The sequence below is a fragment of the Eleutherodactylus coqui genome, chromosome 3 (genome assembly GCF_035609145.1).
Source record: "Eleutherodactylus coqui strain aEleCoq1 chromosome 3, aEleCoq1.hap1, whole genome shotgun sequence".
Lineage (NCBI taxonomy): Eukaryota > Metazoa > Chordata > Amphibia > Anura > Eleutherodactylidae > Eleutherodactylus > Eleutherodactylus coqui.
Window position 1 is genome coordinate 219,310,335 of NC_089839.1, and position 72,089 is coordinate 219,382,423.

At 45.8% G+C, this 72,089-nt stretch overlaps 1 protein-coding gene across 1 annotated transcript; it reads left to right on the forward strand.

Annotated features, from left to right (window-relative positions):
• Window positions 1-15,227: 15,227 nt before the first annotated feature.
• Window positions 15,228-53,867, forward strand: LOC136621434 (uncharacterized). Its single transcript, XM_066596935.1, has 17 exons — window positions 15,228-15,932; window positions 16,083-16,124; window positions 17,049-17,337; window positions 28,718-28,872; window positions 28,954-28,995; window positions 31,458-31,743; window positions 32,013-32,167; window positions 32,525-32,584; window positions 34,602-34,887; window positions 34,971-35,128; window positions 37,786-38,071; window positions 38,154-38,311; window positions 47,000-47,059; window positions 48,261-48,546; window positions 48,630-48,787; window positions 52,823-52,858; window positions 53,173-53,867. Exons 1-17 carry the CDS (start codon window positions 15,866-15,868, stop codon window positions 53,769-53,771), a joined length of 3,123 nt encoding a protein of 1,040 aa, XP_066453032.1. The 5' UTR covers window positions 15,228-15,865; the 3' UTR covers window positions 53,772-53,867.
• Window positions 53,868-72,089: the final 18,222 nt, after the last annotated feature.

A 72,089-nucleotide genomic window follows, 5' to 3' on the forward strand; every position in this document is an offset into this window, starting at 1 on the left:
CTTGAAATTTGGCATGAGCATTGATTATGTCATAAATAGGAAAAGTTAATGGGTCCTAACTCGATTATTCAATTCTAAGCGCCAAAGAATTAGCGTCCAAATTTTACGTACCGAATCTAATTTTCTCGCTTCCCAATGTCATAGAAACTTGAAATCTGGCATGAGCATTGATTATATCATAAATAGGAAAAGTTAATGGGTCCCAACTCGATTATTCAATTCTAAGCGCAAAAGAATTAGCGTCCAAATTTTATGTACGGAATCTAATTCTCTCACTTTCCAATGTCATAGAAACTTGAAATTTGGCACGAGCATTGATTATGTCATAAATAGGAAAAGTTAATGGGTCCCAACTCAATTATTCAATTCTAAGTGCAAAAGAATTAGCGTCCACATTTTACGTACGGAATCTAATCTTCCCACTTCCCAATGTCATAGAAACTTGAAATGTGGCACGAGCATTGATTATGTCATAAATAGGAAAAGTTAATGGGTCCCAACTCGATTATTCAATTCTAAGCGCAAAAAAATTAGCGCCCAAATTTTACGTACGAAATCTAATTCTCTCACTTCCCGATGTCATAGAAACATGAAATTTGGCATGAGCATTGATTATGTCATAAATAGGAAAAGTTAATGGGTCCCAACTCGATTATTCAATTCTAAGCGCCAAAGAATTAGCGTCCAAATTTTAAGTACGGAATCTAATTTTCTCACTTCCCGATGTCATAGAAACATGAAATTTGGCATGAGCATTGATTATGTCATAAATAGGAAAAGTTAATGGGTCCTAACTCGATTATTCAATTCTAAGCACCAAAGAATTAGCGTCCAAATTTTACGTACGGAATCTAATTTTCTCGCTTCCCAATGTCATAGAAACTTGAAATTTGGCATGAGCATTGATTATGTCATAAATAGGAAAAGTTTATGGGTCCCAACTCGATTATTCAATTCTAAGCGCAAAAGAATTAGCGTCCAAATTTTAGGTATGGAATCTAATTCTCTCACTTTCCAATGTCATAGAAACTTGAAATTTGGCACGAGCATTGATTATGTCATAAATAGGAAAAGTTAATGGGTCCCAACTTGATTATTCAATTCTAAGCGCAAAAAAATTAGCTTCCAAATTTTACGTACGAAATCTAATTCTCTCACTTCCCGATGTCATAGAAACATGAAATTTGGCATGAGCATTGATTATGTCATAAATAGGAAAAGTTAATGGGTCCCAACTCGATTATTCAATTCTATGCGCCAAAGAATTAGTGTCCAAATTTTACGTACGGAATCTAATTTTCTCACTTCCCAATGTCATAGAAACATGAAATTTGGCATGAGCATTGATTATGTCATAAATAGGAAAAGTTAATGGGTCCTAACTCGATTATTCAATTCTAAGCGCCAAAGAATTAGCGTCCAAATTTTACGTACGGAATCTAATTTTCTCGTTTCCCAATGTCATAGAAACTTGAAATTTGGCATGAGCATTGATTATGTCATAAATAGGAAAAGTTAAAGAGTCCCAACTCGATTATTCAATTCTAAGCGCAAAAGAATTAGCGTCCAAATTTTATGTACGGAATCTAATTCTCTCACTTCCCAATGTAATAGAAACTTGAAATTTGGCACGAGCATTGATTATGTCATAAATAGGAAAAGCTAATGGGTTGCAACTCGATTATTCAATTCTATGCGCCAAAGAATTAGCGTCCAAATTTTACGTACGGAATCTAATTTTCTCACTTCCCAATGTCATAGAAACATGAAATTTGGCATGAGCATTGATTATGTCATAAATAGGAAAAGTTAATGGGTCCTAACTCGATTATTCAATTCTAAGCGCCAAAGAATTAGCGTCCAAATTTTACGTACGGAATCTAATTTTCTCGTTTCCCAATGTCATAGAAACTTGAAATTTGGCATGAGCATTGATTATGTCATAAATAGGAAAAGTTAAAGAGTCCCAACTCGATTATTCAATTCTAAGCGCAAAAGAATTAGCGTCCAAATTTTATGTACGGAATCTAATTCTCTCACTTTCCAATGTCATAGAAACTTGAAATTTGGCACGAGCATTGATTATGTCATGAATAGAAAATGTTAATGGGTCCCAACTCGATTATTCAATTCTATGCGCTAAATAATTAGCGTCCAAATTTTATGTATGGAATCTAATTTTCTCGCTTCCCAATGTCATAGAAACTTGAAATTTGGCATGAGCATTGATTATGTTATAAATAGGAAAAGTTAAAGGATCCCAACTCGATTTTTCAATTCTAAGCGCAAAAGAATTAGCGTCCACATTTTACGTACGGAATCTAATTTTCCCACTTCCCAATGTCATAGAAACTTGAAATTTGGCACGAGCATTGATTATGTCATAAATAGGAAAAGTTAATGGGTCCTAACTCGATTATTCAATTCTAAGCGCAAAAAAATTAGCGTCCAAATTTTATGTACGAAATCTAATTCTCTCACTTCCCAATGTAATAGAAACTTGAAATTTGGCACGAGCATTCATTATGTCATAAATAGGAAAAGCTAATGGGTCCCAACTCGATTATTCAATTCTATGCGCCAAACAATTAGCGTCCAAATTTTACGTACAGAATCTAATTCTCTCACTTCCTGATGTAATTTGGCACGGGCATTGATTATGTCATAAATAGGAAAAGTTAATGGGTCACAACTCGATTATTCAATTCTAAACGCAAAAGAATTAGTGTCCAAATGTTACGTACGGAATCTAATTCTCTCACTTCCTGATGTCATTATATAAATATATATATATATATATATATATATATATATATATATATATGACTGTCTGTCTGTTCTTTATGCATTACTACACCATTCATCCAATCACCATGAAACTTTGGGAAGTTGTTGAGTACACTCCTGGGAAGATAACTGTCATAGTACATCTATCCTACGATAGGTGGCGTGCGTGCGAGCATCATCGACAGTTATGCCCCCCAGACAAAGATCGTTTGATTTCCATCTCAAGCACAAAAGCAAAAGGCATTACGAGCAAGCGTGTTCAACTACAAAATGATGCATCCGCCGAACGTTTCGCAAGACAATTGCTGGATATTGAGAATCCTGCGGTAAAATGAAAGCTGTGCTGTGATTCGTTGCTATTTCTAATGCTGCCGAGGTAACATGAAAGCTGTGCTGTGATTGGTTGCTATTAGAGATGAGCGAATGTACTCGTCCGAGCTTGATACTCGTTCGAGTATTAGCGTGTTCTAGATGCTCGTTACTCGTAACGAGTACCACGCGATGTTCGGGTTACTTTCAGTTTCCTCTCTGAGACGTTAGCGTGCTTTTCTGGCCAATTGAAAGACAGGGAAGGCATTACAACTTCCCCCTGCGACGTTCAAGCCCTATACCACCCCCCTGCAGTGAGTGGCTGGGGAGATCAGGTGTCACCCGAGTATAAAAATCGGCCCCTCCCGCGGCTCGCCTCAGATGCGTTGTGAGATAGCTGAGGGACAGTGCTGTTGGTGCCGGAGCTGCTGTAAGGAGAGTGTTAGGAGTTAGTGTAGGCTTCAAGAACCCCAACGGTCCTTCTAAGGGCCACATCTAACCGTGTGCAGTACTGTGGAGGCTGCTTTTTGCTGTGTTGCACTTTTTTTTTTTTTTGGTATATCGGCCGTGCAGAGCATTGCGCCCTGCAGTAATACTACAGGGACAGAAGTGGTGGTTAGGCAGGGAGAGTGTTAGGAGTGATTGTAGGCTTCAAGAACCCCAACGGTCCTTCTTAGGGCCACATCTAACCATGTGCAGTACTGTGGAGGCTGCTTTTTGCAGTGTTGCACTTTTTTTTTTTTTTGGTATATCGGCCGTGCAGAGCATTGCGCCCTGCAGTAATACTCCAGGGATAGAATTGTGTAGGCAGGGCCAGAAGACATATATTATAGCTTGAATATACGCAGTGGTCCTTTAGAAAAAAATATTTGAAAAAAATCTATTTGGCCTGCCTGTCACTCTGCTCAGTGTTCTGGGTCCGTGTCTGCTGGGGGTAGTAGTTCTCCAAATAAATACGCAGCCAGCTAAGTGTTACAGCAAGCTTGCGCCAAATTATTTCCTGGCTCTGAAATCACCGGTCTGTTGCAGTTAATAACAGTGCAACACTGCAGTTCCGTCACACACACATCAGGGACAGAATTGTGTAGGCAGGGCCAGAAGACATATATAGATTGAATATACGCAGTGGTCCTTTTGAAAAAAATATTTGAAAAAAATCTATTTGGCCTGCGTGTTACTCTGCTCAGTGTTCTGGGTCTGTGTCTGCTGGGGGTAGTAGTTCTCCAAATAAATACGCAGCCAGCTAGGTGTTACAGCAGGCTTGCGCCAAATTATTTCCTGGCTCTGAAATCACCGGTCTGTTGCAGTTAATAACAATGCAACACTGCGGTTCCGTCACACACACATCAGGGACAGAATTGTGTAGGCAGGTAACAGAAGACATATATTATAGATTGAATATACGCAGTGGTCCTTTTGAAAAAAATCTTGAAAAAAATCTATTTGGCCTGCCTGTCACTGTGCTCAGTGTTCTGGGTCCGTGTCTGCTGGGGGTAGTAGTTCTCCAAATAAATACGCAGCCAGCTAAGTGTTACAGCAGGCGTGCGTCAAATTATTTCCTGGGGTTCCGTAAACGAAGTCAGCCTCCAACCACAGGCCAAGAAGCGGCACATTTAATTACAGCGTTCTGTTTCTGCACTACTGCTAATACACCATGCTGAGGGGTAGGGGTAGGCCTATATTACGTGGACGCGGGCGAGGACGCGGAGGCCCAAGTCAGGGTGTGGGCACAGGCCGAGCCAGTGCGGTGGCCAGGGGTAGAGGCAGGGCCAGACCGAATAATCCACCAACTGGTTCCCAAAGCGCCCCCTCGCGCCATGCCACCCTGCAGAGGTCAAGGTGCTCTACGGTGTGGCAGTTTTTCACAGAGACGCCTGACGACCGACGAACAGTGGTGTGCAACCTTTCTCGCGCCAAGATCAGCTGGGGAGGCACCACCACCAGCATGCGCAGGCATATGATGGCCAAGCACCCCACAAGGTGGGACGATGCCCGTTCACCGCCTCCGGTTTGCACCACTGCCTCTCCCCCTGTGCCCCAACCTGCCACTGAGATCCAACCCCCCTCTGAGGACACAGGCAGAACCGTCTCCTCGCCTGCACCCACACCCTCACCTCCACTGTCCTCGGCCCCATCCAGCAATGTCTCTCAGCGTAGCGTCCAGACGTTGCTAGCGCCACAGTTACGACGCCACGCACCCGCACGCTCAAGCGTTAAACGTGCACATTGCAAAATTGATCAGCCTAGAGATGCTGCCGTATAGGCTTGTGGAAACGGAGGCTTTCAAAAGCATAATGGCGGCGGCGGCCCCGCGCTACTCGGTTCCCAGTCGCCACTACTTTTCCCGATGTGCTGTCCCAGCCCTGCACGACCACGTCTCCCGCAACATTGTACGAGCCCTCACCAACGCGGTTACTGCCAAGGTCCACTTAACAACAGACACGTGGACAAGCACAGGCGGGCAGGGCCACTATATCTTCCTGACGGCACATTGGGTGAATTTAGTGGAGGCTGGGACAGAGTCAGAGCCTGGGACCGCTCACGTCCTACCCACCCCCCGAATTGCGTGCCCCAGCTCGGTGGTGGTATCTGCGGGGGTGTATGCTTCCTCCACTAAACCACCCTCCTCCTCCTCCTACGCAACCTCTGTCTCGCAATCAAGATGTGTCAGCAGCAGCAGCACGTCGCCAGCAGTCGGTATCGCGCGGCGTGGCAGCACAGCGGTGGGCAAGTGTCAGCAGGCCGTGCTGAAACTACTCAGCTTAGGAGAGAAGAGCCACACGGCCCACGAACTGCTGCAGGGTCTGACAGAGCAGACCGACCGCTGGCTTGCGCCGCTGAGCCTCCAATCGGGCATGGTCGTGTGTGACAACGGCCGTAACCTGGTGGCGGCTCTGCAGCTCGGCAGCCTCACGCACGTGCCATGCTTGGCCCATGTCTTTAATTTGGTGGTTCAGCGCTTTCTGAAAAGCTACCCCCACTTGTCATACCTGCTCGGAAAGGTGCGCCAGCTCTGCACACATTTCCGCAAATCCCACACGCACGCTGCCACTCTGCAGACCCTGCAACATCGGTTTAATCTGCCAGTGCACCGACTGCTGTGCGACGTGCCCACACAGTGGAACTCTACGCTCCACATGTTGGCCAGACTCTATGAGCAGCGTAGAGCTATAGTGGAATACCAACTCCAACTTGCGCGCCGCAGTGGGAGTCAGCCTCCTCAATTCTTTACAGAAGAGTGGGCCTGGTTGGCAGCCATCTGCCAGGTCCTTGGAAAATTTGAGGAGTCTACCCAGATGGTGAGCGGGGATGCTGCAATCATTAGCGTCACCATTCCTCTGCTATGCCTCTTGAGAAGTTCCCTGCAAAGCATAAAGGCAGACGCTTTGGAATAAGAAACGGAGGCGGGGGAAGACAGTATGTCGCTGGATAGTCAGAGCAACCTCATGTCTATATCTCAGCGCGTTGAGGAGGAGGGGGAGGAGCATGAGGAGGAGGGGGAAGAGACAGCTTGGCCCACTGCTGAGGGGACAGATGCTGCTTGCCTGTCATCCTTTCAGCGTGTATGGCCAGAGGAGGAGGATCCTGAAAGTGATCTTCCGAGTGAGGACAGCCATGTGTTGCGTACAGGTACCCTGGCACACATGGCTGACTTCATGTTAGGATGCCTTTCTCGTGACCCTCGCATTACACGCATTCTGGCCACTACAGATTACTGGGTGTACACACTGCTCGATCCACGGTATAAGGAGAGCCTTTGCACTCTCATTCCCGAAGAGGAAAGGGGTTCGAGAATGATGCTATACCACAGGGCGCTGGTGGACAAACTGATGGTAAACTTCCCATCCGACAGCGCTAGTGGCCGAAGGCACATTTCCGCGGCCCAGGTAGCAGGGGAGGCGCAGAGATCAGGCAGCATGTACAGCGCAGGCAGGGGAACACTCTCTAAGGCCTTTGACAGCTTTATGGCTCCCCAGCAAGACTGTGTCACCGATCCCCAGTCAAGGCTGAGTTGGCGGGAGCACTGTAAAAGGATGGTGAGGGAGTACGTAGCCGATTGCAGCACCGTCCTCGGTGACGCCTCTGCCCCCTACAACTACTGGGTGTTGAAGCTGGACACGTGGCCTGAACTCGCGCTGTATGCCCTGGAGGTGCTTGCTTGTCCTGCGGCTAGCGTCTTGTCAGAGAGTGTGTTTAGTGTGGCTGGGGGAATCATCACGGATAAGCGTACCCACATGTCAACCGACAGTGCCAACAGGCTTACACTCATCAAGATGAACAAAGCCTGGATTTCACCAGACTTCTCTTCTCCACCAGCGGACAGCAGCGATACCTAAGCAATATGTAGGCTGCACCCGCGGATGGAAGCATCGTTCTCTATCACCATCCAAAACGGGGACCTTTTTGCTTCATCAATCTGTGTATAATATTCATCCTCCTCCTCCTGCTCCTCCTCCTGAAACCTCACGTAATCACGCCGAACGTGCAATTTTTCTTAGGCCCACAAGGCTCAGTCATATCATTTTTCTAAACAATTTTTATACGTTTCAATGCTCATTAAAGTGTTGAAACTTTCACCTCAACCAATTTTTATTTTAACTGGGCTGCCTCCAGGCCTAGTTACCAATTAAGCCACATTTACCAAAGCCATTAATGGGTTTCACCTGCCCTCTCGGTTGGGCATGGGCAATTTTTCTGAGGTACATTAGTACTGTTGGTACACCAATTTTTGTGGGCCCTCGCCTACAGTGTAATCCAATAAATTTTTGGCCCACCTGCATTACAGCTGACATAACATCAGCTGTGATGGGCACTGCAATGGGATATATTTATGTACCGCCGGTGGGTTCCAGGGAGCCACCCATGCTGTGGGTCCACAGGGAGTTGTAAATGCATCTGTTTCCACTTCTAAAGAACCCCAGTCTGACTGGGGCATGCAGTGTGGGCCGAAGCCCACCTGCATTAAACATGACATTACTACCTCAGCTGTGTTGGGCAATGCAATGGGATATATTTATGTACCGCCGGTGGCTTCCTGGCACCCACCATGCTGTGGGTCCACAGGGAGTTGTAAATGCATCTGTTTCCACTTCTAAAGAACCCCAGAGTGACTGGGGCATGCAGTGTGGACCGAAGCCCACCTGCATTAAACATGACATTACTACCTCAGCTGTATTGGGCAATGCAATGGGATATATTTATGTACCGCCGGTGGGTTCCAGGGAGCCACCCATGCTGTGGGTCCACAGGGAGTTGTAAATGCATCTGTTTCCACTTCTAAAGAACCCCAGTCTGACTGGGGCATGCAGTGTGGGCTGAAGCCCACCTGCATTAAACATGACATTACTACCTCAGCTGTGTTGGGCAATGCAATGGTATCTATTTATGTACCGCCGGTGGGTTCCAGGGAGCCACCCATGCTGTGGGTGCACACGGAATTCCCATTGCGGAGTTGTACCTGCCTGTGACTATTTATAAGAAACCGCGGTCTGACTGGGGCGTGCAGACACCTTGACAGAATGAATAGTGTGTGGCACATAGGTTCCCCATTGCTATGCCCACGTGTGCAGCTCCAGATGGAGGTGGCACAGGATTGGATTTCTCATTGCTTCTGTACAGCATTGTGGGCTATCGCCCCGCCCCTTTTAAAGAGGGTCGCTGCCTAGCCGTGCCAACCCTCTGCAGTGTGTGCCTGCTTTTCCTGTGGCAGACGCACTTATAAATAGACATGAGTGTGGCGTGGCATGAGGGCAGCTGAAGGCTGGGCAGGGACAGTTTGGTGTGCGCTGTGGACACTGGGTCGTGGGGGGGGGGGAATTGGCAGCATGTAACCCAGGAGAAGTGGCAGCAGAGTGTCATGCAGGCAGTGATTGTGCTTTGTTGGAGGTAGTGTGGTGCTTAGCTAAGGTATGCATTGCTAATGAGGGCTTTTCAGAAGTAAAAATTGCTGGGAGGGGGGGGGGCCCACTCTTGCCGCTATTGTGGCTTAATAGTGGGACCTGGGAACTTGAGATGCAGCCCAACATGTAGCCCCTCGCCTGCCCTATCCGTTTCTGTGTCGTTCCCATCACTTTCTTGAATTGCTCCTATTTTCACAAATGAAAACCTTAGCGAGCATCGGCGATATACAAAAATGCTCGAGTCGCCCATTGACTTCAATGGGGTTCGTTACTCGAAACGAACCCTTGAGCATCGCGAAAAATTCGTCTCGAGTAACGAGCACCCGAGCATTTTGGTGCTCGCTCATCTCTAGTTGCTATATATTATACTGCTGAGGTAACATGAAACCTGCGCTGTGATTGGTTGTTATATATTATACCGCTGATGTAACTTGAAAGCTGCGCTGTGATTGGTTGTTATCTAGATATATAAAAACGAATGTATGTATGTTTGTCTGTCTTCGCAGCAACGCGTGACGGGTAAGCTAGTTGTTAATAAAAATACAATTATTTAAAAAAAAAAAATTTAGACAAAATCTCAACTCACAATAAAAATAAGTATAATGCCTAGATACAGGTTAACAAACGGAAGTGGAGAAGCCCACTGGACCACCAAATCCTAACTGAAGGGCAGGGGGTTATAGTCCAGATTGAGACTTCTGGGGTGAAGTTATCTAATTCAAAGATCCACCTCATCTCCAAGAGTGTTAAATGTTCATTTATTATTTACCGTAGTCTTTTATATTCATTTATTATTGTTATTGATTTTGGTATTAAAAACCATATTTATTCTTTATTAAATGTGCTTTGGTGTGTTTTTTTGGAATGCCTAGAACAAATTAATTGGATTTACTTTGATTCCTATGGAAATAATTGCCTCAAGTTTTATTGGTTTCAAGTTTAGACAATTGCTTTCTGACAGATTAACAACGAAACTAGAGGTTTGACTCTATCTAGTTATATATGTATAGCTGGTATAAGTTATCTTCTGTATATTTTCCAGCAGGATAATGCTCGGCTGCAAATGCAAGGAGGGCACAGGAGCCTCCAAAACATTATCACATTTCCGTGGCAGCCCGGTCACCAGATTTATCACCAATAGAACATGTATGGGACCATCTGGAACACCAACTTCCAAAGCCTATGATTTACTGATCAAGAGGCTCAGTTACAGCAAATGTGGAGTGATATGCCACAGGATACCATATAGAACATGTATGCCTCCATGTCCAACTGTATCACACCTTGTATTGAAGCTAGAGGCAGCCCAACAGGGTACCAGAGCCTCCATGGCCACCCGTACCACATCTTGTATCCAAGCTTGAGGCAGCCCCACAGGGTACTAGAGCCTCCATGTATGCCCATATCACGTCTTGTATCCAAGCTAGAGGTGGTACAACAGGGTACTTGATCCTTCATGCAGTAGTAATTGTTACTGCTATTTTGTCTCCAGTAGTAATAGTGACCTCTACTGTGGCCTCAGTAGTAGTAGTGTCCCCCATATTGGCCCCAGTAGTAGTATAGACCCCCACAGTGGCCTCAGTAGTAGTAGAGGCCCCCAACAGTGGTTTCAGTAACAGTGATTTCCACAGTGGCCCTAGTAACAATAGTAACCCGCACAGTGGCCCTAGTAACAATAGTGACCCCTACAGCAGCTTTTAGTAGTATTAATGACCCCACAGTAGCCTCGGTAATAAGAATAACTCCCTCAGTAGCAATTTTAACCCCCTCGGTAGCCTCAGTAGTAATAACCCCCCCAACCCATATACTTACCTCCTACATGCAGTCAGCGCCGCTGCTCCTCTTCTTGGCGCTAAACCAGTGTGTATGCTGACAGTAGTGTGTGATCCTGAACATTTCCTTCATTGTCCTTCCTAGTTAGTCACCGCCCACTATTCAAAGTTGTCTAGATCTTTTTGAATCTTCTCTCTTCTCTAGTGCTACCTACCTATACTAAGGAAGAGAAGACTCGGGGAAGGAGGATCCGCGCCGTTGCGTTAGTACCGGCTGGGGAGCTGCAGTTATATTTGAGCCATGAAGATGACTTGAGTCGCAAATTTGGCCTTGTGATAAATGCCTCAAAAACCTGAAACAATCTGCAAGAGCTACATCTATGGGAGATAATACACTTCTCCTCGGCAACAAAGTGATAGGAGAAGTATCGACATTTTGATATCTTGGAAGCTTGGTATGTATCGACATTCATCTAGAGTCTGAAATCTCTTCATGTACTGCCAAGGCAGGTTTATAGGGCAATTATATTACTTATACTGCTCTATGCATCTCAAATGTGGTGCCTTTATAAAGGTGTATTTGGACATTTTCCATATGAAGTGTCTTTAGCCATCCTTTGTGTGAACTGATAGGATCATGTGCCAAACACTGAAATATTGTCTTGAACCAAGTTGGCCGGCATGGGATGGAGGCTTGTGCAGGGACAATGTGGATGGTGTGGACATGTGGTGCAGATGGACTCTTCAAGACTGCCCAAAGCTATGTTCTTTTCGGAACTTTCCTGCAGAAAACGCAGAAAGGGAGGCCGATACCTTAGATATGAAAGTGTCTTGAAGTGGCATCTTAAGTCCTGTGGTTTTTCACATGACACTTGGGAGGAGCTTGCTCAGCGAAGACCAGAATGGCGAAATGATGTCAAAACAGCCACTTATGTTTTTGAACAATCCCACCTTGAAGAACTTGATGCCAAACACCAAATTCAGAAAACTTGCTCAAAGCCCTCCTATAATTACACCTACAATTCTAGTGGATTACTATACTGTGCCACCTATGACTGGACCTTTAAGACCAAGTTCAGTTTTGCATCACACATTCAAATGCATGTCAGAAGCTATGGTGTCGCCACTGACGGACATCATCATCAGCACTATAAGGTCACTGGATATTGGTTATATTGGCTGTATTGGTATATTATTGGTGCTCATATAGTGGTAGCACACACTTGTAACTGACCATGCAACTAGGTGTTTACATGCCTCACTTTTATTTTCAACCCTGTGTTGATGGTGGGTTTTATGTAATTCTTTATTAAAGGGGTTGTCTCGCGAAAGCAAGTGGGGTTAAGCACTTCTGTATGGCCATATTAATGCACTTTGTAATATACATCGTGCATTAAATATGAGCCATACAGAAGTTATTCACTTACCTTTCCTGCGCTGGCGTCCCCGTCTCCATGGCTCCGTCTAACTTCAGCATCTAATCGCCCGATTAGACGCGCTTGCGCAGAAGGGTCTTCTGCGTTCGGCTCGGTTCGGCAGCAGCAGCGTTCTGGCTCCGCCTCCTTCTATGCGTCATCACGTAGCTCCGCCCCATGATGTGTGCCGATTCCAGCCTCCTGATTGGCTGGAATCGACACACGTCATGTGGCGGAGCAACGCGATGACGCATTGAAGGGGGCGGAGCCAGAACGCCGCTGCTGCCGAACCAAGCCGAACGCAGAAGACCCTTCTGCGCAAGCGTGTCTAATCGGGCGATTAGACGCTGAAGTTAGACGGAGCCATGGAGACAGGGACGCCAGGAAAGGTAAGTGAATAACTTCTGTATGGCTCATATTTAATGCACGATGTATATTACAAAGTGCATTAATATGGCCATACATAAGTGCTTAACCCCACTTGCTTTCGCGAGACAACCCCTTCAACTTTTCAAACAACCTGTATATATATATATATATATATATATATATATATATATATATATATAAATATATATATATAAATAAAGCCTCCTATATACTTTGACGACTAGAGAAATACAAATCACTTCTTTTGCCTAAAATTACATTTTTGTTTTGAACAATCCCTCTAAGATGATGGCCACTAGGGGTCTACCTCCCTTATAATTTATTGTTCACTGCATGTTGTCATGTGAAGTTAATCTCTGTTAGGAAAACATTAATCTCCACAGAGATTCAAGCTTCAGAGCATGGTAGTTCTGTAGGAACTGTTTGGGTAAGAATACAAAGAGAGAACAACAGAAAGGACATCATTGTAGGCATTTACTATAGGCTGCCTGGACAAGCAGAAGATATTGATGAACTCTTTCTACATCAGATGGCCAAGCTCTCAAAGAAGCACAACATAGTGATTATGGGAGATTTTAACTATCCAGACATTTGATGGGAATCTCTCTCAGGTAAAAGTAATGGCTCCAACAAATTCTTATCCGCTCTTGCTGACAACTTTATCTTCCAAAAGGTCGAAGAGAAAACAAGGGGATCTGCTATCTTGGACTTAAGTCTTACCAACAGGGAGGAAGTGGTTGAAGAAGTATGGGTGGCTGGGTCCTTAGGAGGCAGTGATCATGCTATCCTTGAATTTTGGATAAAAAGGGGAGGGAGACCTGAGAAAACTCAGACCTCAAGGTTGGATTTCAGAAAAGCAGATTTCAATGAACTCAGAAAGAAGGTAGAAAGAATGCAATGGCTGGATATTCTTAAGGACAGAAATGTCCAAGAAGATTGGGAAATATTGCAAAATGAGATTCTCAAAGCACAATCGTTAACAATCCCTAAAAGAAGGAAGAATGGAAAGCATTTAAAGAAACCAGGATGGATGAACGCAGAACTTTAAATTCCTATTTTGCATCTGTTTTCTCTCAGAAAGTAGGTAGAATATCAACTGATCTTCCCTGTGCTATTGGGAGAATAAAATAATGCAGGCTATCAGTTAGCAGAGAGATGGTGAGGGAACACTTAGATAACTTAAATGAATTCAAGTCTCAAAGTCCAGATGAATTACATTCTAGGATACTAAAGGAAACAGTGGAGGTAATTGCTGAACCACTCGCCATAATCTTTGAAAATTCCTGGAGAACAGGAGAAGTCCCAGAAGATTGGAAAAGGGCAAATGTCCCTATCTTAAAAAAATGGAAGAAGTTGGATCCAGGAAACTACAGGCCTGTGAGCCTGACTTCTATACTGGGAAAGATTTTTGAAAAAATTATTAAACAGCATGTATGCAAGTACTTGGATAAAAATGGAGTAATTAACCAGAGCCAGCATTGGTTTGTAACAAACAAGTCATGCCAGACAAATCTAATTTCCTTCTATGACAGTATCACTGACTGATCAGGGAAATGCGGTGGATATAGTATATCTTGACTTTAGTAAAGCATTTGACAAAGTATCTCATACTATACTTATTGAAAAAATGACCAAATATGGGATTGACAACGCAACTGTTAGGTGGATTCAGAACTGGCTGAGTGATCATACTCAAAGAGTGGTCATAAATGGCTGCACATCCAAGTGGAAGAATGTATCAAGTGGGGTACCACAAGGCTCTGTCCTAGGCCCAGTGTTGTTCAACATTTTTATAAATTATCTGGAGGAAGGAATTGATGGGAAATTAATCAAAATTGCTGAAGACAGCTAGGAGGGATAGCTAACACTAGGGAAGAGAGAGAAAGTATTCAAAAAGATCCAGAAAAGCTTTAACAGTGGGCAGGGACTAACAGAATAGTTTTTAACAAGAAGAAATGCAAAGTCCTACATCTGGGTGAAAAAATTAAGTAAGCACATATAGAATGGGAGGAATTGGGCTAAGCAGCAGCACATGTGAAAAAGACTTGGGTATACTAATAGATCATAGACTGAACATGTTTCAACAATGTGATGCAGCAGCCAAAAAGGCAAACACAATTCAGGGATGTATTAAGAGAAGCAAAGATCACGTGAGGTCATTATCCCCCTCTACTCTTCCTTAGTCAGACCACATCTGGAATGCTGGGTCTTGTTCGGGGAACCCCACTTTAAAAAAGACATAGACAAACTGGAGCAAGTTCAGAGAAGAGATACCAAGATGGTGAGTGGTCTGCAAATCATGTCCTATGAAGAAAGGTTAAAGGATCTGAGAATATTTAGCTTGCAAAAAAGAAGGCTAAGATGAGACTTAATAGCTGTCTACAAATATCTGAAGGGCTGTCACAGTGCAGAGGGATCAGCCCTATTCTTATTTGCACAAGGAAAGACTAGAAGCAATGGGATAAAACTGAAAGGGGGAAGACACAAATTAGATATTAGAAAAAACTTTCCGACAGTGAGGGTGATCAATGAATGGAACAGGTTACCATGGGAGGTGGCGAGTTCTACTTCAATGGAAGTGTTCAAACAAAGGCTGGACAAATATCTGTCTGGGATGATTTAGTGAATCCTGCACTGAGCAGGGGGTTGGTTCCTTCCAATTCTACCATACTATGATTCTAGTAACACAGACACTAAAATTGATTGAAATAGGTAGAGCAGGGGGTTGTCCAATACTGCCCATAGAATTTTAGGGGGGAGGAGAAGGGAGACAGAAACAGAGATTTCTACACACGCTGCTGGAGCTAATTGCAAGTTATTTTCTGTGTTACAGCTACTTGAATGACATCTACACTGCTCAGTACTGCTGTATAATGTCTTCCATGAAGATGTTATTTAGGAGGGTATGCTAAACAAAGTATTAGGAAACAAAATTTGCAGTTTTCTCTACGTGCAGTGTATGGAGATATCATAGCAGCAGTCTACATACACACCTGCGCAGAGAGAACAGAAAATCACAGACATAGCCAGATGAGGGGAAAACTGGTGATGAATGTAGGATACAAGTTCTATAATGGCCAGAAATTGTGTTAGCTACCTGTACACACACATAGGAGCTGATTCTGCAAAGTCATCTGAAAATTCAGATAAACTTTAAGAGAGTGCCAAGGGGCGTCACCAAATAAAGCTAAATTGCCAGTTTTTACCTCCCCTATTTTTTATGCAATATAGAGAGTAGAGTAACCAGGTCAGATAGTGGGAATCTGCTGCAGAACCTTCTGTGCTCTACACCATGGCCAGAGCTCCGGTCTGTGCAGTCATTCTGCTACTCAGCATGTGGGGATTGTATCATGGAGGCGGTGAGTTACAGAATAATAGATAGATAGATAGATAGATAGATAGATAGATAGATAGATATGGGACTGATAGATAGAGAGATATGAGACTGATGGAAATGTAGAGAGATATGAGATAGATATTTACTTTACTGAACATTTTCTTCTTGATAGGTGCGTTGCTTCCTCCAAGAATTGTGTATTACACCCGACCAGGTAAGAATATAGGGGGAAATTTAAGGGATTCTGTCATGAGATTTATGCTGCCTGAACATTAACCTGAGACAGGAATGCCTATTGCCCCCTTTGGGGGGTTTATTCTGAAACACTGCAGCATTTCAGAATAAATACATTTTGAAGTTTGACTCCGAGCTGAGCTCCGAGTCATAGAGGTGGGCCCCTCTGGCCTCTCCCCGCCTGCTGCAAGAAGGCTGACAGCTTTCTCCTCCTTTTGTATATAGGAACAGACCCATCAGTCTTCATGGAAGCATCTGTATCTCGGATTCATGCAGCTTGTGGTTCGGGCAACATGAATCACATGACAGAATTCCTTTAACAAGACCCGTACACCTGATGTCTTACACAAAAGAAGTTGCACATTTTTGCTCAGGTTGTACTTGCCAAAATTGTGTAACTATTTTGGCCTTTTTCTGCCGTCCTCTCTTTTTCCTAAAAGTGTGTGCAGCTTGTCAAAAAGGGGGAAGGTCACCCACAGCCAAACAAAGGTACTATAATTTATGTCATAGACAGTAATAAACTAGAGCGCAAATCTACATCTGTTGTAGATTTGACTCTCAGTTGCACAGTCAGCCAGAGGTGCATGAAATTTATTAATAAGCAAACGTCTCTTACTAACTATGCCGTATCTTACTCCAGTGGGCACTTCTCTAAGACTGACGTATGAAATGTTCATCCTTGTCCAGTCTTCATATGCTGATGCTCAGTCACATCTTATATGTTATATATGTCCTCCTTCTTTCTTCTTCTTCCTTCTTCATCATCTTTTTTCTTCTTCCTTCTTCTACATTCTTTTTCTTCTGTTTTCTTATTCTTCATCTTCTTTTTTCTTCTGATATATTCTTCTGCTTTCTTCTTCTTCTTTCTTTGTCATACTATTTACTGCAAGTTTATATTTCACAGCTCCTAATATTGCCTTGAATGGGATCTCCAATCAGTCCAGCACTAACTTTTATTTTGGAAACGCCCAGAACGCCATTGACGGCTCCTTGGCCGCCAATTATTTAAGGTCACAATGTTCCTATACAGAGAAAGAGTCAGAACCCTGGTGGATGGTGGACCTAAAAGCCCCGCACAGGGTCATATCCGTTGCCATTACCAACCGCGTCTTGGAATGCTGCAGAGAACGGCTTTTTGGTGCTGAGATCAGAATAGGAAATAACGCAAGTAATGGAGGAAAACTAAACCCTAGGTAAATAATATTAGTGGTTAATTTAAGTATTAATGCCCTGGCTACCCCAGAACCTCATCTTGCAATCACCCAGTATTCCTTGCTCGTTCAGTGTCTGCACAGTTTGTTCTGGTGATTTGCATTCTGGAAAATGTCGTCTTCACACAAAGTTACATCATCTGATGGAGGGAAGACTAACTTTTTGCTGGGTGGAGATTAACAAAGGGGCAAGAGGGTAGGAACTTGCACTACTGGTCTCCTGTTGCAGATAGAATAGTGCAGAAGGGTTCTTGCTACGGCCAGCTGCCTTAACCCCTTCCCTCCCCATGACGTAAGGGTACGTCATGGGAGCGAGGTATTTTCCGCAAAATAATGTACCCTTACATCATAGGGATAGCGCGAGATCATAGCAGATCTCGCGCTATCCCGCAGCAGGAGCCGGCCGTCACTAGTAGTTGGCCTCCCGCTGTGACAGCGGGGGGGCATCTACTAAGATCGCGGCAGGGAAAGGGTTCACTGAGAGAGCGCGCTCCCTCTGTGACTTCAGCCGGCTCTCGTGATACCATCGCGAGAGCCCGGCTGGTTGCTATGGCAACATGACGCCAGATACCAGCATCCTGTATTGCCATTGCCTAAGATCGCTGTAATAAGCGATAAGGGATCGCAGGAGAGAAGTCCTGCCATGCCTTATCATGGCGATCATTAGTGCAGCAATGTAAGTCCCTCAGAGGGACACAGATGGTGTAAAAAAAAGCAAAATAAAGTACAAAAAATTAAAATGTAAAAAAATGTTCAAAAAAACTTTTTTTATGCTTTTTCTCATATTAGTATCCCACATATTTGGTATCGACGCGTCCGTAACGAAACATACAATAAATTGAACATGCCTTCTTGTCCTGCACGGCAAAAATCGTTAAAAAAACGCAAAAAAAACTGAGGCGAAATGCAAATTTTTAGCACTTTGCCTCCCAAAAAACGCAATAAAAGTGATAAAAAACGTATATCCCCTAAAATGGTACCAATAAAAAACTACAGCTCGTCTCGCAAAAAATAAGCCCTTAGAGAGCTCCGTCCATGAAAAAATAAAAAAGTTATAGAACTTTGAATGCAGTGATTTTAGAAAAAATTAATAATTTCCAAAAAATAGGTTTTTATTGTGGAAAAGTGGAAAAACCTAAAAAAAATATAAGCATTTTGGTATCGCTGTAACCGTACGGGCCCACAGAAAAAAATGTAGTGTGTCATTTATGCTGCATAATTAACGCTTAAAAAAAAACCCAAAAATCTATGGCAGAATTGATGTGTTTTTTCTCTCTACGATCATAAAAAAAATAATAAAAGTTTTACAATATAGTCTATGTACCCAAAAGTGGCACCGATAAAAACTACAGTTCACCACGCAAAAAAACAAGCCCTTATACGGCCGTGTCAACGGAAAAATAAAAAAGTTATGGCTTTTGAAAAATGGAGATGAAAAAATACCAAAAATCGTTTGGTCCTCAACACCAAAATAGGCCGTGTCATTAAGGGGTTAAATCAGTATGTGAAAAAAATGTGCAGTTCCGCACTCCGAGATCGGCACTTTAACAAGTTTATTCATCCATATACACAACGCGTTTCATCCCTGCATCTGGGACTTTTTCAAGTGTATCGATATTCTAAAAACACAGTCTATTTATAACATAGTCTACGTACCTTATCTTCATGCGGTCTGCACCGTCCTGTGCCTCCTCCAGCGTCCTGCGGCGTCACGCCCCCCCTGTGCGTGTCACATGACTCAGTCACATGGTGCCGTGACGTCACAATCTCGGGCGCTGCTCCTTCTGTGAGAGAGAGAGCGGACGGGCTTGATCGCTGCTATGCATTACTATACAATATGAATGTTGCTGGCCTCCACTCATATCCCTGTCTATTCTTAATAACAAACATTTATTTAGATCTTATTGTTGTTATATTCTCATATTAACCAATTGCTTCCACATACTTATTAATGTCTTAGCATGTCTTAGTTAAGAATACAATATTTGTGCATAGATATAGAATAAATAAATAAAATACATTTATGCTAATTTTCTTAATAAATAAATTTCATATATGCCATTACCTAAAATATGCATGAATGACATAGTTATAAACATAAATACTATACTCCTATTAAAATCATTACTAGAGATGAGCGAACGCGTTCGTCCGAGCTTGATATTCGTGCGAATATTAGGGTGTTCGGGATGTTCGTTATTCGTAACGAACACCATGCGGTGTTCTGGTTACTTTCACTTCCTTCCCTGAGACGTTAGCGCGCTTTTCTGGCCAATTGAAAGACAGGGAAGGCATTACAACTTCCCCCTGCAACGTTTAAGCCCTATACCACCCCCCTGCTGTGAGTGGCTGGCGAGATCAGGTGTTCGCCTAATATAAAAGTCGGCCCCTCCCGCGGCTCGCCTCAGATGCGGTGTGAGTTAGATGAGGGACAGTGCTGTTTATACCGGAGCTGCTGTAGGGAAAGAATTGGTAGTTAGTGTAGGCTTCAAGACCCCCCAAAGGTCCTTATTAGGGCCACTGATAGCTGTGTGTTGGCTGCTGTTAGCAGTGGGATTTTTTTTTTTCTCAAAATCGCCTCTGCAGACCGTTGCACCTGGCATTAGGGACAGAAGTGCTGCATAGGCAGGGAGAGTGTTAGGAGTGAGTGTAGCCTTCAAGAACCTCAACGGTCCTTTCTAGGGCCATATTTATCCGTGTGCAGTACTGTCCAGGCTGCTGTTAGCTGTGCTGCATTTTTTTTGGGCTTCTCAAAATCGCCTCTGCAGAGCATTCCACCCTCCATTGATACTGCAGGGAAAGAATTGTATAGGCAGGGCCACAACACAGTTATTATTCATAGAATATACGCAGTGCTGCCTTTTGGTGGGAAAAAACTGAAAACAAATCTATTTGTCCAGCCTCTGTCCGTCCTTACGGGCGGTGGAGACGTGTGAGCTGCGTGAAGAACAGTGCTAAATCATACGCACCCAGCTACGCTTTACTGCTGGCTTCGCCATTTGCTTTCCTTAATTGGGAAAAAAAATACCTGCTCTGCCAGAGTTATAATAACTCTGCTACCCTCACGTTCTGTGACACATAAGCAGGGACACAGCACAGTTATTAAACTTCTCATGTTCATAGAATATACGCAGTGCTGCCTTTTGGTGGGAAAAAACTGAAAACAAATCTATTTGTCCAGCCTCTGTCCGTCCTTACGGGCGGTGGAGACGTGTGAGCTGCGTGAAGAACAGTGCTAAATCATACGCACCCAGCTACGCTTTACTGCTGGCTTCGCCATTTGCTTTCCTTAATTGGGAAAAAAAATACCTGCTCTGCCAGAGTTATAATAACTCTGCTACCCTCACGTTCTGTGACACATAAGCAGGGACACAGCACAGTTATTAAACTTCTCATGTTCATAGAATATACGCAGTGCTGCCTTTTGGTGGGAAAAAACTGAAAACAAATCTATTTGTCCAGCCTCTGTCCGTCCTTACGGGCGGTGGAGACGTGTGAGCTGCGTGAAGAACAGTGCTAAATCATACGCACCCAGCTACGCTTTACTGCTGGCTTCGCCATTTGCTTTCCTTAATTGGGAAAAAAAATACCTGCTCTGCCAGAGTTATAATAACTCTGCTACCCTCACGTTCTGTGACACATAAGCAGGGACACAGCACAGTTATTAAAGGAGATGTCCCGCGCCGAAACGGGTTTTTTTTTTTTTAAACCCCCCCCCCGTTCGGCGCGAGACAACCCCGATGCAGGGGTTAAAAAAACCACCCGCACAGCGCTTACCTGAATCCCGGCGGTCCGGCGTCTTCATACTCACCTGCTGAAGATGGCCGCCGGGATCCTCTGTCTTCATGGACCGCAGGGCTTCTGTGCGGTCCATTGCCGATTCCAGCCTCCTGATTGGCTGGAATCGGCACGTGACGGGGCGGAGCTACACGGAGCTACACGGAGCCCCATAGAGAAGAGGAGAAGACCCGGACTGCGCAAGCGCGGCTAATTTGGCCATCGGAGGGCGAAAATTAGTCGGCACCATGGAGACGAGGACGCCAGCAACGGAGCAGGTAAGTATAAAACTTTTTATAACTTCTGTATGGCTCATAATTAATGCACAATGTACATTACAAAGTGCATTATTATGGCCATGCAGAAGTGTATAGACCCACTTGCTGCCTCGGGACAACCCCTTTAAACTTCTCATGTTCATAGAATATACGCAGTGCTGCCTTTTGGTGGGAAAAAACTGAAAACAAATCTATTTGTCCAGCCTCTGTCCGTCCTTACGGGCGGTGGAGACGTGTGAGCTGCGTGAAGAACAGTGCTAAATCATACGCACCCAGCTACGCTTTACTGCTGGCTTCGCCATTTGCTTTCCTTAATTGGGAAAAAAAATACCTGCTCTGCCAGAGTTATAATAACTCTGCTACCCTCACGTTCTGTGACACATAAGCAGGGACACAGCACAGTTATTAAACTTCTCATGTTCATAGAATATACGCAGTGCTGCCTTTTGGTGGGAAAAAACTGAAAACAAATCTATTTGTCCAGCCTCTGTCCGTCCTTACGGGCGGTGGAGACGTGTGAGCTGCGTGAAGAACAGTGCTAAATCATACGCACCCAGCTACGCTTTACTGCTGGCTTCGCCATTTGCTTTCCTTAATTGGGAAAAAAAATACCTGCTCTGCCAGAGTTATAATAACTCTGCTACCCTCACGTTCTGTGACACATAAGCAGGGACACAGCACAGTTATTAAACTTCTCATGTTCATAGAATATACGCAGTGCTGCCTTTTGGTGGGAAAAAACTGAAAACAAATCTATTTGTCCAGCCTCTGTCCGTCCTTACGGGCGGTGGAGACGTGTGAGCTGCGTGAAGAACAGTGCTAAATCATACGCACCCAGCTACGCTTTACTGCTGGCTTCGCCATTTGCTTTCCTTAATTGGGAAAAAAAATACCTGCTCTGCCAGAGTTATAATAACTCTGCTACCCTCACGTTCTGTGACACATAAGCAGGGACACAGCACAGTTATTAAACTTAGATAATTCATTCACTAGAGGCAGTGGGGCCTTTCGTTTTCCAAAAAGGGCAAAAATTATATTTGGCCTGCAGTCTTGCGCCAATTTATTTCCTGCCTGTGAAATCAAATCACTGGTAATACAGCATGCTGAGGGGTAGGGGTAGGCCTAGAGGACGTGGACGCGGCCGAGGATGCGGAGGGCCAAGTCAGGGTGTGGGCACAGGCCAAGCTCCTGATCCAGGTGTGTCGCAGCCGACTGCTGCGCGATTAGGAGAGAGGCACGTTTCTGGCGTCCCCACATTCATCGCCCAATTAATGGGTCCACGCGGGAGACGGTTATTAGAAAATGAGCAGTGTGAGCAGGTCCTGTCCTGGATGGCAGAAAGTGCTTCGAGCAACCTATCGTCTACCCGCAGTTCTGCGCCGTCCACTGCTGCCAATCCGAATCCTCTGTCTGCTGCTCCTCCTTCCTCCCAGCCTCCTCACTCCACTACAATAACACCTGCTCAGGAGCGGGAGCACTCCCAGGAACTGTTCTCGGGCCCCTGCTTAGATTGGGCAGCAGCGGTTCCTCTCCCACCAGAGGAGTTTATCGTCACTGATGCCCAACCATTCGAAAGTTCCCGGGGTCCGGGGGAAGAGGCTGGGGACTTCCGCCAACTGTCTCAACAACTTTCTGTGGGTGAGGAGGACGATGACGATCAGACACAGTTGTCTTGCAGTGAGGTAGTAGTAAGGGCAGTAAGTCCCAGGGAGCAGCGCACAGAGGATTCGGAGGAAGAGCAGCAGGACGATGAGGTGACTGACCCCACCTGGTGTGCAACGCTTACTCAGGAGGACAGGTCTTCAGAGGGGGAGTCAAGGGCATCAGCAGGGCAGGTTGCAAGAGGCAGTGCAGTGGCCAGGGGTAGAGGCAGGGCCAGACCGAATAATCCACCAAGTGTTTCCCAAAGCGCCCCCTCGCGCCATGCCACCCTGCGGAGGCCGAGGTGCTCTAAGGTCTGGCAGTTTTTCACAGAGACGCCTGACGACCGACGAACAGTGGTGTGCAACCTTTGTCGCGCAAAGCTCAGCCGGGGAGCCAACACCAACAGCCTCACCACCACCACCATGCGCAGACATATGATGGCCAAGCACCCCGCAAGGTGGGACAAAGGCCGTTCACCGCCTCCGGTTTGCACCCCTGCCTCTCCCCCTGTGCCCCAACCTGCCACTGAGATGCAACCCCCCTCTCAGGACACAGGCACTACCGCCTCATGGCCTGCACCCACACCCTCATCTCCGCTGTCCTCGGCCCCATCCAGCAGTGTAGTTCAGCGCACCGTTCAGCCGTCGCTTGCGCAAGTGTTCGAGCGCAAGCGCAAGTACGCCACCACGCACCCGCACGCTCAAACGTTAACCGTCCGCATAGCAAAATTCATCAGCCTTGAGATGCTGCCGTATAGGGTTGTGGAAACGGAGTCCTTCAAAAGTATCATGGAGGCGGCGGCCCCGCGCTACTCAGTTCCCAGTCGCCACTACTTTTCCCGATGTGCCGTCCCAGCCCTGCACGACCACGTCTCCCGCAACATTGTGCGCGCCCTCACCAACGCGGTTACTGCCACGGTCCACTTAACTACGGACACGTGGACAAGCACAGGCGGGCAGGGCCACTACATCTCCCTGACGGCACATTGGGTGAATTTAGTGGAGGCTGGGACAGAGTCAGAGCCTGGGACCGCTCACGTCCTACCCACCCCCAGAATTGCGGGCCCCAGCTCGGTGCTGGTATCTGCGGAGGTGTATGCTTCCTCCACTAAAGCACCCTCCTCCTCCTCCTCCTCCTCTGTCTCACAATCAAGATGTGTTAGCAGCAGCATGTCGCCAGCAGTCGGTGTCGCGCGGTGTGGCAGCACAGCGGTGGGCAAGCGTCAGCAGGCCGTGCTGAAACTACTCAGCTTAGGCGATAAGAGGCACACGGCCCACGAACTGCTGCAGGGTCTGACACAGCAGACCGACCGCTGGCTTGCGCCGCTGAGCCTCCAACCGGGCATGGTCGTGTGTGACAACGGCCGTAACCTGGTGGCGGCTCTGCAGCTCGGCAGCCTCACGCACGTGCCATGCCTGGCCCACGTCTTTAATTTGGTGGTTCAGCGCTTTCTGAAAAGCTACCCACGCTTGTCAGACCTGCTCGTAAAGGCGCGCCGGCTCTGTGCACATTTCCGCAAGTCCCACACGGACGCTGCCACCCTGCGCACCCTGCAACATCACTTTAAGCTGCCAGTGCACCGACTGCTGTGCGACGTGCCCACACGGTGGAACTCTACGCTCCACATGTTGGCCAGGCTCTATGAACAACGGAGAGCTATAGTCGAATACCAACTCCAACATGGGCGGCGCAGTGGGAGTCAGCCTCCTCAATTCCTTTCAGAAGAGTGGGCCTGGTTGGCAGACATCTGCCATGTCCTTGGTAATTTTGAGGAGTCTACCCAGGTGGTGAGCGGCGATGCTACAATCATTAGCGTCACCATTCCTCTGCTATGCATCTTGAGAAATTCCCTGCAAACCATAAAGGCAGCTGCTTTGCGCTCGGAAACGGGGGCGGGGGAAGACAGTATGCCGCTGGATAGTCAGGGCACCCTCCTGTCTATTTCTCAGCGCGTACAGGAGGAGGAGGAGGAGCATGAGGAGGATGAGGAGGAGGGGGAAGAGACAGCTTGGGCCGCTGCTGACGGTACACCGGCTGATTGCCTGTCATCCTTTCAGCGTGTATGGCCTGAGGAGGAGGAGGAGGAGGAGGATCCTGAAAGTGATCTTCCTAGTGAGGACAGCCATGTGTTGCGTACTGGTACCCTGGCACACATGGCTGACTTCATGTTAGGATGCCTTTCTCGTGACCCTCGCGTTGCACGCATTCTGGCCACGACGGATTACTGGGTGTACACACTGCTCGATCCACGGTATAAGGAGAACCTGGCCACTCTGATTCCCGAAGAGGAAAGGGGTTCGAGAGTGTTGCTATACCACAGGACCCTTGCGGACAAGCTGATGGTAAAATTCCCAGCCGACAGCGCTAGTGGCAGAAGGCGCAGTACCGAGGGCAAGGTAGCAGGGGATGTGCGTAGATCGAGCAGCATGTACATCCCAGGCAGTGCAACAGTCTTTAAGGGCCTGGCCAGCTTTATGGCTCCCCACCAAGACTGTGTCACCGCTCCCCAGTCACGGCTGAGTCGGCGGGAGCACTGTAAAAGGATGGTGAGGGAGTACGTAGCGGATCGCACGACCATCCTTGGTGACGCCTCTGCCCCCTACAACTACTGGGTGTCGAAGCTGGACACGTGGCCTGAACTAGCCCTGTATGCCCTTGAGGTGCTTGCTTGTCCTGCGGCTAGCGTCTTGTCGGAAAGGGTGTTTAGTGCGGCTGGGGGAATCATCACAGATAAGCGTAGCCGCTTGTCAACCGACAGTGCCGACAGGCTAACACTCATCAAGATGAACAAAGGCTGGATTTCCCCAGACTTCTGTTCTCCACCAGCGGACAGCAGCGATACGTAAGCAATACGTAGGCTGCACCCACGGATGGAAGCTACGTTCTCTCTCACCATCCAAAACGGGGACATTTCTGCTTCATCAATCTGTGTCTAATATTCCTCCTCCTCCTCCTCCTGCTCCTCCTCCTGAAACCTCACGTAATCACGCTGAACGGGCAATTTTTCTTAGGGCCACAAGGCTCACTCAAATAATTTTTCAGAACAATTTTTATAAGTTTCAATGCGCTTAAAAGCATTGGAACTTTAACTTGAACCAATTTTTCGTTACACTGGGCTGCCTCCAGGCCTAGTTACCACTTAAGCCACATTAACCAAAGCGATTAATGGGTTTCACCTGCCCTCTTGGCTGGCCATGGCCAATTTTTGGGATGTACATTAGTACTGTTGATACAGCAATTTTTGTGGGCCCTCGCCTACAGTGTAATCAAATTAATTTTTAGCCCACCTGCATTACAGCTGACGTTACCTCAGCTGTGTTGGGCAATGCAATGGGATATTTTTATGTACCGCCGGTGGGTTCCAGGGAGCCACCCATGCTGTAGGTGCACACTGAGTTTTTAATACATCTGTACACTTCTAAAGAACCCGTCTGACTGGGGCATGCAGTGTGGGCCGAAGCCCACCTGTATTACGCACGACATTACTACCTCAGCTGTGTTGGGCAATGCAATGGGATATTTCTATGTACCGCCGGTGGCTTCCTGGCACCCACCCAGGCAGTGGGTCCACAGGGAGTTTAACCTACATGTGTCCACTTGTAAAGAACCCCAGTCTGACTGGGGCATGCAGTGTGGGCCGAAGCCCACCTGCATTAAGCACGACATTACTACCTCAGCTGTGTTGGGCAATGCAATGGGATATTTTTATGTCCCGCCGGTGGGTTCCAGGGAGCCACCCATGCTGTAGGTGCACACTGAGTTTTTAATACATCTGTACACTTCTAAAGAACCCGTCTGACTGGGGCATGCAGTGTGGGCCGAAGCCCACCTGTATTACGCACGACATTACTACCTCAGCTGTGTTGGGCAATGCAATGGGATATTTCTATGTACCGCCGGTGGCTTCCTGGCACCCACCCAGGCAGTGGGTCCACAGGGAGTTTAACCTACATGTGTCCACTTGTAAAGAACCCCAGTCTGACTGGGGCATGCAGTGTGGGCCGAAACCCACCTGCATTAACCCTTTCCAGTCCACTGTGTGACCTGTGAAGACATTAGGGTTTAAGGCTGTACAGCTCCGTTGTTGGTAGACGTCCGTCGGGGTTCTCTTACTGTATATTGCCAGCCTCTCTGCTGTCGGAGCCTATCCTACGTGTCAGCTCATGCAGTACTGGCTTTAGCCAGCATATAGCGCCGTTGTATAACAGCAGAAAAAGAGTAAGCCCCCTAGGAAAACCATATACAAATTGGATTGGAAAGGGTTAAGCACAACATTACTACCTCAGCTGTGTTGGGCAATGCAATGGGATATTTCTATGTACCGCCGGTGGCTTCCTGGCACCCACCCATGCTGTAGGTGCACACGGAGTTTTTACTACATCTGTACACTTATAAAGAACCCCAGTCAGACTGGGGCATGCAGTGTGGGCCGAAGCCCACCTGCATTAAGCACGACATTACTACCTCAGCTGTGTTGGGCAATGCAATGGGATATTTCTGTGTACCGCCGGTGGGTTCCAGGGAGCCACCCATGCTGTGGGTCGACAGGGACTTCACAATAGGGAGTTGTACCTGCCTGTGTCTATGAATTAAAAAGCCCGGTCTGACTGGGGCATGCAGACACCTTGACAGAATGAATAGTGTGTGGCACATAGGTTCCCCATTGCTATGCCCACGTGTGCAGCTCCTGATGGCGGTGGCACAGGATTCTATTTCTCATTGCTTCTGTACAGCATTGTGGGCTATTGCTCCGCCACTTTTAAAGAGGGTCGCTGCCTAGCCGTGCCAACCTCTGCAGTGTGTGCCTGCGGTCCCTCGTCATGGCAGACGCAATTCTAAATAGACATGAGCGTGGTGTGGCATGAGGGCAGCTGAAGGCTCCCCAGGGACACTTTGGTGTGCGCTGTGGGGGGGGCGGTTGGGCAGCATGTAACCCAGGAGAAGTGTCAGTGGAGTGTCATGCAGGCAGTGATTGTGCTTTGTTGGAGGTAGTGTGGTGCTTAGCAAAGGTATGCCATGCTAATGAGGGCTTTTCAGAAGTAAAAGTTGTTGGGAGGGGGGGGGGGGCCCACTCTTGCCGGTATTGTGGCTTAATAGTGGGACCTGTGAACTTGAGATGCAGCCCAACACGTAGCCCCTCGCCTGCCCTATCCGTCACTGTGTCATTCCCATCACTTTCCTGAATTGCCCAGATTTTCACACATGAAAACCTTAGCGAGCATCGGCGAAATACAAAAATGTTCTGGTCGCCCATTGACTTCAATGGGGTTCGTTGTTCGAAACGAACCCTCGAGCATCACGGGAAGTTCGTTCCGAATAACGAACACCCGAACATTTTGGTGTTCGCTCATCTCTAATCATTACTTCTAATCTCCTAATAATTCATAAATACTATTCAAATTATATTAAAAATCTTATGATATATTAAAAATGTGTATGTTATAATAAGAACTATACTAACGATATTAAGGGGTTAAAGGCATGTACAGGTTTATGAAAAGGAAGAAGAGTTGGCATATCATTTGGATATGTAGAGAGTTCTTTATGTATTACTTACAGTCTTGATATATAATATCAGAATATCAAGGGAAGAGATGATGAGGGTTTTCTTATACTTTTGTGTATTTTGCCCCTTCAGTGTCACTATAATGTCATTCTTCCAGGTGTGGTGTCATCTCATCCATTGAATCTGGAGAAACTCTTTTGTTCTCTTGCAAAGGAATGGTGGGCCAATATGTGACGGTGACAATTCCTGGACGAGAGGAGCATTTAGTCATGTGTGAAGTCCAAGTCTTTGGATTTCCTGTTGATGGTTCAGGTGTGTTATATGATAGAGCAAAAATATAGAAAACATCAAAATGTCCAAATAATCAATTCTTCTTAATGTCTTTCATTTCAGAGGATGTGGCTGTTTCAAAAGGCCTAAAGACACCAAATGGAGGTAACATCTATTATAATGAACACGTAGACTTTACCAACCTCGACCTTTAATGAGAAACACTCATGGAAGGGGCTGAGCCTTTATTTGGAGTGCAGGGCATCATCCCACCCATTGAGGTTGCTCTTGGCATCTTTATGGTTGTTAAGGTGGCCATACACATTACATTAATGCCAGACAATCTATAGATTTTAATAGCACCTGGGTACTATCTAATGTGTATGAAGGTGTCCCAATTCTCCCTTGCTGGTAGATGGGAAGAAACAGATCAGGATTTCAACATGCCCCATCCTTTGTTGTCACGGAAGACAAGCCACCAACTGGAGGGCTGGCAGAAGTGTCTGTAAAGATCATATGGGTCTAAAGGGGGACAGACGATTTTGAAGGGGAAGAGAAATGTCTGGAGGTGACAGAGGGGTCTACAGGGGACAGAGGATTCTGAAGGGGGAAAAGAGGTGCCTGGAGGATACAGAGGTGCTGTGAGGGGAACAGAGGGGTTTGGAGAATGGACAGAAGTGTCAAGACTCAAGAGGCAACAGAAGAGTTTGAAGGAGACAGAGTAGTCTGGAGGGGCACAGAGAATTCTGGAAGAGGAAACAGTAGAGTCTGGAGTGTGGCAGAGGGGTTTGAAAGAGCCAGAGACATATGGAGAGAAGACAGATGTCTAGAGGAGACAAAAGTGTCTAAAGGATGACAGAGGAGTCTGGAGGGGAGCAGAGATGTCTGGAGAGGACAGAGGTGTTTAGTTTAGAAGGGAACAGAGTAGTCTGGATGCAGCTCATTCTCTACTCCCCATTGAAAACAAATGCATGCTTGCTTGGCCAAGCCCAGCATACATGTATGGAGGGATGAGAGGAATGGCCACCTTTTAGAACTAAAGAAATTTGTACCTCTACTTAATGGGGTTTTTCCATGAATTAAAATTGCTTTCTAGTCACTCCGTCCTTCCTTGTTGCTGTTAAAAAAATTTATTAGCAACTCATTGCAGCAGTAGGAGATTGAAAAAGCTAAACCTGACCCCTTGAGTAGCCCTGTCCCATCAGCTCTCTGATGAAGTGAATGAGCACCACAGCTGCTTTATTTTACAATCAGGCTCCCCGGAGGTCAGACCTCCACTGATAAAGCATTAATGGCTGCTCTTAGCATTTAACTTCTGGAGAGGTCATTAAAGGTTTTTCCCCAGTTTTAGCAAATAACCTTGCAAAGTTCTGTAGCTTACTGATATACTTTATGTATCAGTCAATTTTAGTCTTCAAGACCCCTGCTTTTAGTCATTGAATAGAAACCTTCATCATTGCTTCCAGTGGATAAAGATCTGTCCTGGTGATATGATCGGCATAGGGCTGCAGGGCTCATTGCAGCACAGTTTTAAACACTCTTTCTTGTAATGAACGCTGCACCTGTGTGATACTTCTCTTCAAGATTCCCATTGAATGATGGTTACTGGGTGATATCAAGGCCCGGATCTCAGTTCTTACATTATGGAGCTGTGATACCCTGTTCTCTTCAGGGCATTTTGGGAGAACTTAGTGAATAGGAGGCAATTGTGGTGTGTGGTGGTCAATTGTGACCAGTTGTGGTGTGTGGTGACCATGTTTTATTTGTGCTGGCCAACTATTGTTGTGGTGACCAATTGTGGTGTGCAGTGGTCAACTGTGATGTTTGGGGCCAATTGTGATGTACAATGGCCAATTATGATGCACTGTAGCCAACTGTGGCATGTGCTAGTCATTTGGGGTGTTTTGTGACCAACTGTGATGTGTGGCGGCAAATTGTGATCCACTGTGCCCAGCTGTAGTGTGCTGTTGTCAAATGTGTTGTGTGGTGGCTATCTTTGGTGTTTGTGGCCAACTGTGATGTGCAGGGGCCAAGTGAGATGTACTGTAGCCAATTGTGGTGTGTGCTAGTCATCTGTTTTGTGTGGTGACCAATGGCGGTGTGTGGTGGCCATTTTCTGTGTGTGGTGGCTTACCATAGTTTGTGGTGGTCAACTGTGGTGTGCGGTGCCAAAGTGTGACGTGCTGTCCAAAATACATTACACAACATTATCTTCATCTGGTTAGTAGGTAGTATTTACCCCGATTTAGCTTGTAGATTTTCAGGTGATCAGGTTGACCGTGAGTCAAACGACTTAAACAGCAACAACAAATGAGAAAATCCGGCTCCTTAAAACACTACGCCTAGACATGGTGTTACATGGTACCTACCATTTGTAATTTAATGGATTTTTTGGGAATAAAAGAAGTGATTTTAGGAGCTAGCTTTTCCTTTTTCTTGTGATATACTGTGGCCAATTTGTTAGTCAGTTGTAGTGTATGGTGGTCATCTATGTGTGGTGGCTTACCACAGTTTGTGGTGGCCAATTGCCTGGGTGGTGAGTATGGTGGTTGATGGCCAACTGCCATGAGTCAAAGCTGCTATTGATTTCTTCTTGACATTGACCTTTCTGTATGATGATTTTGCAGCTCCAAATGTGGCTCCTAAAGGCATCGCCCAACAATCCAGTCTGTACAACATGTATGGAGAACCGAAAAATGCCATTGATGGATCTCTAGACAGCAATTACCTGTACATGCAGTGTGCAGGAACTAATGAACAGAAAGACCCGTGGTGGATGGTTGACCTGAAGTCAAAATACAAGATCTTCACAGTTGCGATCACAAACAGAGGAGACTGCTGTGCTGAAAAAATAAACGGAGGACAAATCAGGATTGGGAACTCGGGTGACAATGGAGGCATCAAAAACCCCATGTAAATCACTTTATGTCTCCGTCCTCCATTATATAGGCTTCTTGTAGAGGTGTGAGGTCCTCCAGGCCGAGAGCAAGAACTCGGTTAGGAAAGTCTCTTTTTTAGTAATTTCATACCCTGATCCCATATACACATGTACTTAGTCTGTTAATGTCAGTGTCCAGCAACAGCAGCTCTATGTCTTGTATTAGCCCCTCTACTGTCTTTGGGTGGGGAGGGGATGGGTTATGGAGATTTCCTCTCATTACTCTGCGGTTCTATTCTATCAGATGTGGAGTAATTACATCCATGGGCTATGGACAGACTCTTGCATTTGAATGTGACGGTATGGTGGGTCAGTATGTGACCGTTCATATACCTGGAGCTGAACGTTCTCTGACCATATGTGAAGTTCAAGTCTTTGGACTTCCAAGTGATGACGCTGGTAAGAATATCTATCTATCAACATTATTATTCTGATATCTTTACTCATTTCCATCAGTCTCATATCTATCTATCTATCTATCTATCTATCTATCTATCTATCTATCTATCTATCTATCTATCTATCTATCTATCTATCTATCTATCCTTATGTCTCCCTACATTTCCATCAGTATCTATCTGTCTATCTCTTCCTTATATCTATCTTTCCATCAGTCTTATATCTTTCTCTCTCTAATATCTATCTTTTGCTCTATCTTTCTATTAGTCTCCTCTATCACTAACAGACTCAGAGACCTGAGATTGCACAACATGGCGAGATGCAACAATTAATCACCTCCTTCTCATATTTTTGCAGCAACTTCCATCAAGCCAGAAACAAAACCACGCAAGGCATTCATACACCGTCCACCAGAGAGTAAATATCTTTTTTATTACAAAATGTATAAAAGTTATTTTTATAAAAAAGACATTCAAATATATTACAAAACGACACATTTTAGTACCGCAGTTCACCAATGGATAAATGAAATTGATGTTTAATTACACATTAGCATATAGCTATCATAAAAGGGGCATGCATAAAAGAGGCCTCACCGTGTATCCTGAAATTTATTATAAAATACACAAAATGTAATTCACTACACTAAAAGAATGCCAGAATATGGATGTACGCAAACAGATCTGTAGTGCCACCGGGCCTCGGAGGGGTTTGGTGACAGCAACGGCAGCAGTGGTGGCTCCACTACTCCCACTATCACAAACGATGCCTGCAGAAAATGTTGCAGTGTGAATGATTCTGCAGTTTGGCATTTCATTTCTTAAGTGCTACCCATTAGGACAGGAAGGTTTTGTTGGTAAAGTTGTCCAGTTCGTGACACCAGTTTGTATACGGGTTAAAACTCGTTTCAGACAAATAATAATAAGAATGAATAAATAAAAATAAAATGGGGTTGTAGTCCTTTTTCCTGGAGGGTGGTGTGGTAGCTCAGTGCAGATGATGATATTGGTGAGAAAGGACTCCAGGAGTCAGGATGAAACGTTAAAACAGTGGAACAATTTATTTATTAGAGAAGAAGCTTCAGTAAATAATTTTTACAAAATGGACGTTACTTCAGGGCTTAATGTAGACTTTATAAGTCAGTACAGGGACACACATCTGCACACATGCAGACAATAAGTACAGGAATTTCATCTGTATGCTTTAGCGAGGAAAGTACAGGAATCTCATCTGTACGCTATGCTTTGCCCTTCTGCTTCATCGTTCCCCTTTTACTTTAAATATAAATCTCCTTTCTTCTTCTGTTACTCAGACTGTTTCTTTCTTTTTCTATCATTACATAAACTGATTTCTTATTTCCTTCTCTCTGTCTTCCTTCTCACCGCACTGGCTTTTCTCTCTTTCTTCTGTTCTTGCTTCTGCTCTTTTTTCCTGCTAAGCTCCGACTCTAACTAACTGCTGCTCTGACTGGATGTAGCTAACCAACCGATGCAGAGGGCTGATCCTCCAATCACAGGCTCCCTCTCATTTCTGACTGTCCTGACCTTCAATCACTAAGCTACTGCTGGGTGTTACCATGTATTCCAGCCAAACAGCTCCAAAGGAATTATTTCCTCTACCTTTCCACCTCATCACAAAGTATATATAATATAGAATAGAACACTGCAGTGGAGACTAGAGGTGCATGCCCACAAACACATCCAAGTAAACTCCCCATAGTATATATATATATATTGCCTGCTAGTTGTGATTAACCCAATAATCTGCATACCAAATGCCCTTATGAGAATAATAAGATAGATTGATGGATATATGCAGAATCTGAAAGGATAAAAAAATATAAGACTGAAGTAAATGTAGAGAGATATGAGAATAAGATGATAGATAGCTTATGACCCCTTTACACAGGCTGACAGTCGTTTAAATGACTGCACAAGCCCGGACATCACTGCTCAGGTCATTAGTGATTGTGAAGAGCGTTGTGAAGCGCTGAGTGGGAAGGAGTTACACATAACGAGAAGCCAGCGATAGTTTTCATGCTGACTGAAAGTAAGCGATAACGACAAGTGAACGTATAGTGAGCAATTGTTTTGCATTTACACGTAACCATTATCACTGAAATTTGCTTTTTTGAACAAATTATGAGCGATAATCGTGACATGTAAATGGCCCATTATAAGCATACAATCACATCAACAGACACGGGCAGTTCAATTATCCCTGCAGAACAACACAAAGAACTACTTTATGGGATAAAGAGGATAGCACTACATAGTATGAACATACCCATTTAGTGAACTGAACTCCGGCACCAAACACCCCAACAAATGTTTTGTATGTCTTCCTCAGGGTGAATCTGTGCCGGACTATCCTGGGCCCCTTTTAATTTCACCAAATATGAAGCTGTTTTAATTTGTTTTATATTCAATCCCAGGTGATAATTTGGCTTTCAGAGGCATCACCTCGCAGTCCAGCACCTATGGTCATCTTGGACTTTCTGAAAGTGCCATAGACGGCTACCCCAATACCGTAGGCGCATCTGGACGTTGTACTCATACCGTGTGGGAAAAGGGGCCCTGGTGGATGGTGGACCTCATGAACACCTTCAACGTCACCAAAGTGAAAATTACAAATCGAGTTGATTGTTGTTGGGAGAGGATCAACGGAGCAGAAATTAGAATTGGAGATTCTCCAGATAATGGTGGAACTCTGAATCCCAGGTAAGAGGAATTGTCCTGGTAGTATGTAAAAGTGATAGGAAAGTGCAAGGATTCCGATAATGTCAGCTGCACCTTTCTCACAGATGTGCCAAGATAGAATCACTGGGTCCTGGAGAAGAGGGGGAATATGTTTGCGGGATGGTGGGTCAGTATGTAACCATCACCATCCCTGGCAGATTTGAATACCTGACTCTGTGTGAGGTGAAGGTCTATGGCACTGTCGCTCCAGTAGGGTACACAGGTAAGAAACGACTGCAGATGTCCAATATGAAGTTTCCAAAAAATTGAGGAACATATGATGACTCTTCACGTTTAAAGGGGCTATCCACTTTTAAATTATTTGTGGCTTACCCTCAGGATAGGTCATCAATAGTAGATTGACTGGTGTCCATTGCTGGGGAACCCTGCAGATTATTTGTTCACTAGGCCGGTGCACTCATGTAGTCAGCAGACAGCTCTGATCTTACTGCAGTGGCTAGAATTGGTATTGCAGGCAAAGTTTCCATTCATTTCACTGAGAATTCAACCTGCATTACCAAGCTTGGTCACTACAGCAAGAACAGAGCTGCCTGCTTCCTGCAGTATTTAGCTCAATACACAAGTGCACTGGCCTGGTGAACAGCTGATCGGGGTACCAGTTGATGGAACCCCACCAACCCACTGTCGATGACCAGTCCTGACGGTAGTTTACTACTTGACCACCCCTTTAACATCACGTTGTTCGTAGATCCATCAGTCTGTGTTGATTAATCTCTCAATGTATCTTTGTAGCAGTTGGAGCTCCCTTTTTTCTGACACAGAGATCCAAAACCCCGGAACAACAACATTGCAGGAACTTTGCTATTGAAAATTTGACAGCTTTTAGTGCAAATTGCGCAACAACAATTTTGAACATGCTTTGTGCCACATGTAATATGTTTTAGACACTTTTAAAAACTCATTTTACAAAGGAGCGTTTCATCTTGGAAAAAGAGGCGTGGCCTTAATGCGATATTGTGTACCAAAGATTTGCCAAAACATTAAAATAAATTGCAAAATGACATATTTTAGTACCACAGTTCACCAATGGGTAAAGGAAGTAGATGTTTAATCGCACATTAGTATATAGCTGTCATAAATGTGTCTATTTCATAAAAGAGGCCTCACCGTGTATCCCGGAATTTGTTATAATAAAATACACAAAATGTAATTCACTAAAGCGATGCCAGAATATGGATGTCCACAGACAGATCCATGCGAGCCCCACATACACATTGCTTGCCCACATGAATAGATCTCACAGCATGCATGAAGGCCAGCAGTATTAGATATCAGTAAAAAGCCATTATAAATATGTTTGTGGCATGTGAATAAAGGCACCACATGCATTCCAGCCAAACAGCCCCAAAGGATTTTCTTTCCACCTAATGGCACAGTGTATATGATATAGAACAGTACACTGCAGAAGTGCATGCCCACAAACACATCCAAGTAAACTCCACAATCTATCTATCTATCTATCTATCTATCTATCTAGATATGTATATATATATATATATATATATATATATATATATATATATAGATAGATATATATATATATATAGATATAGATATATATATATATATATATATATATATATATATATATATATATATATATATATATGTATATTATTGTCATCCGCTAATCTACCTTTCTAGTTCATGGCAAAGTGTATACAGTATAGAATAGTACACTGCAGTGGTGACTAGAAGTGCATGCCCACAAAAACATCCAAGTAAACTCCACAAAGTATATATATGGCGTCTTCTAGCAGTGATTAACCCAATAATCTATATGCCAAATACCAGCATTATGACACACTGCCCTTAAAAAGATACAATCACATTAACAGACACAGGCAGTTCAATTATCCCTGCAGAGCAACACAAAAACTATTTTAAGGGATAAAGAAGATAGCACTACATAGTATGAACATACCCATTTAGTTAACTGAACTCTGGCACCAAACACCCCAACACACGTTTCAAATTACTTCCTCAGGGCTCAGTCAGATGAGCGTTTGGGGGTTTTTTGGCGCAAAATGCGCTGCACGGATATGCAAAATGCTCCTGACTGAAGCTCCATGCCCATTACTTACAATGGGGCCAGCGCTGCTGTCGTCCCATTGAAGACAATGGGATGCAGGTAACCCCATAATGATTTTGGGGGAAGGGCTTAAAATATGAGCCCCTCCCTGGAAATCATCTCTAGCTGTTGGAAAAAAATAAAAAAATATATACATCATCCCTCTGCCGCAGTGCAGCTCTGGCGTGTCTTCTCCCTGGCTCCCCGACGCTGTTCTGAAGCACTTTCTTCTGGCTGGGAAATTAAATATCCTTGCCTCCTGAAAGCGCTATGTATGATTGGCTGAGCACTCAGTCAATTGCAGGCAGCGCTCAGCCATTCATTGAATGACAGCTGAGCGCTGCCTGTGATTGGTCACAGTGCTCAGCCAATCAGAGGCAGCGCTCAGCCATTCAATGAATTCCTCACGATCCTCTGCCACAGCTGTGACAAATGTGGCAGGGAAATCCTTCGTCCCCGCTGGAGTTCCATCATCACTGAACACTGTGACAGTGTTGTCACAGTGTTCAGTGATGAGGCGACTCCCTGTAACATCACATGATGTTACGCGCAGCACAGACCTTCCCAAAGCACACATGTCCTATCTTTTGCAGGTGCAAGTATTTTGCACCTGTAAAAAATGGACATGTGAACACTGCATAGGGAACCATTGGTTCTAATAGGCACAAAAGAAAAAACAATCACTTGTCTGACTTCGGCCTCAGGGAGATGTGTGCCGGACTATCCTGAGCTGCCTCTAATTTCACCAAATTTGAAGTTGTTTAAAGTTGCATTATGTTCGATCCCAGGTGTCAATTTGGCTTCCAGAGGAATCACCTCTCAGTCCAGCACATTTAATAATCTTGGCGCTTCTAAAAATGCCATAGACGGCTCATCCAGTGCTATATACTCGACTGGACATTGCACTCATACCAACTTAGACGTGGAGCCCTGGTGGAGGGTGGACCTCGTGAATACCTTCAACGTTACCAAAGTGAAAGTTACAAATCGAGGCTGCTGTTGTGCGGAGAGGCTCAACGGAGCAGAAATTAGAATTGGAAATATTACAGAAAAAGGAGGAACCCGGAATCCCACGTAAGAGGAATTGTCCTGGTAGTATGTAAAAGTGTTGGAGAGTCCAAGAATTCAGGTAACGTCAGCTCCACCTTTCTTGCAGATGTGCCAAGATAGAATCACTGGGTCGTGGAAAGGAGGGTGAATATGTTTGCGGGATGGTGGGTCGGTATGTAACCATCACCATCCCGGGCAGAGCTGAATACCTGACTCTGTGTGAGGTGAAGGTCTATGGCACTATCATTTCAGAAGGGTACACAGGTAAGAAATGACTGCAGAAGTCCAACATCCAGGTTCCAGAATTTGAGGAATATATGATGACTGTCCAGATTTCAAGGGGTTATTGACGTTTAAACTATTGATCCACAAGAACAAAAGAGAAACCAGCAGCACAGTATATAGAGTACCAACCTTCTTGGGAAAGCCATAACTATGCACGCTGCAATAGATCCTGAACTCTACAGATCCTCCAGAAATACGTCCAAAATTTAAAGATGGAGCAGCACACAGGTCCTCCACATAGTTAAACTATGCTTTTTATGGAGATTTAAATAAAAAAAGCACTGGTTAGTGCTGTACCAGTTTTTAACAAGAATCACTGTGTGCTGCTCCATCTTTAAAGTTTAAACTATTGATGGCCTACCCTCAGGAGAGCTCATAAATAGTAGATTGGTTGAGGTCCATTTCCTGGAACTCCTGCTGATCAGCTGTTCATCTGGCCAGGGCAATTTTCTTCTTAGCTGAATTCTGCAGAAAGCAGACAGCTCTATTCTTACTGCAGAGAGAGAGATGCTCGAGTCCCCCATTGTAGTCAATGGAGTTCGTTACTCGAGTAGAACTCTCGAATTATACGAAAAGCTTGACACGAATAACGAGTACCCGAGCATTTGGGTGCTCGCTCATCGCCAGTTGTTACCTCTTTACTAGAGATGAGCGAACACCAAAATGCTCGGGTGCTCGTTACTCGGGACGAAATTATCACGATGCTCGAGGGTTCGTTTCGAGTAACGAACCCCATTGAAGTCAATGGGCGACCCGAGCATTTTTCTATGGGACCTATGCTCCGCTAAGGTTTTCATTTGTGAAAATCTGGGCAATTCAAGAAAGTGATGGGAACGACACAGAAACGGATAGGGCAGGCGAGGGGCTACATGTTGGGCTGCATCTCAAGTTCCCAGGTCCCACTATTAAGCCACAATAGCGGCAAGAGTGCCCCCCCCCCCAACAACTTTAACTTCTGAAAAGCCCTCATTAGCATGGCATACCTTAGCTAAGCACCACACTACCTACAACAAAGCACAATCACTGCCTGCATGACACTCCGCTGCCACTTCTCCTGGGTTACATGCTGCCCCCCCCCCCCCCTCCGCACGACACAGTGTCCACAGCGCACACCAAATTGTCCCTGCGCAGCCTTCAGCTGCCCTCATGCCACACCACCCTCATTGTCTATTTGTAAGTGCGTCTGCCAGAGGAAAAGCAGGCACACACTGCAGAGGGTTGGCATGGCTAGGCAGCAACCCCCCCATAAAAGGGGCAGGGCGATAGTCCACAATGCTGTACAGAAGCAATGAGAAATCCAATCCTGTGCCACCTCCATCCGGAGCTGCACACGTGGGCATAGCAATGGGGAACCCATGGGCCACACACTATTCATTCTGTCAAGGTGTCTGCATGCCCCAGTCAGACCGCGGTTTTTTATAAATAGTCACAGGCAGGAACAACTCCGCAATGGGAATTCCGTGTGCACCCACAGCATGGGTGGCTGCCTGGAACCCACCGGCTGTACATAAATGTATCCCATTGCAGTGCCCATCACAGCTGAGGTAACGTCCGATTAAATGCAGGTGGGCTTCGGCCCACACTGCATGCCCCAGTCTGACTGGGGTTCTTTAGAAGTGGACAGATGTAGGTTCAACTCCGTGTGTACCCACAGCATGGGTGGGTGCCAGGAAGCCACCGGCGGTACATAAATATATCCCATTGCATTGCCCATCACAGCTGAGGTAATGTCGTGCTTAATGCAGGTGGGCTTCGGCCCACACTGCATGCCCCAGTCTGACTTGGGTTCTTTAGAAGTGGACAGATGTAGGTTCAACTACGTGTGGACCCACAGCATGGGTGGCTCCCTGGAACCCACCGGCGGTACATAAATAAATCCCATTGCATTGCCCATCACAGCTGAGGTAATGTCGTGCTTAATGCAGGTGGGCTTCGGCCCACACTGCATGCCCCAGTCTGACTGGGGTTCTTTAGAAGTGGACAGATGTAGGTTCAACTCTGTGTGGACCCACAGCATGGGTGAGTGCCAGGAAGCCACCAGCGGTACATAAATATATCCCATTGCATTGCCCATCACAGCTGAGGTAATGTCGTGCTTAATGCAGGTGGGCTTCAGCCCACACTGCATGCCCCAGTCTGACTGGGGTTCTTTAGAAGTGGACAGATGTAGGTTCAACTCCGTGTGGACCCACAGCATGGGCGGCTCCCTGGAACCCACCGGCGGTACATAAATAAATCCCATTGCATTGCCCATCACAGCTGAGGTAATGTCGTGCTTAATGCAGGTGGGCTTCGGCCCACACTGCATGCCCCAGTCAGACTGGGGTTCTTTACAAGTGGACAGATGTAGGTTCAACTCCGTGTGGACCCACAGCATGGGTGGGTGCCAGGAAGCCACCGGCGGTACATAAATATATCCCATTGCAGTGCCCAACACAGCTGATGTAACGCCAGCTGTAATCCAGGTGGGCTAAAAATTAATTTGATTTCACTGTAGGCGAGGGCCCAAAAAAATTGGTGTACCAACCGTACTAATGTACCTGAGAAAAATTGGCCATGCCCAACCAAGATGGCAGGTGAAACCCATTAATCACTTTGGTTAATGTGGCTTAATTGGTAACTAGGCCTGGAGGCAGCCCAGTTTAAATAAAAATTGGATCAGGTAAAAGTTTCAACGCTTTAAAGAGCATTGAAACGTATAAAAATTGTTTAGAAAAATTATATGACTGAGCCTTGTGGCCCTAACAAAAATTGCCCGTTCGGCGTGATTACGTGAGGTTTCAGGAGGAGGAGCAGGAGGAGGAGGAGGAATATTATACACAGATTGATGAAGCAAAAATGTCCCCGTTTTTGATGATGATAGAGAACGATGCTTCCATCCGCGGGTGCAGCCTACGTATTGCTTAGGTATCGCTGCTGTCCGCTGGTGGAGAAGAGAAGTCTGGGGAAATCCAGGCTTTGTTCATCTTGATGAGTGTAAGCCTGTCGGCACTGTCGGTTGACAGGTGGGTACGCTTATCCGTGATGATTCCCCCAGCCGCACTAAACACCCTCTCTGACAAGACGCTAGCCGCAGGACAAGCAAGCACCTCCAGGGCATACAGCGCGAGTTCAGGCCACGTGTCCAGCTTCGACACCCAGTAGTTGTAGGTGGCAGAGGCGTCACGGAGGACGGTCGTGCGATCGGCTACGTACTCCCTCACCATCCTTTTACAGTGCTCCCGCCGACTCAGCCTTGACTGGGGAGCGGTGACACAGTCTTGCTGGAGAGCCATAAAGCTGTCCAGGGCCTTAAAGAGTGTTGCACTGCCTGTGCTGTACATGCTGCTTGATCTCCGCGCCTCCCCTGCTACCTGGCCCTCAGAACTGCGCCTTCTGCCACTAGCGCTGTCGGATGGGAATTTTACCATCAGCTTGTCCACCAGGGTCCTGTCGTATAGCAACACTCTCGAACCCCTTTCCTCTTCGGGAATGAGAGTGGAAAGGTTCTCCTTATACCGTGGGTCGAGCAGTGTGTACACCCAGTAATCCGTAGTGGCCAGAATGCGTGCAACGCGAGGGTCACGAGAAAGGCATCCTAACATGAAGTCAGCCATGTGTGCCAGGGTACCTGTATGCAACACATGGCTGTCCTCACTAGGAAGATCACTTTCAGGATCCTCCTCCTCCTCCTCCTCCTCAGGCCATACACGCTGAAAGGATGACAGGCAAGCAGCATGTGTACCGTCAGCAGTGGGCCAAGCTGTCTCTTCCCCCCCTCCTCATCCTCCTCCTCCTCAACGCGCTGAGATATAGACAGGAGGGTGCTCTGACTATCCAGCGACATACTGTCTTTCCCCGGCTCTGTTTCCGAGCGCAAAGCGTCTGCCTTTATGCTTTGCAGGGAACTTCTCAAGATGCATAGCAGAGGAATGGTGACGCTAATGATTGCAGCATCCCCGCTCACCACCTGGGTAGACTCCTCAAACTTTCCAAGGACCTGGGAGATGTCTGCCAACCAGGCCCACTCTTCTGAAAATAATTGAGGAGGCTGACTCCCACTGCGCCGCCCATGTTGGAGTTGGTATTCCACTATAGCTCTACGCTGCTCATAGAGCCTGGCCAACATGTGGAGCGTAGAGTTCCACCGTGTGGGCACGTCGCACAGCAGTCGGTGCACTGGCAGATTAAACCGATGTTGCAGGGTGCGCAGGGTGGCAGCGTCCGTGTGGGACTTGCGGAAATGTGCGCAGAGCCGGCGCACCTTTCCGAGCAGGTCTGTCAAGCGTGGGTAGCTTTTTAGAAAGCGCTGAACCACCAAATTAAAGACGTGGGCCAGGCATGGCACGTGCGTGAGGCTGCCGAGCTGCAGAGCCGCCACCAGGTTACGGCCGTTGTCACACACGACCATGCCCGGTTGGAGGCTCAGCGGCGCAAGCCAGCGGTCGGTCTGCTCTGTCAGACCCTGCAGCAGTTCGTGGGCTGTGTGCCTCTTATCTCCTAAGCTGAGTAGTTTCAGCACGGCCTGCTGACGCTTGCCCACCTCTGTGCTGCCACGCCGCGCGACACCGACTGCTGCCGACGTCCTGCTGCTGCTGACACATCTTGATTGCGAGACAGAGGTTGCGGAGGAGGAGGAGGAGGGTGCTTTAGTGGAGGAAGCATACACCGCCGCAGATACCACCACCGAGCTGTGGCCCGCAATTCTGGGGGTGGGTAGGATGTGAGCGGTCCCAGGCTCTGACTCTGTCCCAGCCTCCACTAAATTCACCCAATGTGCCGTCAGGGAGATATAGTGGCCCAGCCCGCCTGTGCTTGTCCACGTGTCCGTTGTTAAGTGGACCTTGGCAGTAACCGCGTTGGTGAGGGAGCGTACAATGTTGCGGGAGACGTGGTCGTGCAGGGCTGGGACGGCACATCGGGAAAAGTAGTGGCGACTGGGAACTGAGTAGCGTGGGGCCGCCGCCGCCATCATACTTTTGAAGGACTCCGTTTCCACAACCCTATACGGCAGCATCTCCAGGCTGATAAATTTGGCTATGTGCACGGTTAACGCTTGAGCGTGCGGGTGCGTGGCGGCGTACTTGCTCTTGCGCTCAAACACTTGCGCTAGCGACGGCTGGACGGTGCGCTGCGAGACATTGGTGGATGAGGCCGAGGACAGCGGAGCTGAGGGTGTGGGTGCAGGCCAGGAGACGGTAGTGCCTGTGTTCTGAGAGGGGGGTTGGATCTCAGTGGCAGGTTGGGGCACAGGGGGAGAGGCAGCGGTGCAAACCGGAGGCGGTGAACGGCCTTCGTCCCACCTTGTGGGGTGCTTGGCCATCATATGTCTGCGCATGCTGGTGGTGGTGAGGCTGTTGGTGGTGGCTCCCCGGCTGATCTTGGCGCGACAAAGGTTGCACACCACTGTTCGTCGGTCATCTGCACTCTCAGTGAAAAACTGCCAGACCTTTGAGCACCTCGGCCTCTGCAGGGTGGCATGGCGCGAGGGTGCGCTTTGGGAAACAGTTGTTGGATTATTCGGTCTGGCCCTGCCTCTACCCCTGGACACCGCACTGCCTCTTGCAACCTGCCCTGCTGCTGCCCTTGCCTCCCCCTCTGAAGACCTGTCCTGAGTAGGCGTAGCAAACCAGGTGGGGTCAGTCACCTCATCGTCCTGCTGCTCTTCCTCCGAATCCTCTGTGCGCTCCTCCCTCGGACTTACTGCCCTCACTACTACCTGACTGAAAGACAACTGTGTCTTATCGTCATCGTCCTCCTCACCCACTGAAAGGTCTTGAGACAGTTGCCGGAAGTCCCCAGCCTCATCCCCCGGACCCCGGGAACTTTCCAATGGTTGGCCATCAGCCACGATAAACTCCTCTGGTGGGAGAGGAACCACTGCTGCCCAATCTGAGCAGGGGCCCGAGAACAGTTCCTGGGAGTCTGCCCGCTCCTGAGAATGTGTCATTGTAGTGGAGTGAGGAGGCTGGCAGGAAGGAGGAGCAGCAGCCAGAGGATTCGGAGTTGCAGCGGTGGACGGCGCAGATCTGTGGGTGGACGATAGCTTGCTGGAAGCACTTTCTGCCATCCACGACAGGACCTGCTCACACTGCTCATTTTCTAATAAAGGTCTCCCGCGTGGACCCATTAATTGTGCGATGAATGTGGGGACGCCAGAAACGTGCCTCTCTCCTAATCCCGCAGCAGTCGGCTGCGATACACCTGGATCAGGAGCTCGGCCTGTGCCCACACCCTGACTTGGGCCTCCGCGTCCTCGGCCGCATCCACGTCCTCTAGGCCTACCCCTACCCTCAGCATGCTGTATTACCAGTAATTCAGAAACAGAACGCTGTAATTAAATGTACCGCTTATTGGCCTGTGGTTTGAGGCTGACTTCGCTTACGGAACGCCAGGAAATAATGTGGCGCAAGCCTGCTGTTACACTTAGCTGGCTGCGTATGATTTTTTTGAAGTTGTACACCCAGCACACACGGACCCAGAACGCTGAGCACAGTGAGAGGCAGGCCAAATAGATTTTTTGCCCAATATTTTTTAGGAAAGGCCCACTGCGTAAATTCAATCAATAATATATGTCTTCTGGCCCTGGAGTGTGTCACAGAACTGCGGAGTGTTGCACTGTTATTAACTGCAACAGAGTGGTGATTTCACAGCCAGGAAATAAATTGGCGCAAGCCTGCTGTTACACTTAGCTGGCTGCGTATGATTTTTTTGACGTTGTACACCCAGCACACACGGACCCAGAACGCTGAGCACAGTGAGAGGCAGGCCAAATAGATTTTTGCCCAATATTTTTTAGGAAAGGCCCACTGCGTATATTCAATCAATAATATATGTCTTCTGGCCCTGCCTACACAATTCTGTCCCTGTAGTATTACTGCAGGGCGCAATGCTCTGCACGGCCGATTTGGAGAAAAAAAAATTGTGCAACACTGCAAAAAGCAGCCTCCACAGTACTGCACACGGTTAGATGTGGCCCTAAGAAAGACCGTTGGGGTTCTTGAAGCCTACAATCACTCCTAACACTCTCCCTGCCTAACCACCACTTCTGTCCCTGTAGTATTACTGCAGGGCGCAATGCTCTGCACGGCCGATATACCAAAAAAAAAAATTGTGCGACACTGCAAAAAAGCAGCCTCCACAGTACTGCACACGGTTAGATGTGGCCCTAAGAAGGACCGTTGGGGTTCTTGAAGCCTACACTAACTCCTAACACTCTCCCTATAGCAGCAGCAGCATCAGCAGCACTTTCCCTAAGCTATGTCAGACCGCAACTGTGGCGAGCCGCGGGAGGGGACGATTTTTATACTCGGGTGACACCTGATCTCGCCAGCCACTCACAGCAGGTGGGTGGTATAGGGCTGGAACATCACAGGAGGAAGTTGTAATGCCTTCCCTGTCTTTCAATTGGCCAGAAAAGCGCGCTAACGTCTCAGAGATGAAAGTGAAAGTAACCCGAACATCGCGTGGTGCTCGTTAAGAGTAACGAGCATCCCGAACACCCTAATATTCGCCCGAGCATCGAGCTCGGACGAGTACGTTCGCTCATCTCTACTCTTTACTTTTCCTATTTCCTAAAGAATGCCCCTGCCAAACTTCATGTTTGCACGACATCCGGAAGTTAGAGAATTAGTGGCGAGTCAGGCAGTGAGTCAGTCAGTCAGTCAGTGAGGGCTTTCACCTTTACATATATAGATACAGCTCACTACTACATACGGATATATACAGCCACCAACAGGGGGAGTTCACTGTATGCCGATATATGCGTCCACCTTTTGCATGCAGCTCGCTGTATACGGATATATACAGTCAGCACCCGGGGTTTTCACTGTATACATATATATGCAACCAATACTAGGATGATCTCGCTATATATATATATATATATATATATATATATATATATATATAGCCAATACTAGAGGGAGCTCACTGTATACAGATATATACATCCACAAATAATGGAAGCTCACTGTATGCAGATATATGCAGCCACCACTTGGGTGGAGCCAACTGTATACAGATATATACAATCACCACCACTAAGGGGGGGCTCACTGTATACAGATATATACAGTCACAACTAAGGGGAACTCACTATATACAGATTTAAATAGCCAAATTCCTTGAATATATATATATATATCCTCATTTCCATCAGTCTCATATCTATCTATCTATCTATCTATCTATAGAACTAATACTGAAATCCCACTTTATTCGGATATATGTAGCCACCACTAGGGGGAGCTCTCTGTATACAGATTATACATCCACCACTAGAGGTAGCTCAGTACCTACAGATGTATACTTCCACCGCTAGAGGTAGCTCAGTACCTACAGATCTATACTTCCACCACTAGAGGTAGCCCAGTACCTACAGATGTATACCGCCACCACTAAAGGGAGCTCACTACATACAGCTATATACTGTTACCACTAGAGAGAGCTCACTATATATAGATAGATAATGCCACCAGTAGCGGGGGCGCAGCAGCTTACTTTATGCTGAGCTATTTTTGAGTTCTGTGTGTATTCACTGATCTCCTTCAGGGAGTGGCTGCAGGTAGTAGGGATGTTACCATGTCATTTTCTGTCTATGCAGGGGATTTAAGCTCTGTATCTGAAAAATATTCTCGTGCCTATATACGTGCATAAATTAATCACCTCCTTCTCATATTTTTGCAGCAACTCCCATCAAACTACAAACCAAACCACGCAAGGGAGTCATACGCCGTCCACCAGAGAGTAAATATCTTTATTATTACAAAATGTATAAAAATTATTTTTCCAAAAAAGGCATTGAAGTAAATTACAAAACGACACATTTTAGTATCCCAGCTCACCAATGTGTAAATGAAATAGTATCAAGATAATGTTTAATTACACATTAGTATATAGCTATCTTTTATGCAACAGACACATTTATGAGCCCCCGCCCCCCCCCCCCCCCCCTATCCCGGAATTTGTTATAATAAAATACACAAAATGTAATTCACTAAAGCGATGCCAGAATATGGATGTCCACAGACAGATCCATGCGAGCCCCACATACACATTGCTAGCCCACATGAATAGATCCCACCACATGCATGTAGGCCAGCAGTATTAGATATCAGTAAAAAGCCATCATAAATATGCTTCTGGCATGCAAATAAAGGCACCACATGTATTCCAGCTAGGGATGAGCGAGCATACTTGCCAAGGGCAATTACTCGATCGAGCATTGCCCTTAGCGAGTACCTGCCCGCTCGGAAGAAAAGATTCAGCGGCGGGCGGGGGGCGGCGGGGGAGAGCGGGGAGGAACGGAGGGGAGATCTCTCCCTCCTTCTCTCCCCCCCCCCTCCCCCCTGCTCACTGCTGCAACTCGCCTCTCACCCGCGCCGGCAGCCGAACCTTTTCTTCTGAGAGCGGAGATACTCGCTAAGGACAATGCTTGATTGAGTAATTGTCCTTAGCGAGTATGCTCGCTCATCTCTAATTCCAGCCAAACAGCTCCAAAGGATTTATTTCCAGCTCATGACAAAGTGTATATAATATAGAATACGGTAGTACACTGTAGCGGTGACTAGAGGTGCATGCCCACAAACACATCCAAGTAAACTCCACATAGCATATATATGGCGTCTGCGGGCAGTGATTAACCCAGTACTCTACATACCAAATAGCAGCATTATAAGACACTATCCTTATAAGGATACAATCACATCCACAGACACGGGCAGTTCAATTATCCCTGCAGAACAACACAAAGAATGATTTTATGGGATAAAGAAGATAGCACTACATAGTATGAACATACCCATTTAGTGAACTGAACTCCGGCACCGAACACCCCCACACACAGTTTGTATTACTTCCTCAGGGGCATGTGTGCCGGACTATCCTGAGCTCCTTTTAATCTCACCAAATTTGAAACTGTTTTAAGTTGCATTGTGTTCGATCCCAGGCAACAATCTGGCTTCCAGAGGAATCACCTCTCAGTCCAGCACCTATGATTATCTTGGAGCTTCTAAAAATGCCATAGACGGCTCCCCCAGTGCTATATACTCGACTGGACATTGCACTCATACCAACTTAGACGTGGAGCCCTGGTGGATGTTGGACCTCGTGAGCACCTTCAACGTCACCAAAGTGAAAGTTACAAATCGAGGCTGCTGTTGTGCAGAGAGGCTCAACGGAGCAGAAATTAGAATTGGAAATATTTCAGAAAATGGCGGAACCCAGAATCCCACGTAAGAGGAATTGTCCTGGTTGTATGTAAAAGTGATAGGAGGGTCCAAAGAGTCAGATAATGTCAGCTACAGCTTTCTCATAGATGTGTCAAGATAGAATCACTGGGTCGTGGAAAGGAGGGAGAATACATTTGCGAAATGGTGGGTCGGTATGTAACCATCACCATCCCGGGCAGAGCTGAATACCTGACTCTGTGTGAGGTGAAGGTCTATGGCACTATGGTTTCAGAAGGATATGCAGGTAAGACATGACTGCAGATGTCCAACATCCAGGTTCCAGAATTTGAGGAATATATGAAGACACCTGATTTCAAGGGGTTATCCACTTTTAAAGTATTCATGACCTACCCTCAGGATGGGTCATCAATAGTAGATTGGCTGTGGTCCGTTGCCTGGGACCTCTGCTGATCAGCTGTTTGCCAGGCCAGATACTTTCAGACACTTTTTATAACTCGTCTTAAAAAGGGGTATTCCTTCTTGGAAAATGCGGCGTGGCCTAAATGCGACATTGTGCATTAAAGATTGTGCCGAATTTTGGCACTATTTTTTAGCCTAAACTAAGCCAACTAATAGATCGTATAAAGTTCGGCTCTACAATCTATGGATTCAACAGATTTATCTTTCAGCATGAGTCACTATGATAAATCTGACACATTTAGACTGTCTAGTCTAAGTTTGCACTGTCTTACTACTAGACAAGAATAGTAAACCTGCTCTATTCTGTCTTTCTGCAGCCACTACAAGAAGAAGCTCACTACCACATACAAATATTTACAGCCACCAAAATAGATCTGTATGTAGATATATACAGCCACCACTAAGGGGAGCTCACTACATACAGATCTATATAGCCACCACTAGGGGGAGCACTCCGAATACATATTTACATAGCCACCACTAGGGTGAGTTAACTGTATAGAGATTATACATCAACCAACAGAGTGAGCTCAGTAGCTACAGATATTTGCTACCACCACTAAGAGAAGCTTACCGCATACAGCTACATACTGTCACAACTAGACAGAACTTACTACATGCAGATGTATACAGCCACCACTTGGGGGAACTCAGCAGTTTACTTTATACTGATATATTTTTCAGTTCTGTGTAGGGATGAGCGAGTATACTCGCTAAAGCACTACTCGCTCGAGTAATGTGCTTTAGACGAGTATGTCCCTGAAGATTCGGGAGCCGCCGCAGCTGACAGGTGAGTTGCGGCGGGAAGCAGGGGAGAGCGGGCGGGAGAGAGGGAGAGAGAGATCTCCCCTCCGTTCCTCCCCGCTCTCCCCTGCCGCTCCCCGCTCCGTGGCGGCCCCCGAATCTTCAGGGACGAGCAGGGAGGTACTCGTCTAAAGCACATTACTCGAGCGAGTAGCGCTTTAGCGAGTATACTCGCTCATCCCTAGTTCTGTGTGTATAAAGTGAGCTCCCCCTAGTGGTGGATGCAGGTAGGAAGGATGCTACCCTGTTATTTTTTGTCTGTGCAGGGGATTTGGAGCTTTGCTTCAATAAACTATTCTCATATCTTTCTTCATTTCCATGAGTCCCATATCTATCTGTCTACCTCTTTGTTCAGGTGATACTTGACAGATATCATAACCTTATCAATCAGGTATGCCTTATTAGTCAATGCATTGGAGAAGAAAACATGAAAAAGGCAGATAATGTTTCCAAGATCTTCTTCTGAAGGACATTTATTAAGTCTATTACTATGGGGAAATATTAGACAATTCTATATAACTTTAAGAATCTTTTGATTTAGCTTCTATAACAGACAAACACAACAAACAGTACAGACATTGTCTATTCATTCACACCAAATATACCGATTGATAATTCAATAAGTGAAATAGAAACAGAGGATTGTACTATTTCTCAAGACAGCAGAAAGAAACAAAGCACATGTAAGATTCAAGGGTCTTATTGCCCGCAGCTTTGTGCTTGTCTGGTGTCTACTGTCCAAAGATCTTAACAATCCTTAGAACATTCCACATATTCTCATATCCTCCACCAAGATGTTAGAGTAATCACTTAATTTAGGTGATACTCAATGGGTATCGTAGCCGTATCAATCAGGTATGCCTAATTATTAGTGGATACATCGGAGAAGAAAACGTGAAACAGTCAGGTGATATTTCCAAGCTCTTCTTCTAGAGAACATTTATTAGGTACATCTTATATAGTTAACTTCATGAGCTGATCACGAGCTCACCTCGCTCCATCAGCATCCAGTCAAACTATAATAAGCAATTCACAGCGAATCATAGTAAGATTAAATAGATGTTTAATCGCACATTAGTGTATAGCTCTCATAAATGTGTCTGTTTCATAAAAGAGGGCTCACCGTGTATCCCGGAATTTGTTATAATAAAATACACAAAGTGTAACTCACTAAATCGATGCCAGAATATGGATGTCCACAGACAGATCCATGCGAGCCCCACATACAGATTGCTAGCCCATATGAATAGATCCCACAACATGCATGTAGGCCAGCAGTATTAGATATCAGTAAAAAGCCATCAGAAATATGCTTCTGGCATGCAAATAAAGGCACCCCATGTATTCCAGCCAAACAGCCCCAAATTATTTATTCTGCGCAAAAATGGAGAATGCTACAATTTTTCTTCTGTGCGCGCATCCACAGTTGATTTCCACTCGTGTGCAGGAACAATCTGTTATGAACAGTATTTGCTACAGATCTGCAATGAGGACGCCTTCCATGGATTCTGCAGCAAGAATCTACCCCAGTGCAGCTGTCCTAAAGGCACCGCATAGATTCCAGCCAAACAGCTCCAAAGGATTTATTTCCTCTACCTCTCTAGCGCCTGGCAAAGTGTATATAATATAGAATAGTACACTGCAGTGGTGACTAGAGGTGCATGCCCACAAACACATCCAAGTAAACTCCACAAAGCATATATATGACGTCTTCTAGCAGTGATTAACCCAATAATCTATATATCAAATAGCAGCATTATAACACACTGCCCATATAAAGATACAATCACATCAACAGACACGGGCAGTTCAATTATCCCTGCAGAGAAACACAAATAATGATTTTTGTACACAATCTTGTCTCTGAGCTCTACAGGCAGCTCTTTCCTCCATACGGCTCCCACCCACTTGTGAGGGCGATAGTGCGTTTTTAAAATCGCTGCGATATCGCAGTTGCCAACTTGCGATTTTTGTGCGACTGCGCTGCAATTATGTATTGTGACTGTCCTGCGTTTTCTTATTGCAGCGTTTTTGACACTTTAAACTTAATTATAGAGCAAAGAATCGCAACACATTCGCACGTGCGATTCTGCGATGCGTTTTTACGGCACCCATTTACTTGCATGGGCAAGGGAAAAATCAGACATCGCACTAATATAGGGCAGTCGCAATCGATTAAAAAAATCGCACCCGCGCTGCGAAAAAAAATCGCAAATGCGCATAGCCACATTACAACTCATTAGTTTCAAACTAAAAGTTTTAGCGCTCTATCACAGCGCTAAAAAAAATGCAAATCGCTAATGCAAGTGGGTGGGAGCCCTTATAGCTTGGTTTTGGCTCTGATATGCATTGTGAGTTCTGAGACCTTATATAGATGGGGGGGGGGGGGGGGGCTTTTAAAAGTGATGTCCAATCAAGATGTAGAAACATCTCAAAGATGATCATGAGAAATGGGAGGCCTCCAGGGCTAAATTTCAAGTGTCATACCAAAGGGTGTAAATACTTACGTCAATGCAAAATGGTAGTTTTCACTTTTAATGCAGAATGAGGGGAAAAACTGTACATTTTTTTTAATTTGCAAAAGGCTACAACATAACAAAATATAAATAAAGTGACAGGGTCTGATGACTTTCCGGATGCAATGTATATAACAGGAATATAGCTGGGGCTGGTGAGACATATGCCCACTGCTCTCCGATAAACCATTCTGCCATTTACATACAAGGTGAGGACAGTAAATCTCTGCCCCTAGCCAACAGAAAACCTAGCTATATCCCTGTGTATTGTATTGTAATGGGGACAAGTGGGAGGTCCCGGAGAATTACACAGGAGGTCTTCTAGCAGTGCAGAGTATTTCAGAAGATAGGCTGATCTTGTGGGAGCAATGACCTCTCCACTGATGTGATGATAGTGAGTTGGCAGTGTGGGGGATAATATCAGAAGGGAGATAAGCGAGATGTCACAGGCCGAAATACAGAACAATTAGGAGGGTCATTTCAGCAGCACAGAGGGTTTCAGGATATCAGAATGACACTATAATCTTTTTATCTTACAGTTACACAACTGGATGCAGATGTTCCTTCAGGGACAAGTAAGTAAGGCTGGTTTTACATCTGCATTGGAGCCTATGGTTGGAGGTTCCGTCTCAAAATGCCGGAAGGAAAACACTGCATGCAGCGCTTTTTCTTCTATCCGGAAGCCGGTGAGCTAAGAGGAAACGAAATGGACCCCATTATAGGTAGCCGGGTTCCTTTGGCGCTGCTCAGTTCAATCCTGAGACGGAGCCATTCAGCCATGGGGATTCCGGGCGCAAGTGTGAAACCACCCTAACCCAAGTCTGACATTGACCTCTCCATTCGCAGATTTCTCCCGAGTGGCATGTAATGATTAGTTGTTTTTTTTTAGATCTTGTAGGAAGACATTTCCTTTTCCCGAAGGAGAGTATCACAGATTACGTCGTACTGACTCCAGCTCAGCCGATGAGATTGAACTCCTTTACGCTCTGCATGAATTTGGCTTTGAACGTCTCAGAGAACAGAGAGACCATCTTGTTTACTTATCGCACCTTAAATCATGATGCGCTGACCCTATGGCAGGAATATAATGGGAATGTCGGGTTCTACATGAGCGGGGAGGGAATAATGTTCCCCAACCTTGACAAATGTAAGACGTGGACTCACATCTGTCTGACGTGGGAATCTAAGCACGGCCGCTGTGAACTGTGGGTAAATGGCAGAAGAACCGGAAACAAGATTTATCGTAAGAAAAGCAGCGTGCAGCCAGGTGGCACTGTTATTTTAGGCCAAGATTACGACAGTTACAATGGTGACTTCGATAAAAAGCAGAGCTTCGTTGGAAAGATCAAAGATCTAAACATGTGGAACAAAGTTCTCTCACTAAGGTCCCTTCGATCCGTATTTAAAGGGAAAGTAAAGCAAAAGGGCGATATTTTCGATTGGAGTAACTTGTCCTACTCCATAAAGGGAAATGTAAAACTGGTTTAAGAGATCAATGATTATAACAACCATAAATAGTGAAGAATGTCTCCATCATTCTGCTGATATGTAGAAGCTGGATAATAAAAGCATTTGTACAATTCAGTGTGTGCTCATCTGTACCGGATCCTGAGATATCGCCATTTACAAAAAAGGTGAAGCCTATGGCAAACGTATAAAGAACGTTACCAAATACCCCAATAGGGAGTAATGATTAGAAAAGAGTGAGATGCATCAACAGGGGTTCTATGATTGTAGTTCCTTCTTAACTTCGGGGTCACCGGTTATCATCCATTGCTTACATGCACATATGTCCGAACTTTTAAAGCATGAAAAGTTCACGTTAAGCTCCTAGTAATGCTCTGCACATGATAAGATGCACCCTCATAGTAAAGATGCCCCCTTTATGCCCCACACAATTTCACAAAACATTCTTTGTGTGGCACACAATAATATGCCCCCTCTCAGTAGTAATACCTCCTGAGTGCCACAAATACAGTAATGATGCCCCTATAACCTCCATCAAAATAACAATGCCTCCGTAATGTTACTTCTGCTGGGCGCACCTCACCGCAGCATGGACGTGAAAGTGATATCGCGTTCCCACAGGACGCGCAGCTGAAGCACCAAAAGGACAGTGAACTGTATACTGGACTCACGGACAGACATAACATAGAACAAATGACTAACACACTCACCAAACATCCCCGCACGAATAAACAGATGGAATTGCTGCAATAAATACGAGGAATTAGTTCGTGCATTGGCCAATGAACTTAAGCTGCGAACCCAACTTCAAGGGTCCTTGTGGTCCCTACTCTAACGAGACAACATGAACCAGAACCCTGCCTGCAAGCAGAGCAATCGCCTCGATAAAGGCAGCCCTGCACTGGAACCTAATGGCCACACTAGCCTAGAGATGATACATGATCCAGAAGCACAGGACACAGTTCACACTCCAACACACTAGGGCTAGCATGCAAAACAGAACCAAAACTGAACAGGACCTTCCACACCTGATGTCTGGTCACTTGCACTGACACTGGACAAGACACTGTTTACACACCTAACACATATGCAGGCATGCAAGACAACAAGCCCTAGAGTGAAGGGATACCAGCTTCCTCTTGCAGAGGGGCTGGTGAATATAAATACAGAAGACCCGTGGGGATTGGCTGGCAGGAGGAACTCCACACACAGGCAGCTCAATTACCCCACACTTGTGACGGTGTGCTCCTGGAACACTGTAATACAATAGATCTCAGCAGCACAACCTGACTCTTTGTTCTCTGCTTGCAGAGGATGCCTCCTTAGTGAACCAAACACAGTATAATGAAGCCTTAAAGGGGTTGTCCCGCGATAGCAAGTGGGGTTATGCACTTCTGTATGGCCATATTAATGCACTTTGTAATATACATCGTGCATTAAATATGAGCCATACAGAAGTTATTCACTTACCTTCCCTGCGCTGGCGTCCCCGTCTCCATGGCTCCGTCTAATTTCAGCGTCTAATCTGATTAGACGCGCTTGCGCAGAAGTGTCTTCTGCCATCTCCTCGGTCCGGCACGAGCGGCATTCTGGCTGCGCCCCCTTGTACGCATCATCGCGTAGCTACGCCCCCGTCACATGTGCCGATTCCAGCCAATCAGGAGGCTGGAATCGGCACATGTGACGGGGCGGAGCTACGCGATGACGCATACAAGGGGGCGGAGCCAGAACGCAGCTGCTGCCGGAGCGAGGAGATGGCAGAAGACCCATCTGCGCAAGCGCGTCTAATCCGGCGATTGGACGCTGAAACTAGACGGCACCATGGCGACGGGGACGCCAGCAACGGAGCAGGTAAGTGAATAACTTCTGTATGGCTCATATTTAATGCACGATGTATATTACAAAGTGCATTAATATGGCCATACAGAAGTGTATAACCCCACTTGCTGCAGCGGGACAACCCCTTTAATATCACCCACAGCAAAGATGCTCTCTTAGTGCTGCCAGTGATGCCCCACTCACAGTAAAGGTTTTCCCCAAATGCCCCCACACAGAAAAAGTGCTTCTTATATAGTATGATGCCCCCTCATGGTAGTGATGCCCCCAGATAGTAAATGCCTCGGGCACAGTTTGAGGCCCCCTTGGTATCCATAAAGATGCCCCTTTAGTGTCCCCCATTCATTATAAGGGCCTCCATACTGATACATCTTAGTCTTACCCTCTATGATAATGATGGGGAAGAACATCATGAGGAGAATTAATCCTTAATACTGATGAAGCCAGAAGCTTGGTGCATATCCTGTTATCATCTTTATCTGGCCCTTCCCCTCTGGTCTCTGCAGCTACCGCCCTGGGTGCTGACACTGACCTTATGTTCACTAAAAACACAATGCCTTGGCACTCTTAGATGTCGAAAATCAGAGGTGACAGTTTTGAGATCACAACGGGACATGTGCCAGTAGTCACGGGAAGGTGGACAGTGGCCAAAATGTAGGACTGGATCCAGGACAGTTGAGAGGACGGCTTTCAACAGTGGTGTCTGATGGGTGTCATTGTTCTTGTGGTAAAACCGATAATACATTAAGCCAATTCAGATAATTAATGTTTTTAACACTTCTGGGTACTAATAATCTACAGGCACCATATGCCGGTATTATTGTACCTTGACGCCACCGGAAATGGTGGGTGTAGCCAAGAGTTTGGGATCTTGACAAGCAGGTCAGGCCCCCAGTGGCTGATTGGCTACACACACCACTCCGGCGCGCCACTGTTAGCCTGCACTCAACCTTCCAGCGCTATTTATTATCCAGGGTTAAGGTGTGCAGGGCCTCCCGGGTGCAGCGACTCACCCCCCTTTCTGCCTCAGTAGCAGACAGCTCAGTTTCATTAGCTGGGGGCGGGCCTTCAGATGTCAGGGGACATTAGCTCACATGGGCGGCAAGGTGCTGGTTCTGAATACAGGGGAAGGTCCGAGGAGCATGCACTGACTTTTGCCGTGGGATTGAGGGTTAGGGTTTGGGGTAGTTTCACAGTTAGGCTTACACTATTAGGTGTCAATGCTTCCATGTAAATGCCGGCGGACACTCACATGGAACCATTTACAGTTAATAATGTAAGCCTAACACTGAAACTACCCCTAACCCTTACCCTCCATCCCATGGCAATACTCTTTCCGTGCTGCTGTCGGCTCTCTGAGCTGTGATGGGTCGCCAGCCAATCAGAAGCTAGGGGTGTGACAGGGGTGTTCCTCCAGCTAAGCTGTCACACCCCTAGCTTCTGGTGGCGTCAAGATACAATAATACCCCATATACCTTGGGGGGAGTAACACTGGGAGAGTCCCATGTACAGAGGAATCTGGGTGTAGATCACAGACTAAATAACAGCACAAAGTCAATCAGCTGCATCTAAGGCCTGTGAGATACTGTTGTGTATTCATAGGTGCATAGAATCAAAGGAAAGGGACATAATGTTACCACCTTACAAATTATTAGTGCCGCCTTATCTATAATATGCAGTTCAGTTCTGGGCACTAGATGTCCAGGAGTTAGAAAAGGTACAAAGCTGAGAAACTAAACTGATAAGGAACATGGAAAATCTCAGGCGCTGATCACCGCATGTTTTTATATCCCTTAATATTAGCATTTTATATATAACCCCTTAACACCACAGGACCTACAGTTATATCCTGGGTGTGCAGGGTTTATGTGGAGCAGGAATGCTTCAGATAAACCTGCACACCCAGGACGTTGTTATCGCTCTAAGGGCTTATTCAGACGACCGTATATCGGCTGGGTTTTCACGCCGAGCCGATATATGGTGTCCTCGTCTGCAGGAGGGGAGGATGGAAGAGCCAGGAGCAGGAACTGAGCTCCCGCCCCCTCTCCACCCCTTGCCACTATTTGCAAATAAATGCTGTATAATGTAATATTGCGGTATTACATGTATTCTGTATGAGCTATCAAACAATTGCTAACTATGACATTACATCATACTGCAGGAGTGATCAAAACATCGCTAGTTTTTGTCCTCCCTGGGGACTAAAAAAAAAAAGTAAAAGAAAGAATAAAGATTTACCAATTGTTGAAAAAAAGTCATAAAAGTTCACCCCCCCCTCCCCCATTGCCCTATTTACAATAAAGTAATCTAAATTATAGAACAAAAATACATATTTGTTCTATAATTATATAATATATGATATAACTGACTTATGTAAAAGTCACTTATATCAAAGTAATACATTATTAACCCCGCATGAACGTTGTCTAAAAAAATAAATAAAGAACGCCAGAAATGTGCTTTTTTGGTCAGAGTGCCTCCAAGAAAAAATGCAATAAAAAGTGATCAAAAAGTCGTATTGTTCCCAAATGATACCAATGCAAACTCCATGATGTCCTGCAAAAAATGAGTCCTCGCACAACTACGTTGACGGAAAAATTAAAATGTTATTGTGCACAGAAGATAGCAACAGAAAAAAAAGTAGTACAGCAAAGAAAATAACTATATAAGTTTGGCATGGTAGTAATCATACTGATCCATATGATAAAGTTATTATGTCATTTTTGTTGCAGTTTGTGTGTCGAAGAAACAAGACGCACCAAATGATGGCGGAAGTTCTTTTTTTTTTCCATTTTACTCTACTTGAAACTTTTTAAAAGTTTTTCAGTACATTGCATGGTACACTAACAGTACCATTGAAAAATACAACTTGTCCCACAAAAAACAAGCCCTCATACAGCTATGTTAAAGAATAATTAAAAGAGTTACAATTTTTTAAAAGGGGGGAAGAAAATGGAAAAAAGGGCAGCGTAATTAAGGGGTTAAAGGTATAATGTAAATATTAGGCATCTATAGAACATTATAACTTGGAAACAATAATAGACAATATGAGGGTACCTACACAAGAGGGAGCACAATCTCGGGCCGACATGGCGCTTACCTGCATGCGTTTTCAAAACCACCTCCCAACATTTCTGTGAAGTTGTGATCCTCCGGGGCGGCTGGAGTCATACACATGAGCAATTTTTTTCCCTCACAGTGATTCTGTGAGGTAAAAAAAAATCGCTGTATGTCCTTTTTTTTTCGCGGACGTCGGAACACATCACCTATTGTTTTAAATGGGACAGTCAAACACATTGCATGCCGTGCGATGTGCTAACGAGTGCAATGTTATGCTTCCCACTTAAATCAATGGGAAATACTTGCTGATCCTCCGATGTATGAAAAGCACCTTGCATCCGTGGGCTGAAAGCACGTTGACCAACACGATATCGGGACGGTTAAGGCAGCCTTATAGCTGGGACCATTCAAAAAAATCCCTTGAGGAAGTGGGCAATCAAAGTCGCTCCTGTGGCGTACTTCCACAGTTATCCAATTTTGATATATGACATTTTACAGGATCTTCTCGGGAAATGTTTATTTTATGTGCACACAGACCCTGGTGGACTGATCATTAGAGATGAGCGAACATACTCGTCCGAGCTTGATACTCGTTCGAGTATTAGCGTGTTCGAGATGCTCGTTACTCGTGACGAGTACCACGCGATGTTCGAGTTACTTTCACTTTCATCTCTGAGACGTTAGCGCGCTTTTCTAGCCAATAGAAAGACAGGGAAGGCATTACAACTTCCCCCTGTGACGTTCAAGCCCTATACCACCCCCCTGCAGTGAGTGGCTGGCGAGATCAGGCGTCACCCGAGTATAAAAATCGGCCCCTCCCGCGGCTCGCCACAGATTTATTCTGACATAGAGGAGGGAAAGTGCTGTTGGTGCCGGAGCTGCTATAGGGAGAGTTTTAGGAGTATTTTAGGCTTCAAGAACCCCTACGGTCCTTCTTAGGGCCACATCTAACCGTGTGCAGTAGTGTGGACGCTGCTTTTTGCAGTGTTGTACATTTTTTTTTTTTGTATATCGGCCGTGCAGAGCATTGCGCCCTGCAGTAATTATACATACTCCAGGGCCAGTAGTGGTGGTGAGGCAGGGACAGAAGACATATATTTATTGAATATAGGCAGTGGGCCTTTACAAAAACATTTGGGAAAAAAAATCTATTTGGGCTGCCTCTGACCGCCCTCAGTGTACTGGGTCTGTGCTGGGTGTAGTTGTCCTCCTAATTCATACGCAGCCAGCTAAGTGTTACAGCAGGCTTGCGCAAAATTATTTCCTGGCTCTGTGTTGGCTGTTACATCACCACTGTATTCCAGTCCACAGTGCAACAGTCTGCAGTTATTTTACATACTCCAGGGCCAGTAGTGGTGAGGCAGGGACAGAAGACATATATTTATTGAATATAGGCAGTGGGCCTTTCCAAAAACATTTGGGAAAAAAAATCTATTTGGGCTGCCTGTGACCGTACTCAGTGTACTGGGTCTGTGCTGGGTGTAGTTGTCCTCCTAATTCATACGCAGCCAGCTAAGTGTTACAGCAGGCTTGCGCAAAATTATTTCCTGGCTCTGTGTTGGCTGTTACATCACCGCTGTATTCCAGGCCACAGTGCAACAGTCTGCAGTTATTTTACATACTCCAGGGCCAGTAGTGGTGAGGCAGGGACAGAAGACATATATTTATTGAATATAGGCAGTGGGCCTTTACAAAAACATTTGGGGAAAAAAGTCTCTTTGGGCTGCCTGTGACCGTCCTCAGTGTACTGGGTCTGTGCTGGGTGTAGTTGTCCTCCTAATTCATACGCAGCCAGCTAAGTGTTACGGCAGGCTTGCGCAAAATTATTTCCTGGCTCTGTGTTGGCTGTTACATCACCGCTGTATTCCAGTCCACAGTGCAACAGTCTGCAGTTATTTTACATACTCCAGGGCCAGTAGTGGTGAGGCAGGGACAGAAGACATATATTTATTGAATATAGGCAGTGGGCCTTTCCAAAAACATTTGGGAAAAAAAATCTATTTGGGCTGCCTGTGACCGTCCTCAGTGTACTGGGTCTGTGCTGGGTGTAGTTGTCCTCCTAATTCATACCCAGCGAGCTAAGTGTTACAGCAGGCTTGCGCAAAATTATTTCCTGGCTCTGTGTTGGCTGTTACATCACCACTGTATTCCAGTCCACAGTGCAACAGTCTGCAGTTTTTTTTACATACTCCAGGGCCATTAGTGGTGAGGCAGGGACAGAAGACATATATTTATTGAATATAGGCAGTGGGCCTTTACAAAAACATTTGGGAAAAAAAATCTATTTGGGCTGCCTGTGACCGTCCTCAGTGTACTAGGTCTGTGCTGGGTGTAGTTGTCCTCCTAATTCATTTCCTGGCTCTGTGTTGGCTGTTACATCACCGCTGTATTCCAGTCCACAGTGCAACAGTCTGCAGTTATTTTACATACTCCAGGGCCATTAGTGGTGAGGCAGGGACAGAAGACATATATTTGTTCAATATAGGCAGTGGGCCTTTACAAAAACATTTGGGGAAAAAAATCTATTTGGGCTGCCTGTGACTGTCCTCAGTGTACTGGGTCTGTGCTGGGTGTAGTTGTCCTCCTAATTCATACCCAGCCAGCTAAGTGTTACAGCAGGCTTGCGCAAAATTATTTCCTGGCTCTGTGTTGGCTGTTACATCACCGCTGTATTCCAGTCCACAGTGCAACAGTCTGCAGTTATTTTACATACTCCAGGGCCAGTAGTGGTGAGGCAGGGACAGAAGACATATTTATTGAATATAGGCAGTGGGCCTTTATAAAAACCTTTGGGAAAAAAGTCTATTTGGGCTGCCTGTGACCGTCCTCAGTGTACTGGGTCTGTGCTGGGTGTAGTTGTCCTCCTAATTCATACGCAGCCAGCTAAGTGTTACAGCAGGCTTGCGCAAAATTATTTCCTGGCTCTGTGTTGGCTGTTACATCACCGCTGTATTCCAGTCCACAGTGCAACAGTCTGCAGTTATTTTACATACTCCAGGGCCAGTAGTGGTGAGGCAGGGACAGAAGACATATATTTATTGAATATAGGCAGTGGGCCTTTCCAAAAACATTTGGGAAAAAAAATCTATTTGGGCTGCCTGTGACCGTACTCAGTGTACTGGGTCTGTGCTGGGTGTAGTTGTCCTCCTAATTCATACGCAGCCAGCTAAGTGTTACAGCAGGCTTGCGCAAAATTATTTCCTGGCTCTGTGTTGGCTGTTACATCACCGCTGTATTCCAGGCCACAGTGCAACAGTCTGCAGTTATTTTACATACTCCAGGGCCAGTAGTGGTGAGGCAGGGACAGAAGACATATATTTATTGAATATAGGCAGTGGGCCTTTACAAAAACATTTGGGGAAAAAAGTCTCTTTGGGCTGCCTGTGACCGTCCTCAGTGTACTGGGTCTGTGCTGGGTGTAGTTGTCCTCCTAATTCATACGCAGCCAGCTAAGTGTTACGGCAGGCTTGCGCAAAATTATTTCCTGGCTCTGTGTTGGCTGTTACATCACCGCTGTATTCCAGTCCACAGTGCAACAGTCTGCAGTTATTTTACATACTCCAGGGCCAGTAGTGGTGAGGCAGGGACAGAAGACATATATTTATTGAATATAGGCAGTGGGCCTTTACAAAAACATTTGGGAAAAAAAATCTATTTGGGCTGCCTGTGACCGTCCTCAGTGTACTGGGTCTGTGCTGGGTGTAGTTGTCCTCCTAATTCATACCCAGCGAGCTAAGTGTTACAGCAGGCTTGCGCAAAATTATTTCCTGGCTCTGTGTTGGCTGTTACATCACCACTGTATTCCAGTCCACAGTGCAACAGTCTGCAGTTTTTTTTACATACTCCAGGGCCATTAGTGGTGAGGCAGGGACAGAAGACATATATTTATTGAATATAGGCAGTGGGCCTTTACAAAAACATTTGGGAAAAAAAATCTATTTGGGCTGCCTGTGACCGTCCTCAGTGTACTAGGTCTGTGCTGGGTGTAGTTGTCCTCCTAATTCATTTCCTGGCTCTGTGTTGGCTGTTACATCACCGCTGTATTCCAGTCCACAGTGCAACAGTCTGCAGTTATTTTACATACTCCAGGGCCATTAGTGGTGAGGCAGGGACAGAAGACATATATTTGTTCAATATAGGCAGTGGGCCTTTACAAAAACATTTGGGGAAAAAAATCTATTTGGGCTGCCTGTGACTGTCCTCAGTGTACTGGGTCTGTGCTGGGTGTAGTTGTCCTCCTAATTCATACCCAGCCAGCTAAGTGTTACAGCAGGCTTGCGCAAAATTATTTCCTGGCTCTGTGTTGGCTGTTACATCACCGCTGTATTCCAGTCCACAGTGCAACAGTCTGCAGTTATTTTACATACTCCAGGGCCAGTAGTGGTGAGGCAGGGACAGAAGACATATTTATTGAATATAGGCAGTGGGCCTTTATAAAAACCTTTGGGAAAAAAGTCTATTTGGGCTGCCTGTGACCGTCCTCAGTGTACTGGGTCTGTGCTGGGTGTAGTTGTCCTCCTAATTCATACGCAGCCAGCTAAGTGTTACAGCAGGCTTGAGCAAAATTATTTCCTGGCTCTGTGTTGGCTGTTACATCACCGCTGTATTCCAGTCCACAGTGCAACAGTCTGCAGTTATTTTACATACTCCAGGGCCAGTAGTGGTGAGGCAGGGACAGAAGACATATATTTATTGAATATAGGCAGTGGGCCTTTCCAAAAACATTTGGGAAAAAAAATCTATTTGGGCTGCCTGTGACCGTACTCAGTGTACTGGGTCTGTGCTGGGTGTAGTTGTCCTCCTAATTCATACGCAGCCAGCTAAGTGTTACAGCAGGCTTGCGCAAAATTATTTCCTGGCTCTGTGTTGGCTGTTACATCACCGCTGTATTCCAGGCCACAGTGCAACAGTCTGCAGTTATTTTACATACTCCAGGGCCAGTAGTGGTGAGGCAGGGACAGAAGACATATATTTATTGAATATAGGCAGTGGGCCTTTACAAAAACATTTGGGGAAAAAAGTCTCTTTGGGCTGCCTGTGACCGTCCTCAGTGTACTGGGTCTGTGCTGGGTGTAGTTGTCCTCCTAATTCATACGCAGCCAGCTAAGTGTTACGGCAGGCTTGCGCAAAATTATTTCCTGGCTCTGTGTTGGCTGTTACATCACCGCTGTATTCCAGTCCACAGTGCAACAGTCTGCAGTTATTTTACATACTCCAGGGCCAGTAGTGGTGAGGCAGGGACAGAAGACATATATTTATTGAATATAGGCAGTGGGCCTTTACAAAAACATTTGGGAAAAAAAATCTATTTGGGCTGCCTGTGACCGTCCTCAGTGTACTGGGTCTGTGCTGGGTGTAGTTGTCCTCCTAATTCATACCCAGCCAGCTAAGTGTTACAGCAGGCTTGCGCAAAATTATTTCCTGGCTCTGTGTTGGCTGTTACATCACCACTGTATTCCAGTCCACAGTGCAACAGTCTGCAGTTTTTTTTACATACTCCAGGGCCATTAGTGGTGAGGCAGGGACAGAAGACATATATTTATTGAATATAGGCAGTGGGCCTTTACAAAAACATTTGGGAAAAAAAATCTATTTGGGCTGCCTGTGACCGTCCTCAGTGTACTAGGTCTGTGCTGGGTGTAGTTGTCCTCCTAATTCATTTCCTGGCTCTGTGTTGGCTGTTACATCACCGCTGTATTCCAGTCCACAGTGCAACAGTCTGCAGTTATTTTACATACTCCAGGGCCATTAATGGTGAGGCAGGGACAGAAGACATATATTTGTTCAATATAGGCAGTGGGCCTTTACAAAAACATTTGGGGAAAAAAATCTATTTGGGCTGCCTGTGACTGTCCTCAGTGTACTGGGTCTGTGCTGGGTGTAGTTGTCCTCCTAATTCATACCCAGCCAGCTAAGTGTTACAGCAGGCTTGCGCAAAATTATTTCCTGGCTCTGTGTTGGCTGTTACATCACCGCTGTATTCCAGTCCACAGTGCAACAGTCTGCAGTTATTTTACATACTCCAGGGCCAGTAGTGGTGAGGCAGGGACAGAAGACATATTTATTGAATATAGGCAGTGGGCCTTTATAAAAACCTTTGGGAAAAAAGTCTATTTGGGCTGCCTGTGACAGTCCTCAGTGTACTGGGTCTGTGCTGGGTGTAGTTGTCCTCCTAATTCATACGCAGCCAGCTAAGTGTTACAGCAGGCTTGCGCAAAATTATTTCCTGGCTCTGTGTTGGCTGTTACATCACCGCTGTATTCCAGTCCACAGTGCAACAGTCTGCAGTTATTTTACATACTCCAGGGCCAGTAGTGGTGAGGCAGGGACAGAAGACATATATTTATTGAATATAGGCAGTGGGCCTTTACAAAAACATTTGGGAAAAAAAAACTATTTGGGCTGCCTGTGACTGTCCTCAGTGTAGTGGGTCTGTGCTGGGTGTAGTTGTCCTCCTAATTCATACCCAGCCAGCTAAGTGTTACAGCAGACTTGCGCAAAATTATTTCCTGGCTCTGTGTTGGCTGTTACATCACCGCTGTATTCCAGTCCACAGTGCAACAGTCTGCAGTTATTTTACATACTCCAGGGCCAGTAGTGGTGAGGCAGGGACAGAAGACATATATTTATTGAATATAGGCAGTGGGCCTTTACAAAAACATTTGGGAAAAAAAATCTATTTGGGCTGCCTGTGACTGTCCTCAGTGTACTGGGTCTGTGCTGGGTGTAGTTGTCCTCCTAATTCTTATGCAGCCAGCTAAGTGTTACAGCAGGCTTGCGCAAAATTATTTCCTGGCTCTGTGTTGGCTGTTACATCACCGCTGTATTCCAGTCCACAGTGCAACAGTCTGCAGTTATTTTACATACTCCAGGGCCAGTAGTGGTGAGGCAGGGACAGAAGACATATATTTATTGAATATAGGCAGTGGGCCTTTACAAAAACATTTGGGAAAAAAAATCTATTTGGGCTGCCTGTGACTGTCCTCAGTGTACTGGGTCTGTGCTGGGTGTAGTTGTCCTCCTAATTCATACCCAGCCAGCTAAGTGTTACAGCAGGCTTGCGCAAAATTATTTCCTGGCTTTGTGTTGGCTGTTACATCACCGATGTATTCCAGTCCACAGTGCAACAGTCTGCAGTTAATTTTCATACTCCAGGGCCATTAGTGGTGAGGCAGGGACAGAAGACATATATTTATTCAATATAGGCAGTGGGCCTTTCCAAAAATATTTGGGAAAAAAAATCTATTTGGGCTGCCTCTGACCGTCCTCAGTGTACTGGGTCTGTGCTGGGTGTAGTTGTCCTCCTAATTCTTACGCAGCCAGCTAAGTGTTACGGCAGGCTTGCGCAAAATTATTTCCTGGCTCTGTGTTGGCTGTTACATCACCGCTGTATTCCAGTCCACAGTGCAACAGTCTGCAGTTATTTTACATACTCCAGGGCCAGTAGTGGTGAGGCAGGGACAGAAGACATATATTTATTGAATATAGGCAGTGGGCCTTTACAAAAACTGTAAGGAGAATTTATGTGTTTATCAAAGAGAAGACGATCCCAGATCTCGTGCAGAAGTCTGGGCCCAGGAGAAATACAAAGTCACACCAGCCTGTGCTGTATCAAGTGATTTCTAATTTATTCTAAGGCGTATTTGGTTCTTATACTATAAATGACATCACAGCAAAAGTATATACACCTCCAAGATTAATAATAATACATGATAGGCTAAAACAAAAATGATTTACATAAGTTACACCTCCTTAAGTGTATCTATTACATACAATAAGACCGTCATAAATTCAGGAGAAAGGAAGGCATGGGAAGCGCCTTACAGTCTACCCCGTCTTCCTGTATACATTATCTATAAACATACATGGGTGATTTAGTAGACTGTCTTATCTTCTAATCTTTCTTCCTCAGAAGACATGCAGGCCTATAGAAGAGTTTCGTTTAACCCTTTCACTGCTATATATTCCTAGTCTACAATGCAATATAGAATAATTAACTGATACATTGATCTACAATTTTCTTAACATTCCCCACTTTAGATCAATACATCAACACAGTATAATAATAAATACACATATAAAATGACTCTACCACAGACCCCCTGGCTACGGCCCGAAGCTTTATTACCAGGACGCCTGGGTTCACACTTCAAGACTAAGTATATAATTATTTCATATAAAAATATTTCATTGATGCAAATATATCTTTATAAAGTTCTTCCACCAATTGTACCCACAATTAGGCCCGCCCCCAAGAGAAGCTTGGCCTTGATTTATTATGAGATTGATGCTTCTTTCTTCATATATAAATGATTGTCCATCATGATATAAAATCCTATTTATCGAAGTGTCCATCAGTTATTAGAGCGATCCTCCGGTACAATCAGAACGCACTGGAATCAAAATGTCACACTTCAAAATCATCAAAGTAAAATGGCGCTTCCTTCATACAACTTTTACCCATCACTTGTCAGACAGAGGTGGTCACTTGACCCAGTAAGCCATCTTGTTCTTCGTCATCTTGTATATTTTGGAACATAGTTTTGGTGATGGAAGTGTTAATAATAAGGTTTTGTAACAGTCCTCGGATACACGGAATACAGCAGCAACCGCAGAGTACTAGAATGGAGGCAAATACTGACATAGAGACTAATGTGGAGTATATGACTTGTGACCAGTGTCCAAACAAGTTTTCCAACCAGTCTGTGAATGGATCGTCTATGCCAGAGTTATCAGCTAGGTCATTTTATTATGCATTTAACCCTTCCAGTGCTCAGGTATCATCTGGTGCCGTGTTATTAGGAATGATAGTACAACAATGTCCTCCAATCATTTTACAAACTCTGCTAGTAACATAACAAGAGCCATTCTATTTTGCCATGCAATAAGTGTAAGGTGTGTCCTAGTTGTTCCTCTAGGCCCCTGATTGCATCTCTTGTATAATTAACAAATCTCTGTTGGTTATAGTATGTGTAATTAATCCAGTCTACATCTTTATTCACTGTTACCCACCATACGAGAAGAGACTCAAACCCCCTGCAGCCATCCGATTTCTCGTCCCATACTCGTCCGGTACCCCCTTGGGACCCCGATGGGTCAGAGGAACCTTTGGGAGAGGTGTTCCTAGTTCTCCGGACACGGCCTTCGCTGTTGCCCTCGGAGGTCATGAGGTACACAGGCATTATCAGTTGTACCAAGCACAATCCCGTTAGGGGCTGTATCTGGCACCTGTTCTGGGCCCGGTCACCACACAACCATCACACGTCTGTGCGTGCCCTCTGTAGCTCAGGCCATATCCCAGAGACAACGTGCCCTTACGGTTCTCCTCTCCGCACAGCATCCCTCAGGCAGTCTCCCGTAGTCTGCCTCAGTCCCATTACCAGGTAGCGCGAAGCAAGTATAACCCCAGGATCAGAGGCAACAGCAGGTATTGGGTCCCTGCTCACAGGTGGAAACAGCAAACTCAATGTATAACATGGATCACATATCTGTGGGGGGTAGGTACAGTTAAGGAACTTAATCACACATTTTACGTTCATCACAGCTTGAAGACGTGTCATTAACTTTTATCTATCGTGGGGTCAAGTCTTTCTATCTCCTATAATTATTAATAACATTCTCTATACACAATATTTACTGCATAACATAAAGATTCACACAACTACTACTACTCCAATCATCTGCAGTCGCTTGATCCTCCAACGTTAACAACCCCCCTCAGGAATTTCTCTTATCAGGGAGAGGTGATGGAGTAAGATAAACAGAGCTTTAGCTGTGTCTGCCTCCTACAGCTAACTGCAGCATCCTTGTGCTATCCTCCCCTTAATAGGGACACTCAGCTCTCACATTATCAACAACTTCATTATTATTATATCTTACATGACATTATCACATTGAAAACACCATTTAACAATCAAAATCACTGCAAACCAATCACAGAACTGACATGTACACAAATAACAGCAAGAATGGACATTCCCTATTCACACAGGTTTATACTAAATTTCATTCCTGATCATCTTCATTACAAGTCTATTCATTTCAAGCAAGCAGAGCATGGCTAGAGTCAGTCACATACCCCCTCCCTCCCTCCCTCCCTCCCTCCCTCACTGAACTCTAAAGCTGAAAGGTGGGGGCGAGGGTAAAAGAAGCATTCCCATGTAACAGAGGATGTAACCATTTGTGAGCTGACCCCACCGCACAGAGCAGCACCGAGGCCGTGGTCATCTTCATCTAATACTACTGTAAACCTTCATTCCTTCACTGTGTGATCCCAGGACTGTCTGTATCATGTAATCATCCCTTCTGTCCTGCTGCCTATCCCTGGTCCTTGTCAGCAACACCGTCACCCATAGCAACCTGTCCCCTCACTACCGTCACCCATAGCACCCTGTCCCCTCACTACCGTCACCCATCTGAAGGAGACCTTACATATTCCTCTGCTATGACTAAATATCCCGCAGCATCATACTGACCCCATCTTATAGCACACACCTCAGGTAGACAACATATCATCAACACACAGAGGACAGTGATGGAGGCTGCTGACTATTCCTATGCAGTTCAGAGAAGCCCCTAATCACTGGTGTTGTGTACTACAAGTGCAAGCATTGGGATGCTAGGTAAAAGATACATCTAGGGGAGATAAGAAGCCAAGATGGCGTCTGGGCGGCGGCTGAAAGTATTACAGCAGGTACTAAAATGGCTGCAGGCCATGACTAGCACTAAGATGGCCGCCAGGGACGTGGCCTGACTAGGAGTACTATCAAGCCAGGCAAGCATCTAGCCACGCCTTACCCCTTTGTGTGCAATGCCAACAAGTCCCTCATCTGACGCACATCTATAATAATCTGTATTTGTATAGCGCCAACATATTCCGCAGCGCTTACATAGACAGGGGGAATACAGAAAGACAATACAAACATTACAGAACCACGGTTACATAGTAATCAGGCGATGCGAACAATAGGGGTGCGGGTCCTGCTCCAACGAGCTTACATACTACAGGTAATGGGGGGTACAGGAGGTAAAGGGCTGGAGATGTGCACAGTATGGCGGGGTGGAGATGTGCACGGTATGGCGGGGTGGAGAGTGAGCAATGCTATACACAGACAATGGTCAGACATTTAGCCGTGTGATGGCAGAAACAGTATGACTGCAGGAGCGGTTTATGACGGCTAGCAGGGATTGCAGTCAGTAGGTCAGGGAGCAGATCTACCAGTATGGCGCTCGTCACTCCTTCTATAGAAGTTACACCCAGAGCTCTCCCAGCATCCCCCATGTGTAGGACGGCGCCCCCTCCTGGTCTTATACTCCCTTCTGCATTGTTTAGCACAAATAATACAAGACAAAAAAAATTTTTTTAGAGTAGTTTGTAAACCCCTAGGCTGTGAACACTGTCCATATGAGTGCTACCATCCCCCCTGTTGAGACATGACACAGGCCATGGCTCAAAACTGCTGCACATCTGAAGAACAATTTAGGTAAGATAGCTTTTTTTTTTTTTTTTTTTTTAACGGAGATGTACAGCCCATCTACAAGAGTGTATTCAGCATTTACAAGAGATACCTCCTGCAGATCTGGTCTGAGTAACACCTCATGTGCCATCTCTCCTAGACAGTTGTATGGAGGACCGTCTGAAGAAATGGGCAGTAAGGCAGATGGATGGAGCGTAGTACATCCCGAGGTTGTCAGGTGTGGCTGTGAGCAGTAGTGTCCTGCAGGGGGATGTCTAGAAGGACTAAGATATGAGTATAACTAACTGTGTGCGGTACTCTGTGTGTGGGGGAACAGCACTATAGTGGCAGAAGGTCTGACTACCACTTGTATACAGGCTGGGAGCGCTCGGCCACTGGATCTAGTCTGCTTCCCACCGTGTTCCTGAGTTAACACAGAGGTGATATATCCTTCCCCTGAGTCAACAGTTAGCACAAAGGGCTTGCTGTAGTTCAGCAGCCCCCCAGACTGATGTGCCCACCAGAGTCTGGTAAGAAGCACTGTCAGAGATGCAGAATTTGGGATCCAGGAGCTGCAGAAGTTTGTCTGTTACGATCGTGTGGGCAGGCAAAGCACGGAACCCACATGATCATGACCAAAGGGGACACATACTGGTACTATCAGGGTCACAGGGGACTCACACCGGTTTCAGGCAACTGACCCTGTGCTACAAGGGAGGATGACAGTGGCCCTACCTAAGCGGGGACATTGCCCTAATAAGGGCAGCCCAGCGGTCTTCGGATCTGGGCCCTAGCTGATCCTAGGAGCCACACACCAGAACAGGAGGCATTCACATGCCACATGACAGACCCAGAATACACCGCACACAACATGCAACCACTAGTACCAGATTGGAAGCTGAATATAAATACCAGGTATTAGTTGACATGTTGTACAATATGTTGAAAGCTAGTAGGCCACTTCACGGCTCCTGGTTATACTGCTAGTCCCTACACTAACCAGGAGTCCAGCAGAACCGGACACCGTTCACACCGCACGCTGCAACAGGACATTACACAGATTGCAGGTCACACAGCAAACTAACACAAAACTGACAGAATATAAACGTACAAATGGACATGAACCAAGTCACACTGCAAACCTCACCAGACAAGCATTCATGACTGCTCGCCTGAGGGGCCATATAGACTGACCAGGGGATTGGCTAGCAGACCGTACCACACCCAGCCAGCTCAATCATTAACCCTGTGAGTGCTGTGCTGCTGGAAACACAATAGAACAACAAATCCCAGCAGCACACGTAACATTGTCATTCCCAAAAAGGACATCATTTGCTCATAGTTTTGGGACCTCCAGAATTGCTTGCCTACCTTCATCTGACAGGTTATACCCCAAATATTTAACCGTTTGCTGACAGTATTGGAGTTTCTACATGTTTACTTTATGGCCTTGCTCATAAATAAACCTCAAGAGTACGACTGTGTCCACCACAATTCTCTCCACTGTCTGGTGCTGGCTACCAACATACAGTAGTCGCTGACTACCTCTAAGAGGCTGGAACTGGGCTAAGTGTACTGACATAGCCTGGGAGAAAATTGTTGGAGATTCACAGCAGCCCTGAGGTACTCTGGTGAAGGTATACCTAATTTTATCATAATATCTCATCTCAACACATTTACTGGACATATTCAAGACTACATAATCTGACATTCACAGGCTTATTTGTCTCTAGGTCTGTTATAACTGGTTCAGAGAGGGATTCCCTGTGGGTCCGGCCATTAACCCCTCTTACCAGGATATGACTATTACTACATTTTACATTGGCCACATATTGGGATGTATTAATATCCTGGTCGCTCCTGAGCCCACCAGGAAAGTAATCATCCACCCATTCACCTGGAGATCTATCTCAGGCAGTGGAAATTGCCATGAGATCCTCCAAGTGTTGTACATCCACCCCTCCTAGTCATTTTTCCCCAAGGTGGC

Bases quoted from the DNA above. Each gene is read 5' to 3' on its own strand.
- LOC136621434 (XM_066596935.1), top strand. From the start codon at position 15,866: ATGGCCAGAGCTCCGGTCTGTGCAGTCATTCTGCTACTCAGCATGTGG. The intron at 32,168-32,524 runs GTAAGAATATCT...ATATTTTTGCAG, and splicing joins ACTTCCAAGTGATGACGCTG to CAACTTCCATCAAGCCAGAA. The intron at 48,788-52,822 runs GTAAGACATGAC...TTTATCTTACAG, and splicing joins GGTTTCAGAAGGATATGCAG to TTACACAACTGGATGCAGAT.